This window comes from Nicotiana tabacum, chromosome 17, assembly GCF_000715075.1.
Source record: "Nicotiana tabacum cultivar K326 chromosome 17, ASM71507v2, whole genome shotgun sequence".
Taxonomy (NCBI): Eukaryota; Viridiplantae; Streptophyta; class Magnoliopsida; order Solanales; family Solanaceae; genus Nicotiana; species Nicotiana tabacum.
This window is the reverse complement of record NC_134096.1, coordinates 129,886,699-129,941,150: the sequence shown is the minus strand read 5'-3', so window position 1 is coordinate 129,941,150 and position 54,452 is coordinate 129,886,699. Positions and strand designations below refer to the sequence as shown.

The window sequence follows — 54,452 nt, the reverse complement described above, 5'->3', positions numbered from 1 at the left end:
GTAAGTCCAAGGTTTTCAAAAAGAAACAGGGTGAATTATTTGCCAAGGCAAGGCAATATATGAATCAGTAAGATCTGTATAACAAAGTTAATCTTGTATGTATCAGAGATTTTACAGATACAATACAAAACCTCTAAGCTAAGTGGTTAACCAAATGTTGAGCATTCTACCAAGGCTTAATCAGCACTTCATAAGAAGCAAACTATACTATCTAAATATTTGCAATTCACAGCTTTCTTGGAATAAGTTGAACTATTCTGGCTAGATTTTTGAGCAAAACTTGTTTACTTTCACTTGACAATCATTGAACTTATTTTCTTTCTGAACTTGTTTGAAAGAAATTTCTTCATCTTGGATTTCATATTGGATTTATGAGATTTCTTTTTCCTGGATTCCAACAACTCACTCCTCAATTCCTCTTCTTTTCCCTTTGAGTCCATTCCTTCACATTTCAATTTGCTATCCCAATTAGACTCATCAGTTTTCTCCTTAATACATTGATTAGCCAACTCTTCTTTTAGTGATGGTGCTTTAAAAACACATTCATCTTTTTCTAACTCAACCATTTTGCCTCCAATAAATCTGCAAACCATTAAAAGAATCCTCCTTTTTGCTCCTGCACAAGGCATGAGCCATCTATACAAACATTCCCCTGAATATTCCAAGAAAAACAACAAGAAAGCTGACATTGTTATCCCCATTAAAAGGTTCTTTGCTCCTAAAACTAAAACCACCACCAGAAAGATCTTCAGAAGGGATATTAACAGCCTATTCGTATCGATATCTTCATCAAGATCAAATCTTTCATCCTTTAACTGAGACCCCTTATTAATTGTGTAAGTGGCTGGTGAAGTTGGAGTCATAGGAAAAGGCAAATGCAAATTCAGAGAAGAAGGAGAGCTCAAAGTGGGCTTAGCCACCTTTTTCTTGGAAGGTTTTATGAACCTTTGGCGATTCTTGAAAAAAAGATCGACAAGGGAAGTGGGGAAACCAGTCTCTACTATAAGAGGAGATCCACCATTCCTGTGAAAACGAATATGGTCCTTCACCAATTGACATATACTTGTCTTCTTCACCTTCTTCCATGGAAAAGACATGCTTGCAAACTCCAATTCAACAAAAAAGATCTTTATTTTCTTAAGTTTTATTAGTATCTGAGGAATTTTGATGGGGGAAATCCAGAGCAAGAATCCAATAAAAAGTTGAGACAAGATGCAAGAACATTACAAAGGTCGAGACTTTATAGTTTTAGACTGTTGGGACATGTCATGATCTTGGACAATAATATAGATGGAGAGAACTTATGTCTGGTCAGGGGTATCTATTTGAAAATAAAGAATAAGAGGCTTGGGAAGTAGCAGAGAAGGAGAGGATGATTTAAATAAATCAAAAAAGTGTTTCAAAACCGTATGTTTAAGTTTTAGATTAGTGGAGGAAGGTGTCGTGAAGGAGAAAGTAGAAACACTATTATTAAAGGGGGACAAGGTTCTACTATGGTGCCTTTCCTTTACTCTTTTTCTTTTCAAAGTATCTACAACTTTATGTAGCCACAATAATTTTGGCTTTCATAGTCTTTGTTTATTTGTGTTCTTTTCTCATGTGGCAATTGCAAGATTGTGATTGGGGAGAGGAGAGTTGGAGACAGGTGGTTAGGTAAGAATCAATATTAGGTCTCATGATACACAAGCTTAATACTTACTATTATAAAGAAAAAAGATACTGCACTCAAGATTCCCCAGTGTAATGCAAAAAAGTAAAAAAGGCACACTTATAGAGAGTGGGGCTCTCTAAATGCAGATGTTTCATGTGAAGAATGTTGGGAGTCAAGGACGCTGAGTTGCTGTTCTTCACCGCGTACACTATTGCATATAGCAGTAATCAACAAGGGGAAAATGAATTGTGCAAATTTCACTATAATTTGGTAATGTTGTATACCATGACTAACAGCTTGTTTGGCCAAGCTATTTTTTTTTTTACCAAAAGTGCTTTTGGCCAAAAATTGAGGTGTTTGGCCAAGCTTTTAGAAGGAAAAAAAAGTATTTTTAAGAAAAAGCAGAAGCAGTTTTTTGAGAAGCAAAAACAATATAACTTCTCTCCATAAGCACTTTTCTGAAAAGCACTTTTAAGAAAAATACACTTAAAAGCAGTTTTCTAAAGTTTGGCCAAACACAAACTGATTCTCACCAAAAATACTTTTTTGAAAAGCACTTTTGAAAAAACACTTATCAAAATAAGCAGATTTTAGAAGCTTGGCCAAACAGGGTATAATATGGTTCTCAAACCTCCACTCAACTTACTCAAAGGACAACAAAAAATAATGCCATATAGTCAGCGTACGTCTCCCATTACTGCTAATTCCAGAAACACATCATGCATAATCTCTTCCAAACTACAGTACCAAAAATATTCGAATAGATTTCGAAGAATTAGAGGGATATTTGCTTATGCAGGTTGACTAATGAATGACTCCATCTCCTTCACTTAATTCACTATGGATAGCTGCATAGATACCTCTTCCATATAATAGGAGGTTTCATCCTTGCATGATTACGCGCATTGCCATTAGATGCAACTGCTGACACAAATAGTGATACCTTTTAAAATAAGCCAATGTTGTAGTTTAAAAATCAGGTCAGTCAAGTCAGTTCACCGGGAAAAAATTTGCTATGCATTAACCAGATCGTTCCAATTGCCAAACTCGTACAAGATACAATAATTGGTCAACATACAGCCTAATGATGAAGATAAATACAGCCTAGATGGACTGATGAGCACAATGTTTTGCAGCAAGGTTAGTAACCCTTACACAAGTTGTCATAAGGCTGAGATGCCAATTTGTCGATTAAACTGTGACATGAATATAATTATAGATGAAAAAATGGAACCAGATTTCAAATAATCAAATTCTAACCCCTTCTAATAAATAGCACTTAGAGCTGTAACTAGTTCTCCCCCGCGACGGGAATCATCTGTTCTTGGCTGATTTTGAATGTGGTAGCGTTCCAAACACCTTGTCCCAGAAAGAGGAGGTAATGCCAAAACCTTTGTTCTGGATACGAAAATGATGATTCAAGTGATATTTCTGTGAAAGGGGCAAAAAAAATCACCAGTTAGGTTCATTGAACAGGTTTAGAACACCTTTTCGAGATTCACAAATTGAGATGAAGCTCTCACTTCGAATCAACCCCCACCCCCAAACAAAAAAAAAAAAAAAAAAAAAAACCCACACCTGAGCCCTTCCGTAGAGTACTAAAGAAGGGATTGGACCACATACTAAAACCTGAAATTAAGATCTCAATTCTCAAGCACCACAAATGAGTATTAAATAATTTGCTATGCTATTATAAAATCTCTGGTTAGTAGTTGGATAAAATAGATTAAAAACCAGCAGGGATGTAAAAGCAACTCCCCAAAACTGACAAGTCTTACACCTAAAAGGAGACATCTAGGAAAACTAAATAAACAAACAGCCACATGGAAGTCGTAGAGAGGTATCCACAAACATATCCTCTTACCTTAAGACTTTTAGGCACTTCATTTGTCGGTTGTCCGTGATGCAAGTAGTAGTGGGTTACATCATACATAACGTAGCCCAATAGACCGCCTCCAAACAAAGCAGGAGCAGTAGAGGGAGTCGCCAGGAATTTGATCAAGTTCCAGAACTGCAATTACAAAGCACTGTATCACAAGCTGTGGGAAAGGTAGATAGTCATAGCTCTTCAGCATATTAACACAATTCAGCATTTAGTATACTTGTGATCATTATCACTTACAAGAAGCAAATTATACCGTAGTAGTTTTCAACTTGCTACATTTATATATAAACTACCAACTTTGACTAGCTGTTGAAGTAGGCTGGCATTATATTCCCTAAGTCACGTTGGCCTTGTTGAATTTTTTTCAAAATCAAACTAGATTTTGTCCAATGGTTTTCCGTGCGGATTCATGTAATATTTGATGTATAAGCTCTAAAATTCTAGTTACTTCGAACATTTTTTTCACTTAAAAGCAGATTAAGATGCCTTTGCCAAGGCGTGGTTTGACCTCTGAAAACAGAATGAAGCAACAATCAATGAATGGAGGCAGTATTATCTTTTCATTTCGCTAATGGCGCTTTTAAGCATTAGAAATTGGGATCTTTACATTTGTGTGAAAATATTTAAGGAAAAAAACAGGGTTCTCAGTTAATATAAAATGAGGCTGTGATATGAAAATCCAACATACAGGTATGCAAAGAACAGCCGTTGCAGCAGGTGGAAAAACAAGCCTTAGACCATCCATGGGATGCTTATGATGACAGCCATGAAGAAGATAATGAGCTGTGTTTCCCCTGTAACAACACACAGGTTTAAGAACATAGGAATAAAGAACCAGAAGCAGCGGGAAACGTCAGGCAGAAGTGCAGAAATGATACATTCCCATTTCAGGTTACGCAAAAAGAACAGAGAGAGCACTGACCAATAGCTCGTTGTATTAATGTGGAAAAGAAAACGATGAAGAGTGTATTCCATCAGTGTCCAGATGAAAATGCCCAACGCCACCATCAATGCCACCTCCGGGACAGTATGACCCATATGGATAGACGTGAAGATACTGTAGCATACAACTGGAAGCCATATGGTTGGAATTGCCCACCAAACTGTGCGAGTCAGAAACTGCTCCACAAATAAAAGTTATCAATACCTTCTGTATATAGCGAGATGATGTAAAAATGAGTTATCTCACGTGGCGTGGAAAATTTGTATGGGATGCATTCTAGCAAGTTTTATAGCATACTTGTCTTACATAAACCGTATGACAAATGAAAATTCAAGCTAATGAAGAAAATGAATTCTAACGGTAACATTACCTCCCAAAAATCACTTTCAAAAAATCGCGGACCTTCCTTGCTGACAATGGGCTGGTGAATCCACTCTTGGTAAGCTTCTCCAAGGTGGCCAACCTGAGAGCACATTTCAGAAGTCAAAACATATAAGAATTTCTTTTTTGATGAAGAACATATAAGAAAAATATTAACGGAATAAGTATTTTGAGGACAGCTTATGTACTACTAATTTCAGCTGGAGATAGAGGGGTTTGGTCTAAGGAACATGTTAGACATGGCAGAGAAGACATCGCAAAAACTACTAAACAAAAACAAAAAGAAGAAGACGAAGAGGAGCTTGCAACATTAAAACCATAAATAGTTTCCAATCTGAAAGATCTTGTGAAGGAAATATATCACCACATTTTATTCCTTTCTGCCTTTTTTTGTCATTCCTTCTATTTTTCTAAACAAAGAAATGCAGAGCTTAAGAATGCGATAGAGTGAAAAAACGAAATGATAAGGCAAGCGTATCTACCCTTGATAGGAGGGTGTGGACGTCGAGAATTAGAATACTAGGTTAGTAGGTAGTGGAGCATCTTTCTTTTACATGTAGTACTAGTATTATTCTCGTATTTTCTTATTCTTAGATTTCAATTACTATATGTCTCTTTTGTTGTAGTTTTCTTATTATCTTGGTATTGTTACTGCTTCTTTTCCATGGCTTCTCCACTACCGTATTTCTTTTCAACACTGCTATGACTATGCTTTCCTTGAGCCGAGGGTCTATCAGAAATAATCACTCTACCTTCCTAAGGTAGGGGTAAGATTTGCGTACACACTACCCTCCCCAGACACCACTTGTGGGATTACACTGGGTTTGTTGTTGTTGTTGATAAGGCAAGCATCTCTGCTAATTCATACTGGAATAATCTTAATTACTTAAAAGGAAAACCCTTATATGATTGGCAGCAAAGAGGATCAAGGGACAGGAACGGTAAGATAAACCTTAAAGAGATGTGTGCAGATCTTTAAAAAAAAGATACATCCCTTGGATTTTGTTAGCTCCCTGATCTTATGATAGGAATCTCTTATGTAATGGAGCTAACATTCTCTTTTGTACCTACTGCATCTTCTTGATGCCATCAACAACATTACTAACTTTATCAAAAATAAGAATAAAAATAACAGATACATCCTCCATCCCGAAAGAAATAACAAAGTATAAAGTACGAGAATCAAATGTTCTACTTTCGGCAGACATTTGGACATTGCTTCCTCAATTTTATAAATTATTTCGAACCTACACAGAATACTCCCTCCATCACATTTTAAGTGAATGTGCTTGCTTGACTGGACAAAGAGTTTAGGATGTGAATGCCACCTATTGTATTATTTCAATCAGAGTGAAAGAAAATAGTAAAGTAGTGACAAATGAGTTCATAGAGATAACATCATATCAAAGTTGCAGAGCTAAATCGTTAATGAGTTTGAATTTTTTTACAATTGTAAGAAAAAAAGTATAGGATAATACTATTAGTAGAACGGCATCAAACATTTTTGAAATTTCCCAAAATGGGAAGTGTCATATAACTTTGAGTGAAGGGAGTACTATGAATTACAATTTTTTACAATTAAAAATGTTTGAAGAAAATGTAGTAAAAGAACCATCAACTTCCCAAATGATAACAGTAACATATACAATAGGGCAGAAGAAAAAATGTAAAGGTGTACAGTTTTACCTGGAATACAAGTGCTTTATTTAAATCTACATTGAAGCCTTGTGCAACCATTGTGGGATTCGGCAGCTAATTGATAGATAAAGCAAAGAAAACAGAAAGTAGTCAGAAGGTTGCAAGGATATGGTTCTTCATGAAAAGTTCAAGAGCAACTGCTGAGATGAGAACAACTCCAATAAAGAAAGTAGAAGACAAACCATATAGCCATCCGCAAGGTGCTACTTGACGACTTTTTTTCCTTCTTATCAGTACAGTATTACATTTTTTACTTCCAGTCCATCTTGGCACATATAGTTGATAGCTAAGTTGCTCGGACTCTTCACTTTCAGTGCCGCACCCGTGTCGACACGACGTGGGTGTGGGTATGGGTGTGGGATCCGTGTCGGATCTAGTCAACCGATTTTAGGTACTTTGACCAAAATCAACGGAGAAATTTGGGACAGATACAATGATTTTTGAAAATAAATCAAAAGCTAGGGTGATATGGAAAAAAATGTAATACCCTGTATATATAAATTTCTATGTCAGTCCTTTTCCTTTTTATCTCCTAAAATTCTACTCTTGTTCAATATTTTCTCCTTCTCGGAATACCTTGTAAGTTTTCCACATAATGTCTCATAATTTAGTCATATTTTTATAACTCTATTTTTAAATAATTGAATTATTTTTAGCTGAATCCCCGCATCCGTATCCGTACCTGGATCCGTACCCCCGAATCTTTAAATTTAGATCATGAAGGATCTGACCTCTAGATCCGCACCCGTATCGGACACCCGCACCCGAGTCCGAGCAACTTAGGTTGATAGTGAACCATTCTATTCCTTTGGGCATTTAAGTTAAACTAATTAAGTAACTCAAAGGATTGAGTCCGACCAATATTTCATGTCATATTTCGGGGTGCTCGCGAGTTTGGGAGGAGAACTATTAACTCCAACAAAAAAAATAGCTTGGCCTATTCCATTTGCAACTTGTCTTCAAGGGACATTATGGCAAATTGTGCAAGCATGCATATCTTTTTTTTATGAGACAAGTTTATTTGATCAAGCAAACATCGCGTATATATGATGTCAAATGTTATTGTAAGAATTAAGAAAAAGAACTGATAAGCCTCATATGATGCAGCTACCTTTTGAGAAGTTAAAAAGCGGATTTTTTCCCTTCAATTTATCAGGAAAAAGAAACATCCAAACATTTATAGAGGGTGTTTGGCTAAGCTTATAAGCTGGTCAAACTGGCTTATATTCTTATAAGCACCTTTCGGCTTATCTACGTGTCTGGTAAATACCCAAAGTGCTTATAAGTCAAGTGCTTATAAGCTAAAATCAGTCATAAGTCATAAGTTGGTCATCCTCAACTAATGGCTTTTCAGCTTATAAGCACTTTTAGCTTGACCAAGGTTTTTACTAGTTTATCCTTAATAATATTTTTTAATTCACAAAATATTTTTCCTACAATAAATTTTCTAACTTTCTCTTCATTTCATATTTGTTTTTCATCATTTTCTTTACAAAGATAATTTTTAATTCATAATCTTTTGTAAAGTTTTGAGGGTATTTTAGTTATTTTAACAAAAGAATAGCTTATAAGCACTTTTCTACCAAACACATCAACAACTTATTATCAGTTTCAGCACGTCTATCCAAACACATAAATGCTTATTTGAAAAATTAATTTCAGCATTTAGAAATATTTTTTTAGCACTTCAAGCTTATCAACTATTTACAATCAGCTAATCCAAACGGGCTCATAATTTTCAACAAAAATCTGAACTTTACTCCATGAAAGCACTTTTACCCTCAACTTTGCACAAAATCATTAATCTATCCATCTATTTACTTTTCAGAAACCACTGACCTTTGCTCCATAGCACCTTTCACCTTAAATTACTAGCAGCAAGACAAATTTACACATTATGAAACAAAAATCTACCAAGCTACCTCATTTTACTGAGAGTGCATCTGATCTAACTAAAGAAAACCAAACAAAAATCCACAATTTACATTTAAAGAATCAGCTTTTTCACAAACTGTCAACCAAATCCACAATGCACATTCACCCACCATTTAATTCACAAACAAAAAAGAGAAAATCTCAAAACCCCACATACTCTAACAAAAGAGATCTATTTCATAAATAACAAAGAAAAGGCTTACAGAGAACAATGCAGACCTAGCTTGTGTCAGCAGAGATTTTCTATTGAGAGGATCCCAGTGGTTCAGCAAAAAAGGTTTCCCTTTCTCTCTCTCCCTAAGCAGACCACAAAACCTACAAGTGAAGTACCAGTAATACACTGCTGGCATATGATGTGATATATTTATGAGTTCTTTACTTTACCTTTACCGGTTTTTAATAAATTTTTCATCTCTTTTTGTCAACTATTTGGTTAGTGGAAGATCTTCGCCGCAAGAATAGTTATCACTAAACAGTTTATTTGGGGGGAAGGACGGGAATCTAAGCAGTTTCTCTCCAGCCTATCCGAACTAAATTATCACGTCTCAATACTAATTTATACCATACAAGAGATGTGATAAAATAATACATATTTAATGGAATAAGATCGATATTTTAAATTAAGTCTGGGATTAAATTTATATTTTATTTAGTTTGAGGTATAAATTTATACCGTCAACCAAATAAGGTATTGTCACACTTCTCTTTTTCCGCAACCCTTATTACAAGGTTGAGTTTGAAGAGTTTTTTCAATTAAAGTGACGTTTTGAAAAGTGATTACTTATTATTTAGAGCCGCCACTTGGAATTGAGTTTTGGTGTTCCAAATCACCTTTTATTTCAATCCCTTATCAAACGGAAGGTTTGACTCCTTATTTATGGTCTACGTAAACAGAAGCCTGAGGAAGGAAATCTGTTGACCGAGGGGAAGGTGTGAGCTAGCACGGTCGCTTTTATTGACTTATGTCCGGCTTAAATCAATTCTTGGCTATTCTTGTATTTTATTGATTATGGTTTGCCTATTACCACTTAACTAATTATTAAAGTTTATTAATTGTTTGGACCCAGATGCGATACGCACACAAGGTATTTCTTTGAAGTTAGATGTTAAACAAAGGTACGAAATGTACACATGGTTAAAACATAATTATTTTAAATTTAATGGTATCAAGACACGGGAATACGCACATGATCTTTTTATCACTTAAGAATATCAATCCAAGGTTTGGGTATAAACACATGAGCTAATATTTAGAAAAACATCTAAAGCTTTTCTATTGTATTCAGAGTATTTTTCTAAAGTAATTTTAGATTATTGTAAACTCATGAAGTATGGAATCTATTGCGGAGGAAGTGTAAAATTTGACTACTATTAACAAGTTACTAAATATAACACATCATTCTATCTCAAAAATTAAAATTCGTTCCCACTATAGCTAAAAGAACTAACCAACAATATTAAGGAAACAAACTAATACACTAACCTAACAGTTGTGTCAACCACCTAACTTAACTCAGAAGATTAACATGATCTTATGCGAAATATTTAAGCAGTTAACATCAAATAAAAACAAGCTTTTAATGTGGTTTTCAACAATATTATTACATCCAATAAACTTCACCGCAAAGAATGCAAAAAACTTAAATCCATCAGAATTCTTAGTTCATTAACTTAACAAATTCGGTCTAATTCTTTATAAAAACCTCTATGCCTTCTTTAATAAAAATTAATGCTAATCTCATAAATCTAACTACGACTAACATTACTTAAAAGTAAACACATATAGAGAGGCAAGAAATAAAGCTAACACAGTAAAGACACTCAAACATTCAACCAAAGGTGATAATACGTTAAAGCTTCCAAATCATCCGAAACATGCATACAAGGCAACGAGAGCAAGGATGAATATTTAAAAGCTGAAAATTCCTTTAAACGATGTCGTAGCTACGAACAAGAATCTCGACTAGAAACCTCATCGGAGATCACTTGAATATTTTTCATGCCAAATATTTGAAGTGCTTAGACGTGTATATGATCTATTTCTTTTTATAAATATGATGTGCTTTATGTAGTTTTTTTTCGAATTTTCCCCTCCAAAATAATGTAAAGAAGAGTGAAAACAATTCACTCTTTTCGTCTGTCAAGTTCTCAATTAAGTAGTGATCAGAAACTAATACCTTGTGAAGTAGGGGAGATCGTGTGTATGATCATGGGATTGAGGGGATAGGGGGGTTGGGACGTGAGAAGCGGGATGTGATGAGTTTTGAGAGAGAGGGACGTGAAAGGTGGGGTGAGGTAGTTAGGCTAGAAAATGGAGGTTATGGGATTAGAAAATTAAACATGAGATTTTGATCTCTTTGACGTTAAAGTTCCTTTAAATTATTTTTTTTGAAAGATAAATTAAATTATAAAGATAAGAAGATTAACCAACATTTCTTATAAATAGAAAAACTAAATATTTACATGTACTTTAAATGATACTAAGAAAGATTCTATAGCTTACTTATCAAAAAACAAATTAATTAAAAGAAACTAAATATTTTTTTGTAAATTTTCTTTTCTCTTGTAAATAGAAATAAAACTTATACTCAAAAAATGTGAATATTTTTGTCATTTTTTTTTATTAATTTTTTTCTTTCTCCAAATAAGATCTATTAAGAGTAAGATAAAAATTTAAAATATCAAGATTAGACCTAAAAGAAATATTTATACTAAAATAGTATAAAATTTGGGTGTAGTAAAAAATTAGTTGTTCACAGCATGCCCCTCTTTGCTTGGAATCATGAATAGTTTTCAGGCAAAGAAAATAAATAGGGTGACTAATTTTTGACCTCACTATTATTTAAAAAGCAAAATAAGATAAAAGAAGCAGATGCGATCGAGCCTTGGTTTTAGGCAACCTACATATTCCGGGTTATAAGGGAACCCGGTCGCGTGTAGTTCAAGTGGAAAAAGAGTGATGGAGTATGCTTCGATGGAAAGTCGAGTGAAGTTCCGTCGAAATTCCGGTCCGCAGTTCCTACTGTTACATCAAAAGAAAAAGGAAATTACATACTCTTGAAATCTAAGAGTTACAAAATTCCTATCTAAATGTCATATGGAGTTTTGTCTTGATTCTTGACTTGCTTCCCCCATTGACTTTAGACTGAAACTTGATGTTCTCGATGCAACAGACTAGGAAATATTCTCACAGGTCTGTTTCTTGATCAGATGATGAGAAGATGGATCTTGAAATCCCATGTCTCTGCATGCATTATGTCAAAGCTGGTTCGGCTGGTATTGAAATCAAATGTTTCACTTTATCTGACGAGAGCTGGAATCTTATTTTTGCACATTCAATCCGTACTTTACAGAAAAACGTGCAAGCCATTAGAAACAAACAAAACGAACAAAAATTTTCTGCCCCAGTTTGCACTAGAAAATTTTGTGAGTTATTGAAAATACAATAAACTATCTTTCTATTGCAAAATAAAGAATTGAAAAAGAAATGTGATTTTTTTTATATATATTTTATAATAGGGGATGTCGTACCCTATGTTAACAAGAAGGAAGGCAACAAGGGTATGTAGTATCATGTGTTGACAATAAGGTGAGGCTCTTGGCACTCTGGGATGCTATTAGGGAATGTCGTATCCTATGTTTGCAACAAGAAATGCAACCAGGGGATGTAGTACCCTATGGTGGCAATAAGGTGAGGCCCTTGGCACTCTGTATAATCAATCATGTACAATTTATTAAAACTGAATGATAAACAAATGAGCGCAATTAAAATATTAGAATAAAAAATCTTATCAATATCAATCAAATAAAAGTTAATTGGTGTAGTAATATAAAAAATTAAAAATAAAGGTAAATTTTATAATAAATTCCTAAAACATTACATATTTATACCTTAGATGTTCTTTAAATTACAATTTTAAATTCGTTAATAAAAATAAAAATTCAAAGATATATATACACATACATAATAAAGAATATAAAAGAAAAAGTAAAACTTATAAATATGCTTAATATTAAAGTAACAATAAAAAAGAGTAATGGTAGATTTTGTTACAAATTCATAAAAATAAAATTCCGGTTAAATTTTATTGAGCTTTAATTATAAAATTTTATAACAAGATATTTAAACTGATAAAATACTTAGCTAAAGATAAAATATATCTTATATAATATAATAAAAAAATTATATGCATAGAGGAGAAATAAAAAATATCAAGGGTAAAATAGACAATGCATATGATAGGATGAGTATAATGTCTATTGTTTAATATTGGGGGATCAAAATGATTTTACATAGTTTGGTCGATATTCTTAAATAAATAATATAAATTTATATGTGCTTATATGGTTTTAAGATGAATTTAATTGAATTTTTGGAACAGCATGACTGCTAAGAATTCATGCAGCCAACCTTAAAATATTTAAATTGAGATGTTATGGTTTATTTATACTCATTTTACTAAATTTATGAACAAACTTAGATCAAACTTAGTCAGTTTCTACGGATTTTGATTTTTTGTACGTTGTCTTTTGAGTATTCTCTTATGAAACAATAATTTGAGTATGCTCTTATCAAAAAATATTTTGAGTACACTCTTATCAAAAAATTGCTTAAGTATTCTCTCATAAAAAAAAAATAGCTTAAGTACTATCTCATCAAAAAATAGCATGAGTATTCTCTTAACAAAAATAGTTTGAGTATTTCCTTAACAAAAACTAGTTTTGAGTATGGCCTTATCAAAAAGTACTTTGAGTATTCTAGTTTGGCTTTGATTTCAAAATGACACCATATTTGGTTTGTGAAATTTAACTTTGGAAGAGAAGCATAGGAACATTTGTACAGCACCTTTGCCGGTTGTTCTTAGGTCCGGTTAGATCAATCTGAAGCTCAGGCTTGTTCTCTCTTCAATTATCTTTATTTTATTCCTTTTGTACTGTGTTATTTTATTTTATTTTATTACATCAATTTAATCCACAACCACGTAACAAATTCAACTGTACATGTGGTTGACACACGTCTGCCAGTTCGAATTATGGTGTGAATTAAGTCTGGTATTTGGGTAGAGGCCGGAGGGAGGGTAGAGGGACGGACATATTATTCACCAAATTTCCAAGTCGAAAACAAGGGATTTCCCGGCTATCCTAAAAAAAAGATCATCATCCTTATTTAGGAGTTATAGCGCCTTGCTATGGATTGATGAGAAATTGAGAATATGGCCTCACATACTTTCTTAAGAGTTCTCTCATTTTGAGACTGTTGTAGTTGTTGAGGTTTTTTGTTTTTAAGATGAAATAGTCTTAAAATGAGGGTGAATGGGAAATGGAGGAAAATAAAATTTTTGAGTAAAATTTTAAGTTTCCCCCTCTTGACAATGAGACATTGTCCCATATTGGAAGAGGAAAAGTTTTTTGGTGGGTATATATATAATTGCTCTTCTTATAGCTCTTAAAGAGTTAAGAAGAAAGCAAGCCTCGCGCCGTCGTCGTCGTCGCTCGCTCGGCTTCGGCTTCGGCTTCGGTCAAATGATTGATTGATTAATTTTTTGGACCAAATTTATTTGTTAATAGTAAATATTAACGTAAGATTATCCGCATTTGTAACGGATATTTTCCAATCCGTGTATTGACCACCAGCTGCAATAGCAGCCGCCTAATGCTCTTCCCACCATGAATGTGCTTGCTCCACAAACAAGTGCTTGCTCCACAAACAAGCTAATGCTTGCTCCACCATGGAGGGTGGACGATTGTTCTTCTTCAACACTGGCTGCTATATATATGTGCAGCAGCTGTTGAAGAAAGACACACACAATACACAAGACACAAAACTGAAAACGCTCAACAGATTTGGCTATACATTGCACTCCTTCCTCTCATTATTTCCATACGATTTTCTGAGTTTCTACTCCTTCATTCTGCATTGTTTTAACTTCAAACAAAGCAACTGTAAGTGTGATTTGCTACCGAACTTTGTGTTTGCTGAAACACTGGGGTTTGAAGTACCGCTATACCAGTGTGTGATTCGTTCTATCTTGGGAGGAAATAATCCATTACCTTGGGTATTAGGAGAGGATTAAATTCCTTAAGGAAACACTATGAATTCAGTGGGCTCTAATTAATTATTGTTTCATTACGATAACTTATATTTTGCAGAATTATTATTTACAAATACAGCAATATTGGCGGGAATAACAATCTTAAAGAATTTAATATTTATTTCTGTATTTGTGTTATTCTTATTATTCTGCAAACTAAAACTTTTGTGTTTTTGTGTACTCCCGTTTTGGAGAGTAAAGCCTTCGTGGCGGTTTGTTGGAGATTAAAATCTACGTAATTTTTACTCCAGTTTGAAAACGTTTATTAAACGTTTGTTTGTGTCATTTTTTTTTCAGAAAAAAATGACGACTGAAAGCGAAAACCAAGCTGTTCCGATGGTGACTGCCAACGCATCGACAAGCCGAACACCGGCGTTGGCACCGGCAGAAAAACCCGAAAAATTTTCTGGGATTGATTTCAAGCGCTGGCAGCAGAAGATGTTCTTCTACTTAACTACGTTATGTCTACAGAAGTTCATCAAGGAAGATGTTCCTGATCTGCCAGATAAAACTCCAGAGAATGAACGCTTTATCGTGATTGAAGCGTGGAAGCATTCTGATTTTTTATGCAAGAATTATATTCTTAGCGGACTGGATGATAATCTGCATAATGTATACAGTAGCGTGGAGACGTCAAAAGAATTGTGGAATGCGCTTGAAAAGAAATATAAAACTGAAGATGCCGGGATGAAGAAATTCGTTGCCGCAAAATTTTTGGACTACAAAATGGTAGATAGTAAGTCTGGTATTACCCAAGTCCAGGAATTGCAAGTGATTATTCATGATCTACTTGCTGAAGGTCTTGTCATCAATGAAGCATTCCAAGTAGCAGCAATGATTGAGAAGTTGCCTCCGTTGTGGAAGGACTTCAAAAATTATTTGAAACACAAACGAAAGGAAATGTCCCTTGAAGATCTCATTGTTCGGTTGAGAATCGAAGAGGACAATAAAGCTGCTGAAAGGAGAGGCCGTGGAAATTCAACAATAATGGGAGCAAATATTGTTGAAGATAACAAAAAGAGGAAGAAGGCTTCTGGTCCGAAATACAACCCAAGCAAGAAGCGGTTCAGTGAAAACTGCTACAACTGTGAGAAAACCGGACACAAATCTACGGAGTGTCGTGCTCCGAAGAAAGACAAGAAAAGGGGTCAAGCAAATATAGTAGTAAACCATGATGATGTTGATAACTTGTGTGCCATGCTTTCTGAATGTAACTTGGTGGGAAATCCTAAACTGTGGTGGTTTGATTCAGGAGCTATTCGCCATGTTTGTGCAGTTAGAGAAGCTTTTGCTACTTATGCTCCTGCTGGACCCGGAGAGACAGTTTATATGGGAAATGCTTCAACAGCAAAAGTTGAAGGATATGGGAAAATATTTCTGAAAATGACTTCTGGCAAGGTCATGACTTTGAACAATGTCCTTCATGTTCCCGAAATGAGAAAGAATTTAGTCTCTACTGGACTTCTTGTTAAGCACGGTTATAACAACAAGGTTGTCATAAGTAAGAATAAAATATTTGTAGGAAAAGGTTACCTCACCGAGGGCCTTTTCAATCTGAATGTAATGGTTGTGGAAAACAATAATAATATTTCAGCTTCTTCTTACTTACTTGAGTCAATTGATTTATGGCATATACGTTTGGGTCATGTCAATTATAAAACCTTGCGGAAAATGATTAACTTGGAAGTACTGCCTAAGTTTGAATACAAAAAATCAAAATGTCAAACATATGTGGAATCTAAGTATGTTAAACATCCTTATAAGTCAGTTGAAAGGAATTCAAATCCTTTAGACTTAATTCACACAGATATTTGTGACATGAAGTCAATACCATCTCGCGGTGGAAAGAAGTATTTCATAACTTTTATTGACGATGGTACTCGATATTGCTATATTTACTTACTGAATAGTAAAGATGAAGCAATAGACGCATTCAGGCAATACAAAAATGAAGTTGAAACGCAACTTAACAAGAAAGTAAAAATGATAAGAAGTGATAGGGGTGGTGAATATGAATCTCCTTTTGAAGAAATATGTTTAGAATATGGAATTATTCATCAAACAACAGCCCCTTACACGCCCCAATCTAATGGGATTGCGGAAAGAAAGAATCGCACATTAAATGAGATGATGAATGCGTTGTTGATAAGTTCTGGTTTGCCACAGAACTTGTGGGGGGAAGCCATTCTTACGGCTAATCGAATATTAAATCGAGTGCCCCATAGCAAAATACAATCCATTCCATATGAAAAATGGAAAGGAAGGAAGCCCAACTTGAATTATTTTAAAGTGTGAGGGTGTTTGACAAAAGTGCAAGTTCCTAAACCCAAAAGGGTAAAGATAGGACCGAAAACCGTTGATTGTGTTTTCATAGGATATGCGACAAATAGTAAAGCATATCGATTTCTGGTTCATAAATTAGAAAATCCCGACATTCATAATAATACGGTTATAGAATCAGATAATGCTGAGTTCTTTGAAAATATATATCCGTATAAAAAGGAATGTGAGTCGTTTGGTGAAGGATCTAAACGACCTCGGGAAGAAACAAAAGAAAGTATATGTAATCAGGAGGATCCAAGACGTAGTAAACGTCAAAGAACGTCTACTTCATTTGGACCAGATTTTGTGACTTTCTTATTGGAAAATGAGCCTCAAACATTTAAAGAAGCTATGACTTCTTCGGAATCATTGTTTTGGAAAGAGACAGTCAATAGCGAAATAGAATCCATATTAAACAATCATACATGGGAATTGGTTGATCTTTCTCCTGGAAATAAACCTTTGGGTTCTAAATGGATATTTAAGAGAAAAATCAAAGATGATGGCACTATTGATAAATTCAAGGCAAGACTCGTAGTCAAAGGGTATAGACAACGAGAAGGTCTAGACTACTTTGATACATACTCTCCAGTTACAAGAATTACGTCCATACGGATGTTAGTAGCATTAGCTGAAGTGTATGGTCTTGAAATTCATCAAATGGATGTTAAGACGGCCTTCTTAAATGGAGAGTTGGAGGAAGAAATTTACATGGAACAACCTGAAGGGTTTGTGGTTCCAGGTAAAGAAAAGAAGGTATGTAGACTTGTTAAGTCTCTTTACGGACTAAAACAAGCACCCAAATAATGGCATGCGAAATTTGACCAAACAATGTTGTCAAATGGTTTTAAGATAAATGAATGTGATAAATGTGTGTACATTAAAAATGTTCCAAATCACATAGTCATTGTTTGCCTATATGTGGATGATATACTGATAATGAGTAATGACATTGCCAACATAAATGCTACTAAGCGTATGCTCAATAGCAAGTTTGATATGAAAGACTTGGGAGTTGCTGATTTAATTCTGGGAATTAAGATCCATAAGACTCCTCAAGGTCTGGCATTGTCACAATCTCATTATATTAAGACAGTACTTGAAAAATTCAAGCATTTGGGCTTTAAAGTTGCAAAGACTCCAATTGACGTGAATCTTGCATTAGCAAAGAATAAAGGCCAAAGCATATCACAATTGGATTATGCTTGTGTGTTGGGATGCTTAATATATATCATGAATTGTACACGACCAGATATAGCTTGTGCTATAAGTAAACTGAGTCGATATACGAGCAATCCAGGCCAATCTCATTAGATGGCAATGAAACGAGTTTTGGGATATTTAGAACATACCCAGAACTTTGACTTGCACTACAGTAAATTCCCTGCGGTGATTGAGGGATACTGTGATGTAAATTAGATCACCGGTTCAACTGATTCTAAGTCCACGAGTGGATATGTATTCACTATTGGTGGATGAGTGGTATCTTGGAAGTCGTCCAAACAAATATGTATTGCCCGCTCTACAATAGAGGCTGAATTCATAGCCTTAGATAAAGCCGGTGAAGAAGCTGAATGGCTCCGGAATTTCTTGGAAGACATTCCATTTTGGCCCAAACCGTTGGCACCAATATGCATACATTGTGATAGTCAAGCGGCAATTGGAAGGGCTGGGAGCGTTATGTATAACGGTAAATCTCGTCATATACGACGAAGACATAAAACCGTTAGGCAATTACTCTCTAGAGGAATTATCACGATTGACTATGTAAAGTCAAGTGATAATGTATCGGATCCACTTACAAAAGGCCTAACTAGAGAGGTAGTTGAGAAATCATCAAGGGGAATGGGGCTATGGCCGAGAACAAGTCATTGTGGCGGTAACTCTACCTAGAAGACTGGAGATCCCAAGATCTAGGTTCAAGGAGATCAAACAAAGTCATTAATGACGGTTCAACATTGTCAAATAAATTTTTAGTCCGTTCTCGTGATGAGACAATGTTCAGTACCAAGGATAAAGCATTAAGGCTTTTTAATGATTTCTAAATTTGATACGGGGTATATCAAATAGTGTATCTACAGGATGACACGTTTAGGAATCACCTATGTAAGTGTGAAGTGTTAGCCGCTTCAAGGAGAACTTTGTAAGGCCAGTTCTCTACGCACTTATGAAACCAGGCGGTGTTCATGGCTGAAACGAACACAACAATGAGAACCAAAGACGGTTAAGGGTTGATTGTGTAACTTATGGTTGTCTAGGTATACACCAAAGATCGACGGTTCAAAGATATCAAATCTACCGATTGACCGAGTATATCCGACATAAGTTTACTACGGAAAGTTCAAAGGGAAACCTACTTATCCAGATGCGATTAATCCTTGCTTGTAAATCACACAGTTTTTCCATGCCTACTTCCGTGATATAGCCATTCCCCATTCATGTGGGGGATTGTTGAGGTTTTTTGTTTTTAAGATGAAATAGTCTTAAAATGAGGGTGAATGGGAAATGGAGGGAAAATGAAATTTTTGAGTAAAATTTTAAGTTTCCCTCTCTTGACAATAAGACATTGTCCCATATTGGAAGAGGAAAAGATTTTTGGTAGGTATATATATAATTGCTCTTCTTATAGCTCTTAAAGAGTTAAGAAGAAAGCAAGCCTCGCGCCGCCGCCGTCGTCGCTCGGCTCGGCTTCGGCTACGGCTTCGGCTTTGGATTTGGATTTGGATTTGGTCAAATGATCGATTGATTGATTAATTTTTTGGACCAAATTTATTTGTTAATAGTAAATATTAACGTAAGATTATCCGCATTTGTAACGGATATTTTCCAATCCGTGTATTGACCACCAGCTGCAATAGCAGCCGCCTAATGCTCTTCCCACCATGAATGTGCTTGCTCCACAAACAAGTGCTTGCTCCACCATGGAGGGTGGACGATTGTTCTTCTTCAACACTGGCTGCTATATATATGTGCAGCAGCTGTTGAAGAAAGACACACACAATACACAAGACACAAAACTGAAAACGCTCAACAGATTTGGCTATACATTGCACTCCTTCCTCTCAGCATTTCCATACGATTTTCTGAGTTTCTACTCCTTCGTTCTGCATTGTTTTAACTTCAAACAAAGCAACTGTAAGTGTGATTTGCTACCGAACTTTGTGTTCGCTGAAACACTGAGGTTTGAAGTACCGCTACACCAGTATGTGATTCGTTCTATCTTGGGAGGAAATAATCCATTACCTTGGGTACTAGGAGGGGATTAAATTCCTTAAGGAAACACTGTGAATTTAGTGGGCTCGAATTAATTACTGTTTCATTACGATAACTTATATTTTGCAGAATTATTATTTACAAATACAGCAATATTGGCGGGAATAACAGTAGTAAGCTTGGATTTTATACTCTGAATCTTTCTTTATTAGAACATTTACGAGTTCTTTAATTATAAATGCTAATTCTGAGAAATCATTCTTATGGCCTGTTGAAAGCTGATTCTAAATACGTTTCTCTTTTTATTGCCTAGTGTGCTACGTGTTTGTTGAGAGGACTTTGTCAATGCTTTGCTTACTGTAATTTGTTACCTGCACTCTTACCTCAGTCTTGGAGCTGCACAGTTGACACCTGAGTTTGGTTCAGAGGCAGTGCAGAGACATGTTACTTTGCTAGATATGAATTTGGAGAACTCAAATTCTGATGTAGCACAAGATAGACTCAATGAAGTCTGATAAACTGCAGAAAGAAATTCAAAACCTCAATGCTGCAAGCTCTTTTGTTGGCTCTCGTCTTTGTGCACAATGTTGAAACTGCTAAAATGAAGCTGTTGAAGAAGCAGTTGAAGTTTGAAAAGATGCTGGTAAAGCATGCCAAACAAGTAGCTGACTTCGAAAAGACTCGTAATGATATATTACAGCAAGAATTAGTTAGCTTAAGCCTTAAAGCAGGAGTTTGTTCACTTTTCAACACCTCTAAATTTATTGGACTGCTGCTTCTTTCAAAATGATCAAGAAAAGGTTGGTTTCTCTTATGTGTGCTATTAGTTAAATTAAAGCTTTCGTGTTATTGGGAGGAATGTTGATTAAGTTTCTCTCCTAACTTTGAAACATGATATTTAACTATTTTTAAAGTCATATTACTCATAAAATGTTGCGTGGATTTTGAAAATGGTTGACATGTTTGACAAGGTTGACCATACCTTGCTGTTCCCTACCTTTTCAATTTTGGTTTGCTTTGGTTCTTTGTCATTCTCCTTGCAAATTCATGCACGAGACTGCCCGGGATGTTCTCTTTACTAATAAGATTATCCTGCAATGCAGGTTTCTGACTTAAACTTTAGAAGCAAACAGTCTGGATTGGGACCTTGTCACTGTTGGAAAATAATTTTGTAAAGTTAGGTTCTCTTGGAAAGATCCCTTCAAGCAAAAGATAGAAGGTACTCTACCACTGCTTCCTATATGTGGCCGGAACGACCCTGGATCAATATCAGGTATTAATTCTAATTTGGAGCCTCTACTTTGATTGTAATATCATGTGTTTGGCTTTTTTATCATAGGCAATTTTGATAAATTTAGCAACACAGGCTAGAGCAGAAGTGCATCCAGACTCAATCCTGTGTAAAAGCTCGTGGTAGAAAAGGAACTCGAGTTATGGAAAAGCAGTCTTTTCTCTCAATCTTTCTACTTCAGCATTTAGATTTCATACATTAATTTTCATTCTTAGAATGCAGGACTGACAAGTAATCTTTTGCATAACTTACATTTATGACTGCTTGAACTGAAAGTAGTTTTTGCATTAGCGAACTGCAAGCAGTGACCATTTTCACAGTTCTCAGTAATTTTCTAGTTAACATTAAAGGAAGTTGAACAGTTTTATTTTTTTTACCCGAACAATAAGATGTGAACTGTTATAAGGAAAATGTGAACTCACATTAGTTTTAGGTTTCCTTTGTACTAACAAGAAAGAGGAGGAATGCTTTGTTCATTTGTGAAAAAGTTGCTCGGATCAATCTGATGCTTAGCTCTTGCCAATCTTTGAAAATTACCTTTGAAGTACTTCGTACCCCAAGTCAGAGCTTGTCGATAGCTTGAGTAATTTCCCTGCTGATTGATTCCCAAATCAAGATCCCTATAATTGATATAAGCAGTTCTTGGTGACTTGGACACATATGGTTCCATGTACTTGTAAAGCCTTTGCATCCAATACAAGGGCTGTTGGGATGCCAACATATCATTTGAATCCCATTTCACTATGTATTGTATGTTGTATAGGTTCCCTTTCCTATGAGGAAATGGTATTTCAGATTCAGAAATTTCATCCATTTTCCCTCCTAAAGGATCCAATATCATGAAAGCCAACTTTTGGTGCAAAAATCTCTCTGAGATCCCCTGGAAAACACTTTCTGGGATTGGCTCAACGACGAAATCTGATTTTCCCTTGAAGTTGCTCTTGTACTGTGTTTTCCTATCCAACAGGACTTCTAATGGCTCCCCTTTTTCGTAGCCTGTGAAGTAAAGAACGGACTTTATCCAGCTCATCTCCGCGCAATCTTCCATTTTCAAGCCTAAGTCAGGGAAGCTCCTGTTCATGATAGAAACCAGGTCAGTTCTCAGTCCTAAAAATAGGGAATTGAACAAGAGTTCCGCTGGCTTCGCGTTTCCATGGCTATCAGGTCCATCGATTTGTTGAATAATGACTCGGATGAAGAGACTCCCGGGTAGTTTACTGGCTAAATACTGCCATTTATGGACAAGTTTGACACCTTCTTGGTCTAAACTCTTGTGAATTGTGAAAACTGTGACAAGGGGTGGAACGCGAACCAGCTTCACTTTCCAGGCTGTTATTACTCCAAAACTAGCTCCTCCACCACCTCTAATTGCCCAAAATACATCTTCTCCCATTGTTTCTCTATTAAGAATTCTACCATTGGCATCAACCAAATTGGCATCTATTATATTATCAGCAGAGAGGTCATATTTTCTCATCATAGTGCCAATGCCACCTCCACTAAAGAGCCCACCAACACCAACACTTGGGCATAGGCCAGAAGGAAATCCAAGAATGTCACTTTTCTTGGCTATGTTATAGTAAAATTCTCCAATGGTTGCACCAGCTTGAATCCAAGCAGTTTCATCTTCTAAATTGATGCTAATTGATCGAAAATCGACTAAATCAAAGATTACGAAAGGGGTTTTGCAAAGAAAAGATAGGCCTTCATAATCATGACCTCCACTCTTTACTCTAACTTGTAAAGCATGCTTCTTGCTACAAAGAATGGCTAATTGGATTTCATTTTGTGTCTTTGGTGTTACTATGAATGGTGGTTTAAGTAGTGATGTTGAGTTTAACCATCTTGGATTTTGTTCAGCTGCTTGTAAAAGATATGTATATGAAAAAGATCCTTGGGAGTGAACAATTGAAATAGAGTGAAGAGTCATGCATATAGCAAAGTCTTGAAGATTTCCATGACTTGGTTTTGTAAGAAGAAATAAAACTAGTAATACAATGGAAACCATTGTTTAGATATTATCAAAGAACGAGCATTTTATGGTTTATATATATTGGATTTTTGGCACTCTAAAGTGTTACATAATCCAAACGTCTCAGATATATCACCGAGCAATTTCATTGGACCAAAGTAATATTTTGAGACTTTACAGCTTGTGATAATGTTTATTGGATATGAAGTTTAAGAAAGAAATAAAGACTTTTGAAACTTGTCATCTTAAATATATCATGATATTCGTGTGACTATATATAAAAACATGTCATTAAGTAAAAGATGAAAAGTTTACAGTTAAGTTATTTTATTATACCGGGATAAAAGATAGTTTTGACAATATCTAACTTTTTTTTCAATGAAGGGAACATCGTTAAGAACAATGAAGATCATCTAGAAGTGGTTGGGGGCTTGTGGTTTGTCTTGTTGCAATTCAATCGGCTAACTTTTTTTATGAACTTTAACCGTCTGCAAATTCTTAGGAGTAGAATGCAGCATTGAAATAGGTTGCTATACTCTTTAAAAGAGTTTTTTTTTAAAAGGAGAGGAAAACACGTTGCCGATTGTCAGCTGTAGATAAAGAATTATTGGATTATGAGTCAAACTGATTGTAGATCATTTGCTCCTGCATTGCATATGGGACATTGATCTGCGAATAAAAAAGATGACGCTTCAAAGATATTGCCTTCTCTATTTAAATTTTCACCGACATAGTTATATTGAAGTATAGGAGTGGAGCACATGACAATGCACGTGTGATTGTTTGTGTGTTGTTATTTTCGAGCAATTTACACAATATTAATTTCAATATTTTGTGCACATGTTTGTATTCAACTTACATACATTAGTACTCCACGTAGTTTTTGTTAGGTTTAGAATTTTAATGATGATTAATAATAAATAGCCTTGATTAATGTAAATTTACTATGTGTGCAGATTCACTAATCAAATCCAAGGAGGCATAAGAGAATTTAAGAAGCAACGGCTCTGAAGAACACAAGAAAGGAAAGAAAATTAATCTAAGCATATCAAAGAACCAACGACTATGATATTTAAATTTACCCATCAAAAAAATACAAAGAAAGAAAGGAAATCAGTCAAGAAAGAGAAATTAGCAGAGGAATTAAGAGCAAATGATTGGAAAGATGAAGGAGCCAAATTGCACATTGAGAATGAATCTGGTTGTACTTCACATGCTGGATTCATGAGGCTACCCTTGGGTCCTACTCTTAGAAGATTCTGCCTTAAAAGGAAAAGTCGCACTATCAATGATTTTCCACAATATCAAAGAGGAATCAGGAACTCCATCGAGCACTATTAAAGAATAGGAGGAAGGGCGAGGAAGTTCACGCAACTTAATACATGCTTTTATATCTTTCTAATTCTTAGTACAAACACTGTGCTCTTGAGTTTACTAGTGTTGCAAAAGATAGGAAAATTAGAAGACAAAATAAGAGTTGTGTCAAGCAAAGATAAACATTGTTGTTGAATATCGTTAGTGGTGAACGAACTAAAATCACACTGTTGTAACAACTCAATATTGAAGATCTAAGAGAACCCTTGTGGCCCAAGGGAATTGGATATAGGTATCACACCGATACTGAACCAGTATAAATCTCCTGAGTCTTTACTATTTTTATTTCTGCATAATTTACTTTTGCTGAAATCAAACCTCCTGGAAAAGATTAGTCGACTATTTCTCTCTCTAGTCAACTAAGTTTTTAAATTGGGCACAATTCACCCCTTCCTTTTTTGTGTTTTAGTTTTAGATCACAAAGAAGAGAAAGCGTTTATGATAGGTGTCATGTGAATCCCCAACGCTCCAATTCTTACGGGGATAACGTTCTTATTTGGTTTGTTACAAAAGGTAACAAATATTAATATCAGACTGCAACAAACTAGAGCTCGATTTGAAGCTAAAATAAACAATAATCTAGAGAAATAGTCAAAATAACATAAAAGAACAAGTAGTGTTGCGAAAGCAAATGAGTAAAACTCTCTAAGTGTGTAGAATATTGGTGTGTTGAGGTTTCTTTACTCTTAAGCTTTTACTCTAGTTTGATCGAGTTTCCTCGATCAATTTTCTCTCTACCTCTATAGCAACATATGTAGACTAACAAATATTCGAAACTGGAACCATATAATTAATTAAAGAACTATATATTGTAAGTTCCTTATCAACGTAACATGGATATCAAGAGAAAGTGTTAGATTTCTTAATAACAAGACTATAAGAGACTAGTATTTCTTAATTATCATATATGTATCAGTTATGTTTAGCACCTAATTAGTTTATATCTCATTTTTATCGAGATATTTATGTTTATTATTGATCGTGTATCCAAAAAAAGGTTTTTAACTTCGTATATATACAGTTGCATAATTAGTACATCCTTCGTTTCAATTTAAGTGTCTTACTTTTCCTTATAGTCTATTTTTAAAAATACCTTTCTTTTGGTGGCTCTTTAATTCCAATATTCTATATGACATATTTAAAACCACGTTTTTGCTTTATTGAGCCGAGCCTTCCGAAAATAACCTCTCTATCTTCACAAGGTAGGGGTAATGTCTGTGTACATACTACCTTCTCCAGACTTCACTTATGGGAATACACTGGGTATGTTATTGTTATTGTTGTTATATTTAAGACCACACGATTCAAAGAATATTTTGGTACATTATAAATCTTTAGTTTAAAAGAATCAAAAGTCTTTCTCATTTTCTTAAACTCCATTTTTAGTCAAAATTAAGAAAATTAAATATTTTTGTATTTATACATTCGAAACACAAACAGCCCCGGACTTCAGTAACGTGTGAATTGGACGCGTATCATGAGGTTGAAATAAATAAAAATATTATATTTAAGTGGAGAATTTTTATTATTATAAGTAGAAAAGAAATAAAATAGAAAAAGATAAAAATTTGAAAATTGCTTACGTTATCCTCTTACCAACTCAAACAACCCCTCTCTCTCTCTCTCTCTCTCTCCTACAAAATCTGTAAAACTACAGAGGGAGGAGAAGATAACCAAATTCAAGCAACCAAATTGTAATGGAGAAGCTTATCTATTCCACAACAACTCCATTTCCCTCTAAACTCCATTTAAACCCATCTCCTTCTCTTCCTAGAATTCGCCACGTGGACTTTAACCTCCCTTCTTCACTACTGAGTCTTGAGTCGCGCCGAGTCAACAACTCGCTCTCCTTCAAATGCCTCCATGATTCTTCATTCTCTGTTACCCAAAATGGACATGAGAAAAAACCGTTTACATCTCCGGGTTTTCCAAACGGATCCGGATCGGAGCCCGATTTGCTCAAGCGGATTGCTGAAAGAATATCTCAACAGAACAAGGTAATCCATTATCCTTTGCCAAGATAAAAAAAAAAATTGGGGTAATTTTGGCTTATATTTGAAAATGTTTTTCTTTTGGTAATTTTGATACTAGAAAAATTTGCAAGTATAATTTCTAGAATTTTATTAAGAAAAGTGAATTAGTTGTCCGATTTAGCTCCTAAAGTTGAATGTTTGATACTATTAGTTTGCCTACATTCAGATTTTAATTTGGTAGCATTTTGACTCATATTTATAAATGTATGTTTTTTGTCATTTTGATACGAGAAAATTTGCTAGTATAATTTGTAGAATTTAATTAAGAAAAGTGAATTAAGTAGCCCTATTTAGCTCCTAGAGTTGGTAAAATTTCATACTGGGTTATTCATAGCGTTATCGTACATTGGGATAAGCCCTATTTATTGGCTCTGGATTTTTAAACATGACTTCAATTGCAAATAGCTGAGTTTTAGATTTAATATTTATACATATTTAATGAATTTCTTAACATAAATACACCGTTGGAATAAAAGCTACTGGGTTCAGCCGAACCCATAGCCGGGCTTCTAGCTCAGCCTATGAGGATAAGCAAGAAGTTTCAAACAAATTGGGATAGACAAAGTGTTAAGTTTTGTATCTATGCCCAATTCATTAGTGTTGGATAGACAAAGTGTCAAGCTGGCCCAGATACCACCGCCATCTAAATGAAAAGTTCAGCTCCCATGTTGGTGTATATGAGGAAAGTTAATTAATATAAACTTCAATTTAATGTCGATTTTTGCTTTATTATAGTGTTCTTTAATCACCTTCATGTGAAGAGTGATTAAGTATGTCCATGATTCAGTTAGCCGGTCCTATAACCATTAGTTCCAATTGAACCGTCAAGGGTGGTTTCATACAACTGAGCATCTTTCAATGAGATAAAATATCAGGAGAAAAAACTAAGCTTGCAGTTAAGCTTCAATTTACTTGTTAAATTGGTAACAGCTGGGAAGATAAAATCTTCGTAATCCGTGGAATCCTGAGGAAATATTTGTAAATGTAGTATGCAACTATGCATGCCCTCAAGTTCGTTGGATTTTCCATCTTTTTCAAAATCTTATGAAGTAATTGAAGAGCTTCCTCGGTAGATTTTGTATTTAGATCTGCGGTTTTTGTAACCAGGAAAAACTTCACTAGCTGGCCATTTCTTGCCGGACCTTCTTACACTTGTTGGATATACCAACTTTAAAAGGGGATTGCATTTCAGTTTCAAAGGAAAATTTGCCGTGATTTAGTTATATCTCTCAGTGCCAATGCAACACGTTCACTACCTCATTTTATATATGTATACTGGGTAAAACTTGAGTTGGTTAGGATACTAAATACTGGTTTCTGAGCCTACAATGGTTGAATTTCAACATCCAGAGGGAATAATATTACCTTCTAGTTTTTCAGCATCATGTTTTAGTAATCCGATTGAATATGTGGTTGCTTTTCCAAATCTGTGCTTGTTAATTGAACTGGTATACTTGAGCAAATTAATTAGCAGAATTCTAGTTTCTGATGGAACATGTTTGTTATCTTATACTGTTGACTAGGGTACAATTCAAAAGTCTTATCATCGATTTTAGGTTCTACGATTTGCTTATGAGGTGTTTTTGTTGCTTGGTTTATGGGGACAGATCATTTGGGTACTTGAAAAGCATTAAAAGCACTCATCACAATCTGATGTATGCTGTCAGATGAGTTATAACATTCTTTTCAGTACCGATGGTAAGTTGGTCAGTGTGGCTTTCTATATGCTTTTGCTTGTTTCCTGCATTACTGTAATTGCAATTATGGTCTAAAAACATTTCATCTTTCATGCAAAAACTAGTTGATCCACTTAGATTCAATTTAAATGATGGAAGACGAGTTAGCCACCTTTTTGCACTACAAACCCAACAGTTAGAAGTCCCTCCCTCTTCGGTCATAGGATGGGCAGTAGGTCTCTTTATATGGTCTTTGGCAATTCTCACCTCATGAGCTAGCTTTTGGGGTTCAGTTAAGCCCAAAGTCCATTTCTTAATTCTTATCAAAATCTCTTTACTAGGATTGGATTTTGTTTGAATGCTCTATTTTTGAGTTTCACCAAGGAAACATTGTGTGGTATAATATCTATGCACTACAAATGAAAAACAAATTAGCATTGTGGACATAATTTTTTGGTTCCTTTTTTAACTTTCCATTTATTGATCTCATAAATCATCTGATATTAGGAATACGTTCGCTTATATTCATTTGCCAGACTTAATTTGGAAAGAACAACAACTAGCAATAAATTTTCAATATTGGAGTTATATTCTTAAATAATGAAAACAATGAAAAATTTACCTAATTATTCCTCTACTTTTTTGCCGTTTACATTTATTCTACGAAATTTTTATCTACTATTTGAAACAATAATGCAGAGACATTCTCTTCGAAATCTTAGCTCAATATATACCATTGTTCAGCTAAAACCAATCAAATTATTTGGAAAATATAAGCAACAGAAAAAGAAGAAATACCAAATCAAAAGTCAATAGAGCATGTTTTGCAACTTTACCTCAATAAGTTTTAAAAGAAAGTACTTTTGTTACCTTCTTGGGAAAAAAGTGTTAAAAGAATATACTTTGAAATCTGTTGTATCCACGTGTTAAATTACTAGACGTTCAAGTCGAACAATGTGAAGGTTTATTTAATAAAAGGATGTCATTTGAATGATCTGTAGAAATGGATATGAAACATAGCTTTACATTTTGCGACTGCTTTCCTACAATGAAAGCAAGAAAACCAATATTGAAGCATTAAGGATTAAACTATTAAGTCTGTGTTAGTGAATGTCTATAGGCAGTTGGCCAAGCTTGGTAATCTGAATGCCATGCATGGTTTATCGTTGCAATATAATGATCCTATGGATCTTACGACTGATGTTGCCTAGTATTTGATAAATAAATATCCTGTTTGTCAAAAAAAAAAAAGGATTAAACTATTACTTATAAAGAAGGATGAAGGTGGTGTGTCTTCAATATTTTTTGTCCGCTGTTCTTATCTTATGGGCCTTCTATTAGAATATTCATTAATTTACAGGTAGTTACATCATATCGAAATAGTTCATATTCAACAACCTTCTGTTCAAATAGAAACATACCTTCTTCATTTAGATGGAAGTTAGAAACAGTTTACAACTCTATGAAACTGCAATATTGATGTCAAGATGATGCCAGTAGTAGAGAGCTTTTAGCATAAGCACCACAGACTTGTCAAACCTGTTGGATAAAGTATAAACCAGTAGGAATTGAAGCCGGGTTACGGAGAGGTTCACCTTGCTGTGGTGTGAAATAACAATATTCAGTATATAGTTTTTCAATTATACCATTTAAAATAGCGTTCATTGAATTTCATAGCATCAGGTAACTGGCTAGAAAAGGCCATTGATGGTCCATGCATTACAATTTGCTTCTACAAAAAAGTTTTTCTCCTCAGCATGTCTTGTGTTTTTATATGATTCCATTCAGGTCCTTTCTGCAAGTACCATAGTTCTTCTGTCAGCCGTGTTTGTTATGCTCATCCACCCGGTCATTGTTTCACCAGCATTTGCTAGTTTTCAAGCTGCAACTAAGACTGGAGGACCGGTAGCAGCAGCAGTAGGGAGTCGACTTGTTCGTAATGAACTACTAAGCAGTGCATGGACTGGTTTTTTTGCTGGTTGCCTACACACACTATCAGGTCCTGACCATCTTGCTGCTTTGGCACCTTTGTCAATAGGCCGCACAAGGATGGAGAGTGCGGCAGTGGGAGCCCTCTGGGGCTGTGGTCACGATGCTGGGCAATTGATTTTTGGCTTGTTGTTTCTGCTCTTAAAGGACAGACTCCACATTGAAGTTATTCGTACATGGGGTACAAGAGTAGTAGGCTTCACCCTTCTTGTTATTGGAGCAATGGGAATTAGGGAAGCATCTGAAGCCCATTCCCTGTATGTTGCCCTTGAAAATGGCGAGTCTGACGTTAGTGTATATAAAGGCATTGATACTCCAGTTATTGGGAAGAAAAAGAAAGTCGGCTTTGCAACTTTTGCGACTGGCATTGTCCATGGGTTACAACCTGATGCACTGATGATAATCTTGCCCGCGCTTGCTTTGCCTTCTCGTTTAGCAGGTGCTGCTTTCTTGGGTATGTTCTTGGTTGGAACTGTTATGGCAATGGGAAGTTATACTGCTTTTATTGGCTCATGTAGTCAGGCATTGAAGGATAGGATTCCTAGAATTACTGAGAAGCTCACTTGGGCTTCTTCCCTTGTTGCAATTGGTTTAGGCCTTTCTATTATCATTAGCCAATTTTTTGGTTTTAGCCTGTATTAATTCTAATCCGGCATTTCATTTGTTTATCTTCAATACTAGGTGATGTATTTTTTATGAGGATATCTTTTTGAGTGAAGATTCATCTTCATTAATGAGATTTTCAAGTTATCCCTTTCTTCAATCTTCATCCTATGTGCATAGTAGCAGCAGTTTTTGCTATAAAATGGACTGGGTATCATTCACTATTATTTGATACTATTATCATTTTCCAAGTTTAACTCACGTTTTCTTGTGTAGAGGGTTGATGATTTTCAATAAAGCAGCCTAAATGGCAAGTAGCCGGGTTGAGCCTTAACCTGCAAAATTTTCAACCTGCATAGCATTTTTGTCTCTGGGTAATAAAACTTGAGAGTAAACAAATGATTCAAGCTCCTTACAGAAAATAGTTTTGCTTGATAAATAATCTGTACTGACAAAACAAAACACTTTCTCAAAGGTAGGATTTTTTTACACACCCCTTCTGGATATGCATCTGTTCTCATGAATTGCATTTACAAGATGAACATGATAAACTTTTAGCCACTGCAGCGTGGAGTGAATCGAGTTCACTTATCCCTTATTTTTCTCTTTTCTATTCGCGATTGATTCTATAGGTAATATTAAAGAGAGCTAAACTTAAACTGGGCGGCAAAAAGACCAAAAGTACTTTAATCTAACATGTTGGAGCTTCATATATTAGCGTGAATTCTTGGAAACAGCAGATTCCAACCAAAGTAAATGAACCGAGACGAGACAAAATCCACAGGCTATTTGAAAACAATCAGAGAATAAGCATTAAAATCCCTGTGATTTGCCAAAGAGTATGTACATTCCAACTAAGCAAAAAAGAAAAATGAACCCGTTAGAATCATATCCAACTTTAAGCACACAGAACCATTCGGGGTAGAAATGGCATACATGATTAGGCCTTAGGCCATAAGCAGTTGTTAATCAAAAATCTCAGGTTCATTTCTACGGAACGTATGCATCAAAAGGCTATTTCCAACTCAAGCCATCACCAAAGAAGCTGCTGCACCGAAGAACCACAGGAATGCATGACCAAACGCACTATCCAGAAAACCAAATGCACTATCCTGAAAAGCATTATTGCAGAAGCCTCTTGTTTTGCGTCTATATCACTATTACTGCTTTTTGTTGATGTCATACAGCACACAAGCATCAGCCGCAGTTTTCATCTGAAACCAGAAAAGCGTCATATTGATAACAGGATTTAGCACTAGGCAAAACAAACTCGGCAAATAAGATATATTACATATGCACAGTTCTTCTATAGACTGTCAAAATCTAGCATAGGTAACAGTTGTCTACCTGGATAACATTAACAAATTGTTTGATTGCCCATCCAAATAGAAGAAGAGCGAGTAAGACGAGATAAATCCAACTTGTTGTTGCAGCATTTACAAGAACCTAAATATGAAATGCAGAAATGGTGAATCAGCTTCTTAAACACAAGGCAACAGAAATAGAAAGATATATAAGATCATAATAGCAATGGTCTTACATCAATAAGACTTTCAGTTTGGTTCCTTGCAAGAAGGAACAAGGTAATATAAAGAACCTGGTCAATAAAAACTAAAGTTAGATGGCAACTTCTGTCCAGAAGAAGAAGCTCTAAGCTTTTCAGGATCGATAGAGATAGTTACCTCACACGATACGCAACAATAGCCCATAAACATCCTATTTCCATAATAAAGCTTGAATAGCCAGCTACTGCTGTCTTTTACATCTTTATGACTTGTTTTTCCTACTAAGAAGGTACTGCAATATTATTTGAAGAAAATTATTCATCTGACAAAGCCCTGATCAATGAGAAGTCTAAAACACAAGATAGGAGAAAAGATAATGCAGAACCAATCCTTGCTTAAAGGATATCTGTTAAGTGGAGAGTTAATTACCTATACATTTGCAACCAATGGCTGGAAATATCTAGAGCAAGCAATGACAAGAAAACTAGACCAGGCCTGGAAGCATGAGGACACAGGAGGAAATAAATCTCAAATATGCCAGAGCTTTTAACAACCCAAAAGCTTACGCATATAGGAGTTAATGAAACTACCTATAAACCTGCGAAAGAATCACCAGCAGACAGGCAGTGCTAACCCTGAAAAATCATACCGGCCCACATAAACAAGAAAGTAGAATTGAGATCTTTAATATGAAAGCAAGGGAAAATATATTAGATATTCAACCACAAGAGTTTTGAGGGATTGAGAGTTGAGGGTTAGAAATGTGGCACTACCTATCTGTCACCATGTCCAAAACAGCCCCAAACGTTGAAGCTGAATCCAGAGAGGAAAATTGACAATCAAAATACTTTTTCAGTTGCCTAAACAAATTGGCAATCAAAAATATATGGCAGGTCTTACATATGAAACCCAAATACTGTCCATCAAAGCCAAACAACTGGGGGGGGGGGAAACTCACAGATGCTACACAAGCACACATTATTATCCGGTGTAATTTTTTTTCTTTTTACGAAGCAATAAAATAAAGGGTATCCCGGTTAACTAAACTCCCGCTATGTGCGGGGTCCGGGAAAAGGCCGGACCACATTGGGTCTTATGCATACAGCCTTACTTGCATTTCTGCAAGAGTTGTTTCCTCAACTTGAACCCATGATCTCATGGTTATTTGGCGGCAACTTTTTATGAAGTTACTAACCTGTATCAAATTTTAGTGCACATATCACTAGTAACCAATAGCTTGAAATCCATAAAAGATTCAGTGAGGAAATGAAGTCACAAATCCTCAAGCAGTTTCCTTTCAAATTAAGCAAATAATTCACATTTAAAAAATAAGGGGGGGGGGGGGGGAGGAGCTGGTAGTTGATAGAAGATCATTAACGCATATTTAAATAGAAAATTTGATCTCAAAGTAGCACAAGGCAGAGAAGGCAACAGTTGAAATGTCAATTACATTCCAGAAGAAAGCTCAGTGATTGAGAGGTCCATGAAATGACTGAATGCTTTATATGCTCTCAGATTTTAAAAGTGTAAACAATAGCGAGGACAAGATTTTTTTGGAAAGGGCAAATGGATGGTATCTTCACTCTATAGGCATGCTACAATCAGTGTTGTCAAAGGCGCGCTTAAGCCCTGAAGCGAGGCTCGGAACATGTTGAGCGCTTCGCCTCGCTTTGTGGGCGCTTCAATGTCGCATCAAGGCTCTTAGGCATACTTTTCCTTGACAATGAGTGTGATCCTAAAAAGGTGACACTAAACAATTGATATTTCACTTTATCGTAATTTTCTTTTCCAATTTTTTTGTCCATATATTTGTTATTCATACTTATAATTATTAGTCTTGTACTACATATACATATTTTTACTTTTTCTCAAGTTGCACCTTTTTTCATTAAAGCCCACGCTTTATTTGCGCTTTGCGCTTAAAGCCCCAACAGGCCTTAGAACTTTTTTGCGCTTTTCGCCTTTGATAACACTGGATACAATATGTCTATGAATGAGGTGAACCAGTCAGCAAACAATCCTTGGAAGCAGATCTGGAATACTAAAGCTCCAGGGAAACTTATGTGATGGTTAGCTGTTAAGAAAGCCTGTCTGACTCAGGAAAATCAAAAAAGGAGAGGCATACAACTTGTAAATAGATGTTATTTGTGTGGAATATTTTGAAGATATCAATCACCACTTTATACATTGCCCTATCACTTCATAAACCATAGGTACGGCAGATGTTACTGAATATGATGGGAATGAAATGGGCTACGCCAAAATTAACAGTAGAAGTACTTCTTTGCTGGAGCAGGAAAGGGCTGCCTAAACAGTTACAGAAAAACCTGGAACACCATACCAGCTGGTATTTGGAGGTATATATGGAAAGAAACAAGAGATGTTTTGAAGATAAGAGGAGCTCAGCCCGGAGAACTACTACATCCTTATGATTTCTTTTTGGTGTAAATTGGAAGTAGTTGAAGGTGCTGAAACACTTACAATTTACAGAAACTTTTGTATAGATAGACAGGGTTGATTCGCTTAAGTTTCTTTTTGGATGTACAGCACCTTCTTAGTGATGTTTTCCTGACATCAATAATACTTACCTATTCAAAAGAAAGTGAGATTCATGTATATCCTAAACCAGCGATATATTACCTCAACCAGATCCATTCTTGACACCTTAATTTGATTACTTAATCTAAGGCATATTTCTATATCTGCCTATGTGAGCTTTGAAAAGTATAGCCAATTCTAATAACACATAAAGCGGGGTTGCAGTAGATTGATTCTTTAAAAGCTCATCAATCATTGTCATAACCATTTTGTACCCAATTATTGTCATAATCATTTTCAAGATATAAATAATAACCACATGGATCAAATTCAATGTAATATATACTGGTCGAATAGGAATAGATATAAATACATGTTTGCTTGGCTTTTCCCCAAAAAAGATTCTCACAGTTAAGAGGAGAAGTATAGAAGCCCCAGTTAGAAGGTGAGAGCGGTTAGCCTCGGTGGGTAGCAGGAGGGGTAGAGGTAGGCCTAAGAAGTGTTGGGAAGAGGTTATTAGGCGGGACATGGCGCAGCTGGAACTGACTGAGGACATTGCCCTAGACAGGAGGGTGTGGAGGTCAAAGATTAGAGTAGAAGGTTCGTAGGTAGTCGAGCGTTTCTCTCTGTCTTACTCAGTTCGCTAGCATTGGCTATTACTACATAGAGTTTGACTGTATTCTTGGATTCAATCTTATTTCATCTTGCTGTTATTCCTACTTGTTGCAATTACCTTTTCTTTTTCAGTCGTTCTCTAGTCGAGAGTCTATCGAGAACAGCCTCTCTGTCCTTTCAGGGGCAGGGGCTGGGGTAAGGTTGCGTACATCTTACCTTCCCCAAACCCCACTTGTGGGAAATTACTGGTTTGTTGTTGTTGTCGTTGTTGTTGTTGTATTCTCTAACACATTGTCGCTGCCACCTTGTTCCGGAAAGTTCTCCACAATGTTGTTGTTCTTTCTCAAATAACCAAGATAAAAATCTTAGTGTGGAGTCCCTAAGCCACTAAGACACGTGGCAGCCAACAAGAATGAGCTTGGCCCACATTCTAGACCCTTAAAAATATTATTTTCTAATGTTATATGTAATGTTTTAGCCCAGTAGCCACGTACTAATTATTCTTTTTTTTTTTGATTTGCACCGGGTGTCCTATCCCCAAGAATATATATATATATATATCTTTTCAGGTTGATAAGGTGGAATTGAAAACTTTGGAGCACATCCTTACCTACATCGAATTCTATGTGTTAAGCATATAGCTTTTCCTTCTGAGTCAGGATCTGTCACGACCCAATTTCTCCCTCCGTGAACCGTCGTGACGGCACCTAGTCTCTACGACTAGGTAAGCCTAACATCTTTTGTTTGCGGAAGTGAAATAAAGTAATCTCTTAAAAGTTCTATAAAAATTGTCGGGTTATTACACATAAGCATCTATTTGACATTTCTAGGGGGATCATGAGGGACTTTTGGCGGTTATTTAGAACTACAAATCCCGCCACAGTTCTGATGGCTGCTCTTAAGCACAATGAGCTTAGCTTGGAATCAAGACTTGCAAACTCACTCATATGCTATGCTGTTGTTTTTTATTCTATTGATTTCAGCGTTGCATTAGATAGCCCTGGATAAGATAGAGTTGCTTGCTCGAGAGAACAGAAATATCATTGCTCGTGAAGGACAAGATAGGATTGGAAGGCATGAATGTTTTGGGAAATGGCGGAAGCCGATGGAGCAAAGGGAGTTTCAAATGCACCGGGATTACAGAGAAGGAACTGCTTCAGAGGCAAATGTAGCTGAAGATGCATTCACATGAGGACTACAGGGTCATGAAGTAGGGAAATAATGATGCTTCACTTACTCAGAGCTTTGGCCAATATGAGTTCACCTGGTACAAGTTTATCAGGGAATTTCTCATCTTAGTAGGAGCTTCCCAAATAAATAGCTCAGACCAGTCTCTATACAGAGTCTCCGATTGGCACTCCTTAATGCTGCTGGAAGTTCATTCTCTCATCTTAGTAGGAGCTTCCCAAATAAATAGCTCAGACCAGTCTCTATACAGAGTCTCCGATTGGCACTCCTTAATGCTGCTGGAAGTTCATTCTCTTATTATCAGCCAAGGTGATTGCGTCAAAGCTCTTCGTCATTCATAGACACACAATCTTCATTCTTTCTTTACCAAATTCTTTGTAGGTAGAGTCATTCTTTCATTCTTTATGGCAGATAGAGTAATAAAAGAAAACCTTCTAGATAAAAATGTGAGAGTCAGGTACAGGTTCCTTTTTTTTTTGGGTACTTTTTTTGATAAAGTAAGGTAAAAGGTCAGTTACATATAGGTTTCTAGTTCCTCAGGCAAAATTCTAGTTTTCATTTCTGTTTGTACCTCTGAATCCTTACTTGTATTTATTCATTATTATTATTCTAAGCTAAGTATTCTTTCAAAGTTCAGCATATTCAGTCAATTTGTTCAGTATATTCTTCCTTTGGTTTTAATGGTTTATTATTCTTATCCAAAGAGACATGGTATTTCATCAAAACATAAAACTAGGAAAAATTCTCACCTTGATTGAATTTTCGGGCAAACCAACCATCCAAAGCATCACAGACAAAGCTGGAAACCAAAAACTCAATAAAACAACCCCACTTCCATAAACTCAAAAAGAAAACAAATAAGAAATAAAGCAACTCACCTAACAAAATAGAGAAGCGAAAATAGCTTTTTGTCCGCAAAGCACACAGCAAACGCAACGCAATTCATCAAAATTCTTAAGTACCCTGCATCCAACAGAATATGTAACAACCAATTCGGCACAAATATCTAAATACTCACTAAACATTTTAATAATCACTTAAGCGGCATTTCTTTGTATGAAGCTTCTTTGAATTTCTTAAAACAAATTTTCAAAGAAAAACTCACCTATAATGTTTGGAATATAGAGGTAAACATTTACTGGCTTGGTTCTTGTTTTGTCAGCCATCAGCTAAGAACTATTCTCAAACCGTACCAGTTGGCAGATGAAGGATTTCGCCGCAGTGGGTTCTACTAAAACAGTAACTTCAAATCAACAAGCAACAATAACCGCATCAAATAACAAGTATCAATATTCAATATATATCAAGAATCAAGTGAAAAACATAAAATACATTATATGAATACAATATCACCGTTATAATTGTCCTCCACGTGTTCTCAAATTTTGGAAAGGATAAACTTTGAATCAATAGTTACACTAGCGAATACCTCATATTCTACATAACAAACTAAACAAGCATTCAAAAACTCATCACTAAGATTTGCTACACAATTAACTTCTTAAATATTTCAGAAGAGAAACCTCTCGCAACCATAGTAGTAACGACTTGTAATATTAAAATTAACTTGTCACAAGCAAATAAACAAGTACCAAGTCTGACAAAAAAACTTATTAGCAAATTAACCATGAGACTAAATCTCAGTGGAGGCAAAATAATAATAGGCAATTTCTTTCCATCTTTCTAAGCTTTAGTGGACAGAATTACTCGATACATGTGTTGGTGGGAGGTAACACGTACCTGATGAAATAGTCGAGATACGCACAAGTTAGTTCAGACACTACCCTCATTAAAAAAAACACTATGTGATCTTTTCCAGAACCAATGAGCATGTTTAGCCGACACCTGTGAAGGTAGCAGGTACCGGTGAAAAAGTAAAGGTATGCATAAGTTGACCCGGACACCACCATCATCAACTTTCTAGGCTAAATGTCTTGTAATTCAGGTTCTCTTTTCTTTTTTTTTCTTTTTTTGGGTAACTTCAAGTCATTTTGTTATATAAACTTGGCTTGTTGATCCTATTTTATTTATCATCCCCCATCCTATTTAAGTTATATACACCGTCACTATATGTACTATCACATAAAGAAAATCTAGGGTTAAGCCTCCTTAATAAGTGTGATTTGTAATCTCGAAAATAAGGAAAATTATCTGCTACAACATGTAAAAATTTCTTTAACTCGCGGTGTATATAACAACTCTTTTTCATCCTACCGAAGACATAAACACAAACGTGCGGGGCTACAAATCACTATGGGAAATTGCAAATTCCCTAAATCGCCATATGTAGGGTTTCGAATTATAGACAAAAACAGCAAATAATAAATAAATAAATAAATAAATAAATAAAAGGAATGTTTGACAAATGTTAAATCTAGAGATTACAACTTATAGTCAATAATAGAAAGAGAAAAACAAAATTATATTGAGGGCTTGAATTCGAAGATAGTGAGATTTTTTGAGGGAAAACTTACCGGAAAAGGGAAGAATTCAAGATGCCGCGGTGGTTTGAAGTGTGAAGCGAAGTGGAAGTTATTGTATTTTGTATGGAAGAATCGTGGCTTTTTTGCGATTTGGGAGGGGAGTTCGCTCTTTATTTCTTCTTTTCATTTAAGAAAACAAAAGGTCAACAAAATAAAAGAAAAAGGAATAAAGTCAGATTTGTCAGAACAATTCCAACTCACGATGCAAAAAGAAAGAAAAAAAAAAGTGAAAAAGATATCCAACTCGCGTTGTGGAGAAAATAAAGAAAAAAGATTCCAAAATTGACTCGACGTACCACCGAGTCGAATCACTGCCTAAAAATGTCTGGTCTCTGTTATAAAATAAAAACTGTAAAGTAAAGACAAGTATATAGAGAAACTGATATATTATTCAAACTTCAAACTTATGTACATAATGAACTGAAAACTACTCTATTTATAGAAGAAAGGAAGCAGTTGCGAGGCTTTTCATGAAGCAGCTGCAAGGCTTTTCTTTAGCTGCTTGTAAGCTGTATGCATGAGTTGCTTGCAACCTGCCTGTTTAATAAGAAGTTGCTGCAAATCATTTCATTGAGTTGCTTGCAACCTGCCTGCATCAGCTGCTTGTAGATAAATTTCAACAGAGTACTAAATGGATAATCTTCTTCAGGAAGATTATCTATAGCAGAGTAATAAATGAACATCCACAATATAATTATTTTCATAACACTCCCCCTTGTATGTTCATTAAAAGGTATTGTGCCTCGTTAAAACCTTACTAGGAAAAATTCAGTGGGAAAAATCCTAGTGAAGGAAAAAGAGTACACATATTTAGTAATACGCATTTCTAGTTGCCTCATTAAAAATCTTATAAGGAAAACCCTGTGGGAAAAAACTTTAGTAAGGAAAAAAGAGTACATCGCGTATTTTACTCCCTCTGGTGAAAACCTTGTTTCAAATATTTGAGTCTCTGCATTCCAATCTTGTATATCATCTTCTCAAAATTTAAGTTGGCAAAGATTTAGTGAATAAATCTGCCGGATTGTCACTTAAACGGATTTGCTGCACATCAATGTCACCATTTTTCTGAAGATCGTGTGTGTAGAATAATTTTGGTGAAATGTGCTTCGTTCTATCTCCTTTTATAAATCCTCCCTTCAATTGGGCTATGCATGCAGCATTGTCTTCGTATAAAATTGTGGATCTTTCATCACACTCCAAACCACATTTTTCTTGAATAAAATGAATCACTGATCTCAACCATACGCATTCCCCACTTGCTTCATGAATAGTTATTATCTCAGCATGATTTGAAGAAGTAGCAACAATTGACTACTTTGTGGAGCGCCATGATATGACAGTACCTCCACATGTAAACACGTACCCGGTTTGAGATCGAACTTTATGAGAATCAGATAAATAACCTGCATCTGCATAACCAACAAGATCTGCACTACCTTTGTTAGCATAAAAAAAACCCATATCAAGAGTTCCCTTTAAATATCGCAAAATATGCTTAATCCCATCCCAATGTCTCCGAGTAGGAGAAGAGTTATATCTTGCTAGTAAATTAACAGAAAATGCTATGTCAGGCCTTGTAGCATTAGCAAGATACATAAGTGCACCAATTGCACTGAGATAGGGTGTTTCAGGACCAAGGAGTTCCTCATCCTCTTCTGGAGGTCGGAACGGGTCCTTATTCACTTCAAGTGATCGAACAACTATTGGTGTACTCAATGGGTGCGCTTTGTCCATGTAAAAGCATTTTAAGGCCCTTTCTGTATAGGCAGATTGATGCATAAAGATCCCGTTTGCTAAATGTTTAATTTTCAATCCAAGGCAAAGTTTGTTTTTCCAGGATCTTCCATCTCAAATTCTTTCTTAAGATATTCAATTGCCTTTTGGAGCTCTCCTGGAGTTCCAACAAGATTTATGTCATCAACATAAACAGCAAGTATAACAAATTCAAATGTCATTTTCTTTATAAAAATATATGGACAAATAACACCATTTATGTAACCCTCTTTCAGTAAATATTCACTAAGGCGATTATACCACATGCGCCCAGATTGCTTTAAACTGTACAAAGATCTTTGTAATCTGATTGAATACATTTCCCGAGATTTCGAATATGCTTCAGGCATTTTAAATCCTTCAGGGATTTTCATGTAAATCTCATTATCAAGTGAACCATACAGATAAGATGTAACCACATCCATCATATGTATTTCAAGTCTTTCACGTAAGGCTAAACTGATGAGATATCGAAATGTTATGGCATCCATAACTGGTGAATATGTTTCTTCATAATCGACTCCAGGTCGTTGTGAGAATCCTTGTGCGACAAGGCGAGCCTTGTATCTTTCAACTTCATTTTGGTCATTCCTTTTTCCCACAAAAACCCATTTATGACAAACTGGTTTTACCCCAGCAGGTGTTTGGACTACTGGTCCAAAGACCTCTCTTTTAGCAAGTGTGTTCAATTCTGATTGAATTACCCCTTGCTATTTTGGCCAATCAGATCTTTGTTGACATTCTTTGACAGATCGGGGTTCACAATCCTCACTATCTTGCATAATGTTAAGTGCAACATTATATGCAAAAATATTATCCATCACTATTTCAGATCGATTTAAATTAATCCTATCACCATTAGAACTTATTAAAAGTTCCTCACTCACTTGAGTCTCAGGTTCATTGATTTCTTCAGGAATCTCAGAACTAATCAGATCTTGGGTCTCTTCAGGAGATCCCTTCATAATATCATTTTGATCATTTGTCGATTTTCTTTTTCTAGAATTTCGATCCTTAGGACCCAAAGGCCTACCACGCTTCAGGCGTGCTTTAGGTTAACTAGTTCTTACGCTAGAAGATGGTCCTGCTGGGACATCAATTCGTATAGACACATTCTTTGCAGGGATATGTGACTTAGTTATCCTTTTCAAATCAGTAAACGCGTCTGACATTTGATTTGCTATATTTTTGTAAATGGATGATCTTCTGGACCTCCTGATTACATATAGGGGTACGTGGATCAAAATGAGATAATGATGAAACTTTCCACACAATTTCTCTTTTGATTTCCTTTTCCTCTCCCCCTAATTGTGGGAAATTTGTTTCATCAAATCGACAATCTGCAAATCGAGCAGTAAATAAATCTCCCGTCAATGGTTCAAGATAGCGAATAATAGAGGGTAATTCAAACCCAATATATATTCCTAACCTTCTTTGGGGGCCCATCTTACTGCGCTGTGGTGGTGTTACTGGCACATATATGGCACATCCAAAAATTCGTAGATGGGCAATATTTGGTTCATGACCAAAAACTAATTGTGACGGAGAATATTTATTATAATGTGTTGGTCTGAGACAGATAAGTGATGTTGCGTGCAAGATAGCATGGCCCCAAACAGTAGTGGGCAATTTTATTTTCATAAGTTGTGGTCTTGCTATCAATTGCAGCCGTTTAATAAATGACTCTGCAAGGCCATTTTGAGTATGAACATAAGCTACATGATGTTCAACTTTTATTCCAACTAATAGGCAGTAATTATCAAAAGATCGAAATGAGAATTCTCTAGCATTATCAAGGCGAATAGCCTTTATAGGATAATCTGGGAATTGTGCCCTTAATCGAATTATTTGGGCTAATAACTTTGCAAACGTCAGGTTGCGAGATGATAGTAGGAAAACATGAGATCATCTTGAAGATGCATCTATTAGGACAAAAAAATATCTAAACTGCCCACTTGGTGGGTGAATAGGTCCACATATATCCCCATGTATACGTTCTAAAAAGGTAGGGGACTCAATGGGATCCTTCATTGGTGATGGTCTAGTGATCATTTTGCCTTGATAACAAGCATCACAAGAAAATTCATCATTTGTAAGAATCTTCAGGTTCTTTAATGAATGCCCACTCAAATTTTCAGTAATTCGTCTCATCATTATTGATCCAGGATGGCCCAAACGGCCATGCCAAAGCACAAAAGTATTTGAATCAGTAAACTTCTGGTTTACGATAGAGTGTGCTTCAATTGTACTAATCTTTGAATAGTATAAGCCAAAAGATAAAGTGGGTAACTTTTCTACAATGTATTTTTGGCCAGAAATATTCTTTGTAATACAAAGATATTCCACGTTCATTTCATCTATTGTCTCAACATGATACCCATTTCGGCGAATATCTATAAAACTCAACAAGTTTCTTCGAGACTTAGAGGAGAATAATGCATTGTCTGTAATAAGTTTTGTTCCCTTAGACAGAAATACAATAGCTCTTCCGGAGCTTTCAATCAAACTTATACTACCAGAAATTGTAGAAACACTTACTTTTTCCTTATGCAAATAAGAAAAGTATTTCTGATCTTTGAATATGGCATGAGTTGTTTCACTATCAATTACACAAATATCTTCATGATTAGTCTTTGATCCAAAACATAATTTGAGGATTATCCATATTCTTCAAAATGACATAAACAAAATAAATATGATAGTAAACATTATTATCAAAGCATAACTTTTATTTATGTACAACAATTACATAATCATACTATTTACTACAAACAACATAAATTAAAATATTTATATTTCTACAGATTCACTACCGATCACATGACTTGTTTCTCCTTCTGGGAGTGCAAAATAATTAGCTACATCCAAATGCATGAAGTCTAAATTATCTTCAGAAATAAAATTTGCTTCAGCATTTTTCTCTGTCTTCTTCAAGGAGGCTTGATACAGCTCAACCAGGTGCTTTGGTATATGACATGTACGTGACCAGTGCCCTTTTCCTCCACATCTATAGCATGCATTTTCTGGCTTTGCTTCTTGCACCGCTTCATGATTTTGTTCCTTCCTTTTCCACTGCTGGTGGTGAGGAGGGTTATTTGGTGCATTGTTATTACCACGATTAGAGTTTCCTCCCCGACCACGGTCATGACCACGACTGGGGCCACGTCCTCTTCCACGCTTAGCTTGGTGGAAGTTCGTCTCATTCATTTTAGGGAATGGACAAGAACCAGTAGGTCGACTTTTATGATTTTTCATTAATATCCCATTATGTTGCTCGACTACAAGAACATGTGAGATAAGTTCAGAATACTTTTTAAATCCCATCTCTCGATATTGCTGTTGCAGGAGCATATTCGAGGCATGAAAAGTGGTGAAAGTTTTCTCCAACATATCACGATCAGTAATATTATCACCACATAGTTTCAATTGGAAAATAATTCTGAACATAGCAGAATTATACTCACTGATAGATTTAAAATCTTGTAGCCTTAGATGAGTCTAATCATAACGTGCATGTGGAAGAACGACCATCTTCAGGTGGTCATATCTATCTTTCAAATTATTTCCACAGTATGACTGGATCTTTAACAGTAAGATATTCCATTTTCAGGCCCTCATCAAGGTGATGGCGTAGGAATATCATTGCTTTGGCACGGTCTTGGTTTGATGCCTGATTTTTATCTTTGATGGTGTCTGCCAGACCCATCGCATCAAGATGAATTTCGGCATTAAGCACCCAAGATATGTAGCTTTTACCCGATATATCCAAGGCTACAAACTCTAGTTTAGAAAGATTTGACATTATTTAGAAAAAAAAAGTTCGTACCTCTGATACTTTCAAAGTATTTTCTCGAGATGGTAGTGTCTCTTGCTGATAACTTATTATAAAATAAAAACTGTAAAGTAAAGACAAGTATAGAGAGAAACTAATATATTATTCAAACTTTAAACTTATGTACATAATGAACTGAAAACTCCTCTATTTATAGAAGAAAGGAAGCAGCTGCGAGGCTTTTTAGGAAACAGCTGCAAGGCTTTTCTTTAGCTGCTTGTAAGTTGTCTGCATGAGCTGCTTGCAACCTGCCTGTTTAATAAGAAGCTGCTGCAAATCATTTCATTGAGCTGCTTGCAACCTGGCTGCATCAGCTGCTTGTAGATAAACTTCAACAGAGTACTAAATGGATAATCTTCTTCAGGAAGATTATCTATAGCGGAGTAATAAATAAACATCCACAATATAATTATTTTCATAACAGTCTCAAAATTATACAGAGAAAATTAAAAACATTAAGCTTTCTTACAATCATCTTTTGCAAAAATTGATGAAATAGCTTCCACAAGATATAAACCTTAAGACTAATTATAAAGCGCGTCCACTTTCGACCAGTTCACATTCTTAAAGGTCTCACTAAGTACAACTTATTATAAATGACTTATGCGTACGAGTGTCAAATGGGCGGGTTGGGCCGATTTTGGACGAGTCAAAGCGGATTGAGTTAATAAATGGAAGTTAGTTGGGCTGAGATGAGTTAGATCAAGATGGGTGTCATGGCCCAAAATTCACATGTCGTGATGACGCCTATCTTAATACTAGGCAAGCCGACAACCTCAATAAATCATGATTTCCTTTAAGTTTAAAAACATAATAATTAAATTTAATGGAAAAATCCCCCAAATACTGATGCAAATACACTCCCAAAACCCGGTGTCACTGAGTGTATGAGCATCTAAATGATAACATAGTCTGACTGATAAAACACCGTCTGGAAATATAGAACAGTACAAACAACTGAAAGGAAAGAGAGACAAGGTCTGCGGACGCCAAACAGCTACCTCGATAGTATCCAACAGATTAAAACTTTGAAATCTAGCAGTTGCCGTATCCGAAAGTACCTGGATGTGCACACGAAGTGCAGAGTGTAGTATGAGTACAATCGACCCCATGCACTCAACGGGTACAGTCTAGTATAGGAATAACATTTCAGAAAATGTAGGCATGCTTTCAAGTTCAATAGTTAAACTCAGTACAAGTAAAATAGATTGATTCTGAATGATATGAGGAATATGACATTTTATATCTACATGCCAATGTACATATTGTATGTGATGCACCTTAGTGGAAACCTCGTGTACTCAAAATCTCAAAATACTCAATCACTCAGTACTATATATGGCCAATCCAGCCCAGGAAAGATCCATCCCATATATATATATATATATATATATATATATATATAGACACACACACATCAAATGACAGTCAGTCACTCAGTACTGTATAAGGCCAATCCAGCCAGGGTAAGATCCATCCCCAAATATAAATGATTCGGACAAGATCTGTGTACAGGGAAGATCCACCCCTCAATATAAATGCTTCGGGCAAGATCCATGCCCAGGTAAAATCCATCCCTCAATATAAAATACTTCGGGCAAGATCCATGGCCAGGGAAGTTCCATCCTTCAATATAAAATCAACCGCGCTCACTGTAGGGGATACAGACTCCGGAGGGGCTCCTTCAGCCCAAGCGTTATAATAGCCAAATCAAGGCAGAAATAAATAAAATATGATACGGCGTGCAGCCCGATCCCATAAATATCACTCAAAATCTCTAGTCTCTCGGGCTCTCAATGACATGAAAATCAACCCGACATGATGATATGATGTATCAATGAATAACAACGGAGATTGAGATATGATATGCAAATGATAGATGTGACTGAATACAAAATTGTAAATTTAAACAAGTAATTCAATAGCAATAAAACCTCTGTGGGTCCTAAAATATTGGCACGTAGCTTAAACATGATCTTTAACATGAGTCTCAGCTCAATTTTCTCTAACACGTGAAAGATATATGTGGATAATGACATGATTATTTGACTACGTAACTCCACGGAATCAATTAAGTCACAATTTCTATGGTGCACGCCCGTCACCTAGCATGTGTGTCACCTTCAAACAATTCATATAACATGAAATTTAGGGATTCATACTCTTAGAACCAAGTTTAGAAGTGTTACTTACCTCAAACCGTGTAAGTTCTTTATTCCAATATGTCCTTGCCTCGCGAATCGGCCTCCGAACGCCTCAAATCTAGTCACAATTAATTCGATACAATCAACACAAATTATAGGAATCAATTCCATATGAAAATACTAAATTTTCCAACAAAATTCGAAATTCAAACTCAAAAATTTCAGTGGGGACCACATCTTCGAACCCGACAAAAGTTACAGAATATGAACGCTCATTCAACCACGAGTCCAACCATACCAAATTTATCAAATTCCGACATCAACTCGACCTTTAAATACTCAAATCTTATTTTTAAATTCCTAGGCCCAAATCCTCAAATTACACCTCAAAAATACGTAATCTAGTCGGAATAATCGATGATAATTCAATATTATTGACTAACAATGATCATAAGTGACTTACCTCAAGTTTACTCATGAATTCTCTCTGAAATATCGCTTCAACCCGTGTTTGAAATGTTCAAGAATGAGAAAGTCTCGGACCCCTCTGTTTTTGTATACTGCCAAGAGGTTTCACTTATGCGGAAATTTTTAACCACATCTGCGGTCTCGCAGATGCGAGAAATAGTTCGCTTCTACGAAGCAGTCTGGCCCCTCTAATTTCCGCTTTTGCGGCTGAGCCTTCGCAGGTGCGATCCACTTCTGCGGTCCACCTGCCCGCTTCTGCGACCATTGTCCTCCTTAGCCCAGGCCGCATCTGCGACCATTGTGTCTCTTGTGCGATCATGCACCTGCGACCATTTCCATCACAGGTGCGATTACACCAAAACTAGAAATTTTCCAGAATTTTTCCAAGTCTAAGTTTTGATCCATTAATCATTCGAAATTCACCCGAGGCCTCCGGGACCTCAACCAAATACACCAAAAAGTCCTAAAATATCATACAAACTTAGTCGAGATCTCAAATCATATCGAACAACGTTAAAACAATGAATCGCACCCCAATTCAAGCCAAATGAAAACTACGAACAACGTTAAAACAATGAATCGCACCTCAAATGTTTCACACAAGTCATAAATGACATAACAGACCTACTCTTATTTCCTGAATCGGATTCCGACCCTGACATCAAAAAGTAAATGCCCGGTCAAACTTCCAACTTTCAATTTCATATTTTAGCCATTTCAAGTCTAATTTAATTTTGGACTTCCAAATAATTTTTCGGATACACTCCTAAGTCCAAAATCACCATACAGAGCTATTGGAATCATCAAAACTCAATTCCGGAGTCGTTTACACATAAGTCAACATCCTATCAACTATTTCAACTTAAGCTTTAAGTCTTGGAACTAAGTGTTCCAATTCATTCTGAAACCTCCCCGACAAGTCACATAATTATAACTGAACACACGATAAGCAGTAAATGGGGAAACGAGGCTGTAATAATCAAAACGATCGGCCGGGTCGTTACATTCTCCCCATCTTAAACAAACATTCGTCCTCGAACGGGTTTAGAATTATACATGGAGTCTCAAATAGGTATGGATATTTTCTCTGCATCTCCCGCTCAGTCTCCCAGGTAGCTTCTCCGACTGTTTGGCCTCTCCACTACACTTTCACTGAAGCTATGTTCTTTGATCTCAACTTTCGAACCTGCCGGTCCAAAATGGCCACTAGCTCTGCATCATAAGTCAAGTTACCATCCAACTGCACTGTACTGAAATCCAAAACATGAGACGGATCTCCAACATACTTTCGGAGCATAGATACATGAAACACTAGATGAACACCTGATAAACTAGGCGGCAATGTAAGTTCATAAGCCACCTCTCCAATCTTCTTAAGTATTTCAAAAGGCCCAATAAATCAAGGACTCAAGTTGCCCTTCTTCCCGAACCCCATAATACCTTTCATAGGCGATCTCTGAGTACTACCTTCTCTCCTACCATGTAAGCAACATCGCGAACCTTCCGGTCGGCATAACTCTTCTGTTTTGACTACGCCATGTGAAGTCGATCCTAAATCAATTTAACCTTTTCCAAAGCATCATGAACTAAATCAGTACCCAATAGCCTAGCCTCACCCGGCTCAAACCAACCCACCGGAGATCGACACCGTCTCCCATACAAAGCCTCATATGGAGCCATCTGAATGTTCGATTGGTAGCTGTTATTGTAAGCTCTGCAAGCGGAGAAAACTAATCCCAAGAACCCCTAAAATCTATAACATAAGCACGTAGCATATCTTCCAATATCTAAATAGTGCACTCGGACTGTCTGTCCGTCTGAGGGTGAAATGTTGTACTCAACTATACCTGTGTACCTAATTCTCGCTGCACTGCTCTCCAAAACTGTGATGTAAACTACGTGCCCCGATCCGAAATGATGGACTCTAGCATACCATGAAGGTGAACAATCTCACGGATATAAATCTCAGCCAATCGCTCTGAAGAGTAAGTAGTCCCAACTGGAATAAAATGCGCGGACTTGGTCAACTGATCCACAATTACCCAAATAACATCAAACTTTCTCAAAGTCCGTGGGAGTCCAACTACGAAGTCCATGGTAATTAGGGCTATTCATTTAGGTCGGATATCCAAAATCCGATCCGATTTGTTCAATTTCGAATTTCGAATTTCGGATATTTGGATTGGATTCAGATTGTATTTTATGAATTTTTGGATTTTCGAATTGGATTCGGATTGGTATAATTTTAATCTGATCCGATCCGAAATCTGAAATTATATGGACCTATGTACTAAAATTTTAGGGTTAGGGAGTATTTCATTTTTCCACAGCCCACTAGCCCAGTCCATTGCCCATTGCCCACTTAGGTTAGGTTATAACTTATAACTTATATAAGTTAAATGGAACTACTTTCTCTCACATTTCTCTGTTTCGAAATTCGGCTTCCGTCTCTCGTCTACAAAAACAAGAGTCCAACACTCTACATTCTCCAACTCCTTATTCGACTTCCGCCTCCAAGAGTCCAACTCCATGCTCGACTTCCACCTCCCTTTTCAGTCAAGACCAAACTAGATAACTGTGGGGATTTTGGTTTTTTTTATTTTGCTATGAAGATTGTGTTTTGTTTATTACAATGAAAGACAATTGTTGCCTTTCAATGTAATTCATATTGTGATTTGAATTTCTTTGAAACGTTTAGATGCATTTGAATTTTGAAATGTTAAGCAGCTAGCAGCATTCCTATGTTAGTTAGACTTAGCGCCTTAGGAGTTAGGCCCTTAGTAGTTAGTGGCATCTGCTACAACACTTAATTCATTCTTGTTTTTATTAATAACACCAATCTTAGTGGCAAGAAACAAAGAGCATTACGAAAGAGTGAGTATGATTGGCAATAAGTCATAATAATGCGGATAATCCGATCTAAAATCCGAAATATTTATCCGATCCAAAGTTTAAAATTCGATACGATCCAATGTTAATTCGGATCGAATTCGGATTGCATTTTGTATAATCCGAAATCCGAATCCAAAATGTGCTAAATCCGATCCAATCCGATCCGTGCACAACCCTAATGGTAATACGCTCCCATTTTCACTCCGGAATTTTATGTCTCTGAAGTAATCCGCCCGGTCTTTGATGCTCGTACTTCACCTATTGACACCTTAAACACCGAGCTACAAACCCCACTATATCTTTTTTCATCCTCCTCCACCAATACTACTGCCTCAAGTCCTGATACATCTTAGCGGCACCCGGATGAATGGAATACCGCGAATTGTGGGCTTCTTCAAGAATCAACTCACGCAGTCCATTTACATTTGGTACACAAATCCGACCCTACATCCTCAACATCCCATCATCTCCAATAGTAATATCTTTGGCATCGCCGTGCTGAACTGTGTCCTTCAGGATAAGCAAATGGGGATCATCATATTGGCGCTCTCTGATGCGGTCATATAAGGAAGACCGAGAAACCACACAAGCTAGAACACGTCTGAGCTCCGAAACATCTAACCTCACGCACTGGTTGGCTAAGGCATGATCATCTAATATAAGTGACCTCTCCCCAACAGGAATGAAAGCGAGGCTACCCATACTCACCACCTTTCTACTCAAGGCATCGACCACCACGTTGGCCTTCCCGACATGATACAAAACAGTAATATCATAGTTCTTTAGCAGCTCCAACCATCTTCGCTGCCTCAAATTTAGATCCTTCTGTTTGAATAAGTGTTGAAGACTCCGATGATCTGTAAATACCTCACAATACATACCATAGAGATAGTGCCTCCAAGATTTTTAGTGCATGAACAATAGCTGCCAACTCTAGATCATGAATAGGGTAGTTCTTTTCATGTGGTTTCAAATGGCGCAAAGCATAAGCAATCACTCGACCCTCCTGCATTAAGACACACCCAATACTGATCCGAGAAACATAATAATACATTCGATAAGAGCCTGCAGCTGAAGGCAAAACTATGACATGAGCTATGGTCAAGGTAGTCTTGAGTTTCTGAAAGCTCTCCTCACACTCATACGGCCACCTGAATGGAGCACCTTTCTAGGTCAATTTAGTCATAGGCGCCAAATTAGACGAGAAACCCTCCACAAAAACGACGATAATACCTGGCCAAGCCGAGAAAACTCCGAATCTCAGTAGCTGAAGATGGTCTGGAACAACTCTGAACTGCATCTATATTCTTCGGATCCACCTTAATTCCCTCACTGGACACTATGTGTCCCAAGAATGCCACCGAACTAAGCCAGAAATCACACTTAGAGAACTTGGCATAAAGTTTCTCCTCCCTCAATCTCTGTAATACAATACTCAACTGATGTGCATGTTCCTCCTGGCTACGTGAGTACACCACGATATCATCAATAAATACTACGACAAACAAATCGAGATACGATTAGAATATACTATTCATCAAGTGCATAAATACTGATGGGGCATTGGTCAGCCCAAAAGACATCACGTGAAATTCATAATGACCATAGCGGGTCCTGATTGCCGTCTTTAGAATATCCAAATCCTGAATTTTCAACTGGTGATACCCATACCTCAAGTCAATTTTAGAGTACACTCTCGCTCCCTGAAGCTGGTCAAATAAATCATCAATACGTGGCAAAAGATACTTGTTCTTGATTGTAACTTTGTTCAACTACCTGTAGTCGATGCACATCCGCACAGTACCGTATTTCCTTTTCACAAATAGAACTGGTGCACCCCAAGGAGACACACTAAGCCTAATAAACCCCTTATCAAGAAGTTCCTGAAGTTGCTCTTACAATTCTTTCAACTCAGCTGGTGCCATACGATACGGAGGAATAGAAATGGGCTGAGTACCCGACACCAAGTCAATACCAAAGTAAATATCCCTGTCGGGTGGCATACCCGGCAGGTCTGCAGGAAATAAGTCCAGAACATCTCGCACTACCGGTACAGAGTCAATAGTAGAAGTGTCTGCATCAACATCTCTCACAAAGGCCAAATATGACAAACACCCCTTCCCAACCATCCGTTGGGCCTTCAAGTAAGAAAATACCCTGCTAGGAACATAATCTAAAGAACCTCTCCACTTTACCTTCGGTAATCCCGATATCACTAACATCACGATTTTTGCGTGACAGTCCAAAATAGCATGACATGGAGACAACCAATCCATACCTAAGATTACATCGAAATCAACTATACTAAGCAATAAGAGATCAACTCTAGTATCTAGGCCCCCAATAGTTACCACACACAACCGATACACATGGTCCACAATAATAGTATCGCCTACCGGCGTATATACACGAACATGTAAAACTAAGGACTCACGTGGCATATCCATATAATGAGCAAAATATGATGATATATACGAATATGTGGAACCAGGGTCAAATAATATAGAAGCTTCCCGTGGCATACTGATATAATACCTGTGATTACTGCATCTGAAGCAACGACATCTGGCATGGCAGGAATAGCATAAAATTGGGCATGACTGCCACCTGATTGACCTTCTCCTCTTGGGAGACCCCTAGCTGACTGAGCCCCACCCGAGCTGACTGGGCGGGTGGTGAAGCAACTGGTGCTGAAGTCGTAGTCTGACTCCTTTGCTGAGCTGAACCTACGGTAATGCGGGGGCAATATCTCTTTATGTGACCCAAGTCTCCACACTCAAAAAAACCCTTCTCTAAAAATGTCAGCAAGTACTGAGGTGGACCCCGAGAACCAGAATAACTACCAGAAGAACCTGGTATAGATGAACCCTAAACTGATGGTGCACAAGATGAACTCTGAGCTGGAAGTGCATTAAGAGAAAACTGACTCGGTCGAGCACTGTATGAACCATGGCTAGCTAATGTGCCACGATGAGTTGGACGAGACATCTAAGCGGGCCTATAAGGTCGACCCCTGATATGATAGGACTTTCCCCTGAAGCAACACCGCTAGAATTACCCGGACCATGAGACTTCTTGGCCTCCCTCTGCTCACGCTTCTGAGTACGGACCATTTCTAGCAGCCAAGCACTGTCAACCACCTCGTCGAATTTAGTACCTACTACAGTTCCTAGAGTCATAACAAAATGGAACTGATGGTTTAGGCCATTAATAAACCTCCTGATCTTCTCTCTCTCAGTGGGAACCAACCAAACTGTATGACAAGCCAATTCTGAAAACCGCATCTCATACTAAGTCACGGACAGGTCCTCCTGACGTAAATGCTCGAACTGCTTGCGCAGTTCCTCTCTGCGGGTCTGTGGTACAAACTTCTCCAGGAATAATACTGAGAACTCATTCCATGAAAGTGGTGCTGCACTAACTGGTTTGCTTCTCTCATAAGTCTCCCACCATCTGAAGGCTCCTTCGGTCAGCTGAAAAGTAGTAAATGAGACCTCACTGGTCTCCAGAATACCTGTTGTATGAAGCATCCACTGGTATCTGTCAAAGAAATCCCGAGCATCCTCTGACTCGGTTCCACTGAAAGTTGGAGGGTGGAGTCTCCCAAACCTCTCTAATCTCTTCTGCTCTTCGTCATTTATAGTAGGACCCACCTGGGCCTGAGCAGCTGCAACCGACTGGACTGGTTGTGCCCTCGGTATCTAAAGTCTCTACACTACATGCTCTGGAGTACGGGCAACAGGGGTATGAGTACCTCCCCTAGCCTGAGAAGTGGCTGGTGCGGCCTGAGAAGTGGCTGGTGCGGCCTGAGCCGAAACCACCTGAGCAAGACCAGTGCAAACAATCAATATCTAGGCTAAAGCATCTTGAAGGCCTGGAATCATAATAGGCATAACTGGTGCGGGAGCTGGCCCCACCGGCTCAACTATATCTGGAGCCTGCTCCTGAGCTGGAGC

The 54,452-nt window shown here is 36.6% G+C and overlaps 4 protein-coding genes across 9 annotated transcripts; 1 reads left to right on the top strand and 3 right to left on the bottom strand.

Moving 5' to 3' along the window:
- Positions 1 to 2,645: 2,645 nt before the first annotated feature.
- On the bottom strand, positions 2,646 to 9,023 carry LOC107779311 (dihydroceramide fatty acyl 2-hydroxylase FAH1). Of its 4 annotated transcripts, none has more exons than XM_016599707.2 (8): positions 8,878 to 9,015; positions 8,697 to 8,808; positions 6,547 to 6,612; positions 4,850 to 4,942; positions 4,459 to 4,655; positions 4,225 to 4,330; positions 3,516 to 3,662; positions 2,646 to 3,082 (listed from the first exon to the last, which is right to left on the bottom strand). In XM_016599707.2, exons 3-8 carry the CDS (start codon positions 6,595 to 6,597, stop codon positions 2,966 to 2,968), a joined length of 711 nt encoding a protein of 236 aa, XP_016455193.1. In that variant the 5' UTR covers positions 6,598 to 6,612; positions 8,697 to 8,808; positions 8,878 to 9,015; the 3' UTR covers positions 2,646 to 2,965. The 4 variants fall into 4 exon arrangements, with proteins under 4 accessions (XP_016455193.1, XP_075091180.1, XP_016455192.1 ...); XM_075235079.1 differs by having other exon boundaries at positions 8,713 to 8,808; XM_016599706.2 differs by having other exon boundaries at positions 8,697 to 9,023.
- A 12,176-nt stretch (positions 9,024 to 21,199) lies between these two features.
- Positions 21,200 to 23,474, bottom strand: LOC107778372 (berberine bridge enzyme-like 22). The gene has a single exon (XM_016598621.2). It carries the CDS (start codon positions 23,417 to 23,419, stop codon positions 21,857 to 21,859), a length of 1,563 nt encoding a protein of 520 aa, XP_016454107.2. The 5' UTR covers positions 23,420 to 23,474; the 3' UTR covers positions 21,200 to 21,856.
- Positions 23,475 to 26,328: 2,854 nt separating this feature from the next.
- LOC107778370 (chloroplast protein FOR GROWTH AND FERTILITY 2-like) lies at positions 26,329 to 31,188 on the top strand. The gene is made up of 2 exons (XM_016598619.2): positions 26,329 to 26,754; positions 30,255 to 31,188. Exons 1-2 carry the CDS (start codon positions 26,455 to 26,457, stop codon positions 31,095 to 31,097), a joined length of 1,143 nt encoding a protein of 380 aa, XP_016454105.1. The 5' UTR covers positions 26,329 to 26,454; the 3' UTR covers positions 31,098 to 31,188.
- A 656-nt stretch (positions 31,189 to 31,844) lies between these two features.
- Positions 31,845 to 39,537, bottom strand: LOC107778371 (putative CDP-diacylglycerol--inositol 3-phosphatidyltransferase 2). 3 transcript variants are annotated; one of them, XM_075235076.1, is made up of 11 exons: positions 39,379 to 39,537; positions 38,010 to 38,132; positions 37,783 to 37,867; positions 37,654 to 37,703; positions 33,337 to 33,376; positions 33,154 to 33,198; positions 32,993 to 33,058; positions 32,741 to 32,855; positions 32,599 to 32,655; positions 32,406 to 32,504; positions 31,845 to 32,272 (listed from the first exon to the last, which is right to left on the bottom strand). In XM_075235076.1, exons 2-11 carry the CDS (start codon positions 38,068 to 38,070, stop codon positions 32,219 to 32,221), a joined length of 672 nt encoding a protein of 223 aa, XP_075091177.1. In that variant the 5' UTR covers positions 38,071 to 38,132; positions 39,379 to 39,537; the 3' UTR covers positions 31,845 to 32,218. The 3 variants fall into 3 exon arrangements, with proteins under 3 accessions (XP_075091177.1, XP_075091176.1, XP_075091178.1); XM_075235075.1 differs by having other exon boundaries at positions 38,010 to 38,147; positions 39,379 to 39,536; XM_075235077.1 differs by having other exon boundaries at positions 38,010 to 38,135; positions 39,379 to 39,534.
- Between the last annotated feature and the right edge of the window lie 14,915 nt (positions 39,538 to 54,452).

Bases quoted from the DNA above. Each gene is read 5' to 3' on its own strand.
- LOC107778370 (XM_016598619.2), top strand. From the start codon at position 26,455: ATGGAGAAGCTTATCTATTCCACAACAACTCCATTTCCCTCTAAACTC. The intron at 26,755-30,254 runs GTAATCCATTAT...GATTCCATTCAG, and splicing joins GAATATCTCAACAGAACAAG to GTCCTTTCTGCAAGTACCAT.
- LOC107778371 (XM_075235076.1), bottom strand. From the start codon at position 38,070: ATGGCTGACAAAACAAGAACCAAGCCAGTAAATGTTTACCTCTATATT. The intron at 37,704-37,782 runs GTGAGTTGCTTT...TTTGGTTTCCAG, and splicing joins TCGCTTCTCTATTTTGTTAG to CTTTGTCTGTGATGCTTTGG. The intron at 33,377-37,653 runs GTGAGAATTTTT...CTCTGGATTCAG, and splicing joins TGCCCGAAAATTCAATCAAG to CTTCAACGTTTGGGGCTGTT.
- LOC107778372 (XM_016598621.2), bottom strand. From the start codon at position 23,419: ATGGTTTCCATTGTATTACTAGTTTTATTTCTTCTTACAAAACCAAGT.
- LOC107779311 (XM_016599706.2), bottom strand. From the start codon at position 8,843: ATGCCAGCAGTGTATTACTGGTACTTCACTTGTAGGTTTTGTGGTCTG. The intron at 4,331-4,458 runs GTCAGTGCTCTC...GTGTTGTTACAG, and splicing joins ATTAATACAACGAGCTATTG to GGGAAACACAGCTCATTATC. The intron at 3,083-3,515 runs GTAAGAGGATAT...CCCCTTTCACAG, and splicing joins AAGTGCCTAAAAGTCTTAAG to AAATATCACTTGAATCATCA.